A 72089-nucleotide genomic window follows, 5' to 3' on the forward strand; every position below is an offset into this window, starting at 1 on the left:
TCCAATACCCTCTGCAGTGATGACCTCCAGTACCCTCTGCAGTGATGGCCTCCAGTGCCCTCTGCAGTGATGGCCTCCAGTTCCCTCTGCAGTGATGGCCTCCAGTATCCTCTGCAGTGATGGCCTCCAGTTCCCTCTGCAGTGATAGCCTCAGTACCCTCTGCAGTGATATCCTCCAGTACCCTCTGCAGTGATGGCCTCCAGTACCCTCTGCAGTAATGGCCTCAGTACCCTCTGTAGTGATGCCCTCAGTACCCTCTGCAGTGATGGCCTCCAGTACCCTCTGCAGTGATGGCCTCCAGTACCCTCTACGGTGATGGCCTCAGTACCCTCTGCAGTGATGGCCTCCAGTACCCTCTGTGGTGATGATCTCCGGTACCCTCTGCAGTGATAGCCTCAGTACCCTCTGCAGTGATGGCCTCCAGTACCCTCTGCTGTGATGTCCCCCAGTACCCTCTGCAGTGATGGCCTCAGTACCCTCTGCAGTGATGGCCTCCGGTACCCTCTGCAGTGATGTCCTCCAGTACCCTCTGCAGTGATGGCCTCAGTACCCTCTGCAGTGATGGCCTCCGGTACCTCCAGCAGTGATGGCCTCTAGTAACCTCTGCAGTGATGTCCTCCAGTACCCTCTGCAGTGATAGCCTCAGTACCCTCTGCAGTGATGGCCTCCAGTACCCTCTGTGGTGATGATCTCCGGTACCCTCTGCAGTGATAGCCTCAGTACCCTCTGCAGTGATGGCCTACAGTACCCTCTGCTGTGATGTCCCCCAGTACCCTCTGCAGTGATGGCCTCAGTACCCTCTGCAGTGATGGCCTCCGGTACCCTCTGCAGTGATGTCCTCCAGTACCCTCTGCAGTGATGGCCTCAGTACCCTCTGCAGTGATGGCCTCCGGTACCTCCAGCAGTGATGGCCTCTAGTAACCTCTGCAGTGATGTCCTCCAGTACCCTCTGCAGTGATAGCCTCAGTCAATCAATCAATCAATCAGGAGTTTGTTAAAGCGCGACTACTCACCCGTGAGGGTCTCAAGGCGCTAGGGGTGGGGGGAGGGGGGGGGGGGTGCAAGTTCCATTCCATCAAGGAGGGGGTCTGTCGAAGAGCCAGGTTTTGAGGTTTCTTGCGAATATGGGGAGCGATGTTGTCTGTCTGAGGTGGAGCGGAAGGGCGTTCCATGCTTTGGCCGCGAGGAAGGAGAAGGAACGGCCTCCCTCAGTGCCCTCTGCAGTGATGTCCTCCAGTACCCTCTGCAGTGATGGCCTCCAGTACCCTTTGCAGTGATAGCCTCAGTACCCTCTGCAGTGATGGCCTCCAGTGCCCTCTGCAGTGATGGCCTCCAGTACCCTCTGCAGTGATGGCCTCCAGTGCCCTCTGCAGTGATGACCCCTTGTACCCTCTGCAGTGATGGTCTCTGGTACCCTCTCCTGTGATGGCCTCAGTACCCTCTTCCGTGATGGCCTCCAATACCCTCTGCAGTGATGACCTCCAGTACCCTCTGCAGTGATGGCCTCCAGTGCCCTCTGCAGTGATGGCCTCCAGTTCCCTCTGCAGTGATGGCCTCCAGTATCCTCTGCAGTGATGGCCTCCAGTTCCCTCTGCAGTGATGGCCTCCAGTACCCTCTGCAGTGATGGCCTCCAGTTCTCTCTGCAGTGATGGCCTCCAGTACCCTCTGCAGTGATGGCTTCCAGTACCCTCTACAGTGATGTCCTCCAGTATCCTCTACAGTGACGGCCTCCAGTACCCTCTGCAGTGATGGCCTCCAGTATCCTCTACAGTGACGGCCTCCAGTATCCTCTGCAGTGATGGCCTCCAGTACCCCCTGCAGTGATGGCCTCCAGTACCCTCTGCAGTGATGGCCTCAGTACCCTCTGCAGTGATGGCCTCCAGTACCCTCTCCTGTGATGGCCTCAGAACCCCCTGCAGTGATGGCCTCCAGTACCCTCTCCTGTGATGGCCTCAGTACCCCCTGCAGTGATGGCCTCCAGTACCCTCTGCAGTGATGGCCTCTGCACCCTCTGTAGTGATGGCCTCCAGTACCCTCTGCAGTGATGGCCTCAGTGCACTCTGCAGTGATGGCCTCCAGTAACCTCTGCAGTGATGGCCTCAGTAACTTCTGCAGTCATGGCCTCAGTACCCCCTGCAGTGATGGCCTCAGTACCCCCTGCAGTGATGGCCTCAGTACCCCCTGCAGTGATGGCCTCAGTACCCCCTGCAGTGATGGCCTCAGTACCCCCTGCAGTGATGGCCTCAGTACCCCCTACAGTGATGGCCTCCAGGACCTTCTGCAGTGATGGCCTCTGTACCCAATTATTATTATTACCAATAGAGTGTGTATATTAATGGTCGGTGACTTTGACGCTAAAATATGTAATAGTTCTATTTTGGCGTTTTCTAATGAGGATTTGGAGGAGGTTTGGTGTATACCAGATTCTGTATTTCCGCCCAATTTAAAAGCCGATAAACGGGGCCTCTCACTTTTGCAAAATCTCAGGGAGCTTGACCTCGTTTTATTAAATGGTAGATTCGCAGAAGATCTACCAGCAGCACTTACTTTCCATGGGGCTTTTGGCCACTCCCTACTTGATTACATGGCTGTGTCTTTTCAATTGTTTGGGGCATGCTCACAATTTAAAGTGGTTCCAACGAAGTTGAGTGACCATGACATTTTGGCGGTAAATCTAGCTATATGTATCGAGAAGCCTGAACTCTGGAATCAGAGGAATGATAATATATCCTATTCTCGAAATAATGGTCGCACTTTTTGGTCATACAAGAACCTTCCGAATTTTCAGTGGGTTTTTAGAAATATTGTACCTGGTCTTGCTCGGGAGAACTTGATTGTGGGATATGAAAAAGTTATGATTGCAATAAAAGCGCTGGATAAAAAGCAGCATAGCGGAAGAGGCACCCCCTTAGCAACTCTGCCGAGTGATATTAAAATATTAAATAGAAAGATAAATGAGCTGATTAGAGCCCAATTTAAAGACCCTATAGCACTAAGACAAAAAGAGATATATAGACTAAAACAGGTCCGGAAAAGGAAAGCAGCAGCAGTTCGTAGGGCAGCTGAAGATGAAAAATGGGTTAAACTCCGGGAAGTGGCGCTTTCAGGAGACAGCAGGAAATATTGGGCGTTAATAGCCAAATATTGCGATAGTGTAGTAAAATCCCAACCCATGTTAATTCCAGAAGTAGAATGGTCTACTTATATATCTCTATTGTATGCCACAAATACAGGGGCTGTAGATGATGATGGGTTTAGTAAAATCTCTCAACTGGTAGGTGATGTCGAAGCCCCATCAACGAAGGAAATTGAAGGATATATTAAGGGGTCAAGATATTCTGGGGCAATGGGGCCAGATGATGTCCCCGTGGCCATCATAAAGAATGATTGTGGCGATTGGGCAAAATTATTACAACCACTGTTTGCCCATTGTTACAATCTCGGGGTCATCCCTTACTCTTGGAAGGGAAGCATTATAGTTCCGCTATATAAAAAGGGCCCAAAAAACTCTCCGGCAAGTTTCAGGCAAATTTCACTTCTAGATGCAACTGGAAAACTATTTGCAAAAAGCATCTTGGTACACCTACAAGAGTGGGTTTTTGGAAATAATTTAATTCCTCTTGAACAATCAGGGTTCCGGAAGAACAGTGGTACGCTAGACAATATATCTGTCCTGCAGACCCTGATCGATAAATATCCTGTGGGTCGGAGGTCCCCATTGTATACTGCATTTATTGATTTCTCCACAGCGTTCGATAGGGTGGACCGAGGGACTCTGTGGAGGAAATTGCTTGCTATGGGAATACCCGGTAACTTGTTAAGAGTAATAATAGCACTCCACTCATCAACATGGACTCAAGTCTTGTTAGGAGGGACTCAGGGCCTTTCAAAGAAAATTCCCACTAATAATGGCCTGAAGCAAGGGTGCCTATTAGCCCCATTGCTTTTTTCAATTTATATAAATGATCTACCAAGCCGGTTAGGGGAATGTAAGGGGGATCCTCCACAAGTGGGTGATCTAAAAATAAGCTGTCTGCTATATGCGGACGACGCAATATTAATGGATCTAACCCCAATTGGACTCCAGAGGCGATTAACGGAATTGGTCAGGTATACTAAGGATTATTTTTTAAAGATAAACATTTCGAAGAGCAAAGTGATGATTTTTAGTCATAGTGGCTGTAAGGTTAGACCAAACTTGAAATGGTTTTTAGGAGATAAAAGAATGGAAATAGTAAAATGTTATCAGTACTTAGAACATTTTTTTACAAATAGGTGCTCTGCTAAGAGACATTTGGACCATTGCAAAAGTAAAGCCATCTCGCAAGCATCTGGTATTAATCGCCTTTACTTGCAATGTGGAAAAAGACATTTTTCTCACACTATTGCAGTATATAAAATAAAGATTCCTCCGACTCTAAACTTTGCAATTGAAACAATAGATGAAGGTGAGTGGGCAATGTTTGAGAAGGTGGAAGGAAATATCTGGCGCCAAATATGTAATCTAAATTATTCCGCGCCCATTGCAGCTCTTAGACTTGAATTTGGCCTTCTTTCTACATATGTGCTTTCGATGGCAGCATGTTTGCAGTGGTGTAAGGCACTGCTGAATGGGCAGGAGAATCTATTAAGGGCTGCATTGTATAAGGACATTTTTGTTAATCTGCTAAAGAAAAGTGTAATTTTTAGAAATTATTTAAAATCTTTAAGTATTTTTGATCTTGATTCTGAAGAAGTACTCCGTTTAGATAAATCAGCTCTAAAGCTTATTATTGAAAAATCTATATATATGATCTCAAGTAGAAGAGATCAGCAAACATGTAATGCGAATGGAAGGCTAGATTGCATTATGGGGAGCTTTATTGTCAAAAAACCTCAGCCATATATACTTTGGAACCTGCATAATGGAGCACGCCGAGTGCTCTTATTACTGAGATTGAACATGCTTCCTTTGAGGATTGTGACAGGTGCTTGGGAGGGTATCCCCAAAAATGAAAGACGCTGTAATCTATGCAATGGCGGTGTACAAGACCTTAATCACGTCCTGATAGTGTGTCCAGCACTCCATCTAATTCGCCGTAAATATTTAAGGCATGGTTTTTACAGCATAACATTGCAACGGCAGAACAGGCCCGCAATTTTCTTATGTTTCCCCCATCCGAACTGATGTGTTTTAAAATTTTCTGCTTTTTTAAAGAATTTTTAAATGTTTATTAAAAGAAAAATGAATTGGTTTGGGTGAATTGTAGATATTTTAAAAAATATTGTGTGTAATAATTTTTTGTATCAGTATTTTATTGAAGCACTATTGGCACTTTGATAGACCGTTAAAAATAATAATACCATTCAACACTTACTGCTTCAGATCACATTTGTAGGAATGTTAATTAACTATGTATGTTGCATTACAAAGTACTAGAAAAGCATTTGCACTTTAATTAATGCATTAGCACTTTAGTTAGTACTGTTGAAAATAATTGCTGCTATTTTCGATTTTCTTCTTGACAAGATCATCTCCTAACACAAAAAAAACAAAAAACTTTTTTAACACCCTTTGTCTCTCGAAATGTTTGTCTTTGCTGATAACCGATGATTTTTAGACTAAAAGCCGATTGAAATGATACTTTGCCCTGCAATGTGACGTATTAGATTACTTACCCTCGCAGTTGCAATTTAGTGAAAATGAGGTATTAATCTTTGTATTTTAACAACTGATGTTTTTAGTAAACCAGATTTAAGAGGCTAACTATATTGTATCGATCGGTGTAATTGTGAAATCGATTTTTATTTCTTTGATTTGTATGGAACAGCTGTTATTCTGTATTTTATGTGGAATTCCATGGAACTCCAAATCATAATAAAAATAATTGGTAGATAATTGGCCTCTGTACCCACTGCAGTGATGGCCTCAGTTCCCTCTGCAGTGATGGCCTCCAGTACCCTCTGCAGTGATGGTCTCCGGTACCCTCTCCTGTGATGGCCTCCAGTACCCTCTGCAGTGATGGCCTCAATACCATCTGCAGTGATGGCCTCCAGTACCCTCTGCAGTGAAGGCTTACAGTTCCCTTTGCAGTCATGGCGTCCAGTACCCTCTGTAGTGATGGCCTCCAGTACCCTCTGCAGTGATGCCCTCCAGGACCCTCAGCAGTGATATCCTCCAATACCCTCTCCTGTGATATTCTACAGTACACTCTGCAGTGATGGCCACAGTAACCTCTGCAGTGATGGCCTCAGTACCTCCTGCAGTGATAGCCTCAGTACCCTCTGCAGTGATGACCTCCAGTACCATTCACTATGATGACCTCCAATACCCTTTCCTGTGATGGCCTCAGTACCTCCTGCAGTGATGGCCTCCAGTTCCCTCTGCAGTGATTGTCTCCAGTACCCTCTGCATTGATGGCCTCCCGTACCCTCTGCAGTGATGGCCTCCAGTACCCTCTGCAGTTATGGCCTCCAGGACCCTTTGCAGCGATGGCCTCCAGTACCCTCTGCAGTGATGGCCGCAATACCCTCTGCAGTGATGGCCTCCAGTACCCACTCCTGTGATGGCCTCAGTACCCCCTGCAGTGATGGCCTCAGGTTCCCTCTGCAGTGATTGCCTCAGTACCCTCTGCAGTGATGGCCTCAATACCCCCTGCAGTGATTGCCTCAGTAGCCTCTGCAGTGATGGCCTCAATACCCCGTGCAGTGATTGTCTCAGTACCCTCTGCAGTGGTTGCCTCAGTACCCTCTGCAGTGATTGCCTCAGTACCCTCTGTAGTGATTGTCTCAGTACCCCTTGCAGTGATTGCATCAGTACCCTCTGCAGTGAATGCCTCAGTACCAAGAGCAGTGATGGCCTCAGTACCCTCTGCTATGATGGCCTCCAGTACCCTCTGCAGGTATGACCTCCAGTACCTTCTGCAGTGATGGACTCAGTACCCTCTGCAGTGATTACCTTAGTACCCCATGCAGTGATGGCCTCAGTACCCTCTGCAGTGATGACCTCAGTACCCTCTGCAGTGATGGCCTCAGTACCCTCTGCAGTGATGGCCTCCAGTACCCTCTCCTGTGATGGCCTCCACTTCCCTCTACAGTGATGGCCTCCAGTACCCTCTGCAGTGATGGCCTCAGTGCCCTCTGCAGTGATGGCCTCAGTACCCTCTTCAGTGATAGCCTCGGTACCCTCTGTAGTGATTGCCTTAGTACCCTCTGCAGTGATGGCCTCAATATCCCCTGTAGTGGTTGCCTCAGTACCCTCTGCAGTGATTGCCTCAGTACCCCATGCAGTGATTGCATCAGTACCCTCTGCAGTGATTGCCTCTGTACCTCCAGCAGTGATGGCCTCAGTACACTCTGCTATGATGGCCTCCAGATGGCCTGCTATGATGGCCTCCAGTACCCTCTGCAGTGATGGCCTCCAGTACCCTCTTCAGTGATGGCCTCAGTACCCTCTGCAGTGATTACCTCAGTACCCCGTGCAGTGATGGCATTAGTACCCTCTGCAGTTATGGCCTCAGTACCCTCTGCAGTGATGACCTCAGTACCCTCTACAGTGATGGCCTCTGTACCCCATGCAGTGATGGCCTCAGTACCCTCTACAGTGATGGCCTCAGTGCCCTCTGTATTGATGGCCTCAGTACCCCCTGCAGTGATGGCCTCAGTACCCTCTGCAGTGATGACCTCAGTACCCTCTACAGTGATGGCCTCTGTACCCCATGCAGTGATGGCCTCAGTACCCTCTACAGTGATGGCCTCAGTGCCCTCTGTATTGATGGCCTCAGTACCCCCTGCAGTGATGGCCTCTGTACCCTCTGCAGTGATGGCCTCAGTACCCTATGCAGTGATGGCCTCCGTACCCTCTGCAGTGATGGCCTCAGTACCCTCTGCAGTGATGGCCTCAGTACCCCCTGCAGTGATGGTCTTAGTACCTCCTGCAGTGATGGCTCAGTACCCCCTGCAGTGATGGCCTCAGTACCCCCCTGCAGTGATTGCTCAGTACCCTCTGCAGTGATGGCCTCCAGTACCCTCTGCAGTGATGGCCTCAGTACCCCATGCAGTGATGGCCTCTGTACTCTCTGCAGGGATGGCCTCAGTACCCTCTGCAGTGATGGTCTCAGTACCCCCTGCAGTGATGGTCTCTGTACCCCCTGCACTGATGGCCTCGGTACCCTCTGCAGTGATGGCCTCAGTATCCTCTGCAGTGATGGCCTCAGTACCCTCTGCAGTGATGGCCTCAGTACCCCCTGCAGTGATGGCCTCTGTACCCTCTGCAGTGATGGCCTCATTAATCTCTGCAGTGATGGCCTCAGTACCCTCTGCAGTGATGGCCTCAGTACCCCCTGCAGTGATGGCCTCTGTACCCTCTGCAGTGATGGCCTCAGTACCCTCTGCAGTGATGGCCTCAGTACCCTCTGTAGTGATGGCCTCAGTACCCCCTGCAGTGATGGTCTCAGTACCCCCTGCAGTGATGGCTCAGTACCCCCTGCAGTGATGGCCTCAGTACCCCCTGCAGTGATGGCTCAGTATCCTCTGCAGTGATGGCCTACAGTACCCTCTACAGTGATGGCCTCCAGTACCCCCTCCAGTGATGGCTCAGTACCCTCTGCAGTGATGGCCTCCAGTACCCTCTGCAGTGATGGCCTCAGTACCCCCTGCAGTGATGGCTCAGTACCCTCTGCAGTGATGGCCTCAGTACCCCCTGCAGTGATGGCCTCTGTAACCTCTGCAGTGATGGCCTCAGTACCCTCTGCAGTGATGGCCTCAGTACTCCCTGCAGTGATGGCCTCAGTACGTACTGTAATGATGGCCTCCAGTACCCTCTGCAGTGATGGCCTCAGTACCATCTGCAGTGATGGCCTCAGTACCCTCTGCAGTGATGGCCTCCAGTACCCTCTGCAGTGATGGCCTCCAGTACCCACTGCAGTGATGGCCTCCAGTACCCCTGCAGTGATGGCCTCAGTACCCCCTGCAGTTGATGGCCTCAGTACCCTCTGCAGTGATGACCTCAGTACCCTCTACAGTGATGGCGTCTGTACCCTCTGCAGTGATGGCCTCAGTACCCTCCACAGTGATGGCCTCAGTGCCCTCTGTATTGATGGCCTCAGTACCCCCTGCAGTGATGGCCTCTGTACCTTCTGCAGTGATGGCCTCAGTACCCTATGCAGTTATGGCCTCCGCACCCTCTGCAGTGATGGCCTCAGTACCCTCTGCAGTGATGGCCTCAGTACCCCCTGCAGTGATGGTCTTAGTACCCCTTGCAGTGATGGCTCAGTACCCCCTGCAGTGATGGCCTCAGTACCCCCCTGCAGTGATTGCTCAGTACCATCTGCAGTGATGGCCTCCAGTACCCTCTACAGTGATGGCCTCTGTACCCTCCACAGTGATGGCCTCAGTGCCCTCTGTATTGATGGCATCAGTACCCCCTGCAGTGATGGCCTCTGTACCCTCTGCAGGTATGGCCTCAGTACCCTATGCAGTGATGGCCTCCGTACCCTCTGCAGTGATGGCCTCAGTACCCCCTGCAGTGATGGCCTCAGTACCCCCTGCAGTGATGGTCTTAGTACCCCCTGCAGTGATGGCTCAGTACCCCCTGCAGTGATGGCCTCAGTACCCCCCTGCAGTGATTGCTCAGTACCCTCTGCAGTGATGGCCTCTGTACCCTCTGCAGGGATGGCCTCAGTACCCTCTGCAGTGATGGCCTCAGTACCCCCTGCAGTGATGGTCTCTGTACCCCCTGCAGTGATGGCCTCAGTACCCTCTGCAGTGATGGCCTCAGTATCCTCTGCAGTGATGGCCTCAGTACCCTCTGCAGTGATGGCCTCAGTACCCCCTGCAGTGATGGCCTCTGTACCCTCTGCAGTGATGGCCTCATTAATCTCTGCAGTTATGGCCTCAGTACCCTCTGCAGTGATGGCCTCAGTACCCCCTGCAGTGATGGCCTCTCTACCCTCTGCAGTGATGGCCTCAGTACCCTCTGCAGTGATGGCCTCAGTACCCTCTGTAGTGATGGCCTCAGTACCCCCTGCAGTGATGGTCTCAGTACCCCCTGCAGTGATGGCTCAGTACCCCCTGCAGTGATGGCCTCAGTACCCCCTGCAGTGATGGCTCAGTACCCTCTGCAGTGATGGCCTCCAGTACCCTCTACAGTGATAGCCTCCAGTACCCCCTGCAGTGATGGCTCAGTACCCTCTGCAGTGATGGCCTCCAGTACCCTCTGCAGTGATGGCCTCAGTACCCCCTGCAGTGATGGCTCAGTACCCTCTGAAGTGATGGCCTCAGTACCCCCTGCAGTGATGGCCTCTGTAACCTCTGCAGTGATGGCCTCAGTACCCTCTGCAGTGATGGCCTCAGTACCCCCTGCAGTGATGGCCTCAGTACCCTCTGCAGTGATGGCCTCCAGTACCCTCTGCAGTGATGGCCTCAGTACCATCTGCAGTGATGGCCTCAGTACCCTCTGCAGTGATGGCCTCCAGTACCCTCTGCAGTGATGGCCTCCAGTACCCCCTGCAGTGATGGCCTCCAGTACCCCCCTGCAGTGATTGCTCAGTACCCCCCTGCAGTGATTGCTCAGTACCCTCTGCAGTGATGGCCTCCAGTACCCTCTGCAGTGATGGCCTCAGTACCCCATGCAGTGATGGCCTCTGTACTCTCTGCAGGGATGGCCTCAGTACCCTCTGCAGTGATGGCCTCAGTACCCCCTGCAGTGATGGTCTCTGTACCCCCTGCACTGATGGCCTCAGTACCCTCTGCAGTGATGGCCTCAGTATCCTCTGCAGTGATGGCCTCAGTACCCTCTGCAGTGATGGCCTCAGTACCCCCTGCAGTGATGGCCTCTGTACCCTCTGCAGTCATGGCCTCATTAATCTCTGCAGTGATGGCCTCAGTACCCTCTGCAGTGATGGCCTCAGTACCCCCTGCAGTGATGGCCTCTGTACCCTCTGCAGTGATGGCCTCAGTACCCTCTGCAGTGATGGCCTCAGTACCCTCTGTAGTGATGGCCTCAGTACCCCCTGCAGTGATGGTCTCAGTACCCCCTGCAGTGATGGCTCAGTACCCCCTGCAGTGATTGCCTCAGTACCCCCTGCAGTGATGGCTCAGTACCCTCTGCAGTGATGGCCTCCAGTACCCTCTACAGTGATGGCCTCCAGTACCCCCTCCAGTGATGGCTCAGTACCCTCTGCAGTGATGGCCTCCAGTACCCTCTGCAGTGATGGCCTCAGTACCCCCTGCAGTGATGGCTCAGTACCCTCTGCAGTGATGGCCTCAGTACCCCCTGCAGTGATGGCCTCTGTAACCTCTGCAGTGATGGCCTCAGTACCCTCTGCAGTGATGGCCTCAGTACTCCCTGCAGTGATGGCCTCAGTACGTACTGTAATGATGGCCTCCAGTACCCTCTGCAGTGATGGCCTCAGAACCATCTGCAGTGATGGCCTCAGTACCCTCTGCAGTGATGGCCTCCAATACCCTCTGCAGTGATGGCCTCCAGTACCCACTGCAGTGATGGCCTCCAGTACCCCTGCAGTGATGGCCTCAGTACCCCCTGCAGTTGATGGCCTCAGTACCCTCTGCAGTGATGACCTCAGTACCCTCTACAGTGATGGCGTCTGTACCCTCTGCAGTGATGGCCTCAGTACCCTCCACAGTGATGGCCTCAGTGCCCTCTGTATTGATGGCCTCAGTACCCCCTGCAGTGATGGCCTCTGTACCTTCTGCAGTGATGGCCTCAGTACCCTATGCAGTGATGGCCTCCGTACCCTCTGCAGTGATGGCCTCAGTACCCTCTGCAGTGATGGCCTCAGTACCCCCTGCAGTGATGGTCTTAGTACCCCCTGCAGTGATGGCTCAGTACCCCCTGCAGTGATGGCCTCAGTACCCCCCTGCAGTGATTGCTCAGTACCCTCTGCAGTGATGGCCTCCAGTACCCTCTACAGTGATGGCCTCTGTACTCTCTGCAGTGATGGCCTCAGTACCCTCCACAGTGATGACCTCAGTGCCCTCTGTATTGATGGCCTCAGTACCCCCTGCAGTGATGGCCTCTGTACCCTCTGCAGGTATGGCCTCAGTACCCTATGCAGTGATGGCCTCCGTACCCTCTGCAGTGATGGCCTCAGTACCCTCTGCAGTGATGGCCTCAGTACCCCCTGCAGTGATGGTCTTAGTACCCCCTGCAGTGATGGCTCAGTACCCCCTGCAGTGATGGTCTTAGTACCCCCTGCAGTGATGGCTCAGTACCCCCTGCAGTGATGGCCTCCAGTACCCTCTGCAGTGATGGCCTCAGTACCCCATGCAGTGATGGCCTCTGTACCCTCTGCAGGGATGGCCTCAGTACCCTCTGCAGTGATGGCCTCAGTACCCCCTGCAGTGATGGTCTCTGTACCCCCTGCAGTGATGGCCTCAGTACCCTCTGCAGTGATGGCCTCAGTATCCTCTGCAGTGATGGCCTCAGTACCCTCTGCAGTGATGGCCTCAGTACCCCCTGCAGTGATGGCCTCTGTACCCTCTGCAGTGATGGCCTCATTAATCTCTGCAGTTATGGCCTCAGTACCCTCTGCAGTGATGGCCTCAGTACCCCCTGCAGTGATGGCCTCTGTACCCTCTGCAGTGATGGCCTCAGTACCCTCTGCAGTGATGGCCTCAGTACCCTCTGTAGTGATGGCCTCAGTACCCCCTGCAGTGATGGTCTCAGTACCCCCTGCAGTGATGGCTCAGTACCCCCTGCAGTGATGGCCTCAGTACCCCCTGCAGTGATGGCTCAGTACCCTCTGCAGTGATGGCCTCCAGTACCCTCTACAGTGATGGCCTCCAGTACCCCCTGCAGTGATGGCTCAGTACCCTCTGCAGTGATGGCCTCCAGTACCCTCTGCAGTGATGGCCTCAGTACCCCCTGCAGTGATGGCTCAGTACCCTCTGCAGTGATGGCCTCAGTACCCCCTGCAGTGATGGCCTCTGTAACCTCTGCAGTGATGGCCTCAGTACACTCTGCAGTGATGGCCTCAGTACCCCCTGCAGTGATGGCCTCAGTACCCTCTGCAGTGATGGCCTCCAGTACCCTCTGCAGTGATGGTCTCAGTACCATCTGCAGTGATGGCCTCAGTACCCTCTGCAGTGATGGCCTCCAGTACCCTCTGCAGTGATGGCCTCCAGTACCCCCTGCAGTGATGGCCTCCAGTACCCCTGCAGTGATGGCCTCAGTACCCCCTGCAGTTGATGACCTCAGTACCCCCTGCAGTGTAAAGCTCCCTGCTTGTCCCTTGGAGGGCCAGACATGTCCCCTCCCTCTCCCATCAGACGGATTATAGATACAAGGAGCTAAAGCTGACAAGAACGCACTTTGCTTCATAAACGCCATAATCCCCTGCAGGCCGGTCATCCTCTCACGAAGAAGACCCCCCTCCCCAGGAATAGCTGCCCCCCCCCCGCATCCCCCCACCGTCCTTGCTTGCTTCCGACGCGGACCTCACGGGGCAGTGAAAATATATGAGCGTCTCCGCTTCTCGTAAACCGTTTTCTGGCGAATCCTCACTTTTTACGACAAACTCTCAAACTGAGAAAATGTCCTTATTTCCATCATTTTAAAGCTGTCTGCTGCGGGGAGGGGCAGAGATGGGAAGGTGCTGGAGGGGGGTTTAGAGAGACGGTGCCATGCCAAGGAAGCAAGGGACAGATTTACAAGCCCCTTGTGCCACTTTTGCGCCACTTTTAACATGAGAAAAGTGATGTAAAAGTGGCGCAATGGGCTTCTAAATCTGCCCCCAAATGTTTACAGAAGGGAGGGAGCAGCGAAATTGCTTAGGTGAGCTCCTACGTTTATACTACTACCACTAAAAGGATGGGGAAATGGAAAAAGGTACCCCTGTCCTACATTATAAGGATATTGTAAATCACTGAGGAAGTACGTGACCGTACGGAGGAGTGATACGGAAGGCTGTGTTCCCTTATAAGGTCATGGAACTCCGAGGTGACTTGCCGTATCCGCTTAGCGTACGGCACAGGGTCTGATTGGCGTCCTGTACTACCACTGAGGTTGCATAAGACATTTGCAGTTTTCGCATCAACTTATTACAACCACTAAATTATTTTACAAACTAACCTATGTGTGCATGGGTTGGTTCACAAAATAAGGAATGAGAGTGGGTCACAATCGTAAATATTAATGAGGTAAGTCACAAGCTGCGACTCACTCCGACTTGAGGCCTTCTCCGGAATGGCCGCCTATTGAGGTCAGCAGACCACCATGTTTGTGATCTTATTTAAATAAAGCATTTTTTGTAACTGCAGCCTGTTTTCCATCATGCAAATGGGGGCTTCATTTTACAAGTAGGGGTGGGCGGATCTCGCAGAGTTTCACTCTGTTTGATTCTGCAGAGTTAAATGAAAACTCTGCAAGATTCTGTGGGGTTCAAAGAGCAGGTGGAATCGGTACGTCATTCTGCCTCTGTTGATATTTAGCACTAGAAGCTTTTTCTCTGCTACAAAATCAGCATGAACAGCACCATGAGGCGTGCCAGAGGGCGTTGTTTCTTTGCTGCAACTTGCGGGACCTTTATCATCACGCAGACATGAAGGCTTCCCACTGTGTGCCCGCTTAGCACCTGAAAATCACCTAGGGGACACCAATTCTCTGGCTCTGGGGTGGCTCCTCTGAAATGGCGGAAGAAACAGACATGCGCAGTACTATTTCTCCAACCGATCTGTGTTCACGGCCGGGTTGGAGAAAAGCCGCAGGCTCCCAGGCAGTGCCTGAGCGGCAGAACAGGCCGCTCAGAGCAATCATAGCATGAGAGCAGCGTCTGGATTGGGTGGGGAGCCTGTGCCATCCCAGAGGCTGCTGGGATTGAAGGATCGAGGCGGCCGCCGAAGGCAGCAAAAGGTACGTTTTTAAATCATACTCTTCCCCTAAATTCCCTCTTCCTCCTCCCCCTGCCCATCCCCCCACTTTACTTTTGTGGCGGCTGCCACTGCCCATTCTTGCTCACCAAATTACTGATGGCAAGCTGTGTGCGAGAAAAAAACTCCACCACGAGGCAGTTGGAGGAGTTTTGCAGGAACTCTGTTACAAGTGTATCGTGGAGTGGGCAAAACTCTGCGAACTCTGCCGGCGGAGCGGAATTTTTTTATCACTCACCTCTATTTAAAAGGAGAAGTTTACATTTTTGCTGTTTTTCAAAAGCATTGGAAATGAAGAAATAGGGTTAATAAGGGGCTAAGAGACTAAAGTGGGAAGTAATGGATAAGAGGTTTGTCAAAAAAGGAGTAAAGTGGGAGGTGGAATAAGGGGTTTCCTAAAAAATGAGAGTAAAGCAATAGGAAGTAAGAGTTTTAAAGGTGAGAGTAAAGCAGGATGGGGAGTAAGGCAATAGTAAAGAAGAAGTAATAAAGTATGAAGGTCATAAGGAATGTGTGAAAAATAAGAGTAAAGCAGTAGTAAAGGGGTTGTAAGAAATGTGATCGAAGTGAAAGTGTATGTAAGGAATATGTAAACAAAAGGGAGTGAGAAGGGGAGAATAAGGGTTTTTTGTAAAAACAGGGGTATTGAGATATTGAGAGAGAGAGTGTAAGAGGTCTGTAAAAAATGAACAAGATAAGTAAAGCCGGAGGAGAATTTCACAAGAGGCATGGAAGTAAAGGAAAGTGGTCTTTGTAAAGGGGAACACAAGGAACAGGCTATTAAGGGGATAAACCCCTCTAAATACTGGCAAAAAGCCTTAAGAAAAAACTTTTAATCAAGAAAGGCTTTCACCAGGTTGGTTTCCTCAACCCAGTGAATCGCATTCTTGATAAACATTTTGTCAACAAAACATTTCGACAGAAGACTTTTATTTAACCTTTTCGATGCTGATGACGGAACCGCTCCGTCATCAGCCGCGGTAGCGCTGTGCTGATGACGGAGCGGTTCCGTCATGGCCCGCTCGCCGCGCCTGCTCGGCGCGTATTCCGCACCTGCGCGGTGCGGATTCCGCACCTGCGCTGGGCGTTCCATTGAGCGGGCGGGGCCATGACGGAATTGCTCCGTCTTGAGCACAGCTCAACCAAGGCTAATGATGGAGCGGTTCCGTCACCAGCATGGGCGCACCGCGCAGCCGCCCGCCCCCTTAGCGCTGCGGCGGAATAGCCACCGCAGCGAATGTGTTAAGTTGGTATTTCATCCAAAGCACATACACCGGGGGCGTTACTTTCTTCCCTCTGATTTGTATGGAAGGTCTGACCTGTCCATGCAGAAGTGGTCCTAGCTGACAGGCAGTAGACCATGGAGGGGTAATTTAGAGCTGAGGGAACCCCTCCCCCCTCCCATCTCTAGCCCAGGAGCAGGGGGGTCTGCCATCCTTTCCCCTGGTCTATCACTGTAATGTTCCTTAACTGGGGGTCTTTCTTTTGGTCAGGGCGAGCGTGGCTTATGCTGCGAGTTGCATTTTACATGTTTTTATGTGAGAGACAATGCACAGAATGAACGGTACCCTATGGTGGACAAGGCAGGTCACTGCACCAATGATAGCTTTCTTCTAGATTGTCTTTGTTCAGTGGCAGACACGTGTGTATGATGAACCATGGGGCAAAACACTAGGGTGGCATAAGTTATCATCTCACACACAGAATATGCTAACATTTACAATTCTGTAGTATATAAAGGTTCCAATGTTTTACAAACTTTGCAAAACTTTGTAGACAAAAATTCTTGCATAAAAATGTTTTTATGGAATAATTTGTTTTGTAAAAATTGTGTTAGGAGAAGAGAATTCTACTTATTGTGGGGTGCTATTGAGTGTTCGCAAAAAATCTTACCCTGCAAAAAGTCAGTTTTTTTCTGCAAACTCTATATTTTGTAGGATTTTTCATGTTATGAAGTTAGTGACGGTTTTGATAATGTTCAGTAAGCACACATTTCACACACCAATATTCCTATAGGAAGTTTTATGTGACCTCACGTTTTCAGGCAATTTATTTTTTTGCTAGTTCAGCCTGGGCTAGACCCAGACTTTATTAGATCACTTCACAACAGTGTTTCCCAAACTGTGGGTCTTGAGTCCAATGCTCCCCCTAATTTCTTTCCTCTGTGTGCGCCAATGTAAGTTCTGTGTGCACTGTGGACAAGTCTATGTGCACCAATGAACTCCACAGCATGCACTCAGCCATCTGTGGCAATCACCACTCCAAACTTTTGTTTACAACAGCAGAAACAAGAGAGCTGTACTGATACAGGTGCATTACATTGGGTCTTGCAACAGTTTTGTAATGTAGATAACGCTCTGTCATGACATAGTTTGTTATGTTTTCTTTTAGGAATGGACAGGGCTCAAAGGCTGTACCATTATAGGATCTTACTGAACGTAAAGTAGAATGCTGGTGCCAATGGCCTGGAAGGGGTAGAGCTGGTTAATGCAGCCGGTATGGCTCCGGGAGATGGGGTTGGGGTGGTGGTATGAGCTTCCACCGCATGCAATAAGAAAACATCCTTCATAGTGAACCTAATGGAGAACAAGTCTTAAGGGACTAACGAGGAGAGGGGCAATCGTCTTGTCTTGAAGGCACGACCCCTTCTCCGGGGAGTGCTGGATCACCAGGGTGATTGTGGCCAGGCCGGAGTACGGGTTCTTGGTATGGGGTCTGTTGTTTTTCTTCTGCTTTACTTTCTCCTTCTGGCCTTGCTCCCCACGAAACTCGTCCCCTATTCGCTCCTGACTCCCCTCTTCCCAGGTTCTCCTCTTTCTCGGAATCCGGGGCCTTCACGGGTGCAAGACCTGTGGATTTTACACCGTGCATTATCTACTTTCCTATTAAAATGTCCGGCAACATTGTCAGTGTCCCCTTCACTCCTGGACAGACCCCTGGTACCACTCCCCGCAGAGGCTTTGCTATCTTTGGATCCACCATGAAGCTAGGACTGCAGGTGGAAGTATGTTTTTCATGACTCCAAATAAGGAACACTTTTGAGATCTGTTTACCTTGGGTTGTCAAAGATGAGTTTAAAGAGGTAATGACCTCAGATTGTGTAATTATTGCTTGGAATCCTTGAAGCTAAAAATTGGGTGATCCTAATTCAGAATCTGCGTAAGACACAGGCGTAGACGTTTGACTTGATTGTGGGGTGAAATTTTAAAGGACGACCGGTAGGGTAAAGGGGATATGGAGTGCACAGATCATCATGAGAAGTGTGTCATTTCATACCCGACATTACAGTGGATGAATGTGTTGTGTTCCAGTACTCGCCCTCTTACTGAGGTTGGTTGGTGAATGTGACTGAAAAAATGGGGATGCGTGCACCCATCAACAAAAATCCAATGTTAATTAAGTCACTTTTAACTCAGTTCGCCATATCACATAAATAGGATTTAGTGGTATACTTGTTACATACTCACCTATGCATTCCCCCCTGTGGACAGGCCTGATGGAAAGTAGCCAGTGTAAGAAAATTGCGTTAAGGCCCGTCTAGTCGCCACATATCAGTTGTGACACCTCGAGCCAGCACTTTCTATAATGGGATTTTTGAAGCCATGCAAGCTCAGGTGGTGGGTGGGTGTTTATAATGTGCCACAATGCAGAGCTCTGGAGGTGAGGCTGATGGAGCTGTGAAATCTGTAAAAGGCCTGTCAGTGGGTCTGAAAGGTGTTCAGAATACACTGCATCCAAGTGTTTGCCCCTCTGCAGAGCGCCCGAGCAATGGTGCCATTGTAACTGTGATTGTTTGCAAAAGTGTTAAGGCGATACAAAGCGCCTTAAACAGCAACAAGGGGGAAAATAGAGGGAAATACAGTTCTCATTGGTGAGCCGCTGATTGTGACACTCTGAAGACCACTGAGCCTTCAACAAACCACACGGACGGTTACACTTCTATTTACATACCCCATTTAGAGACTCATTTTTTTCATCCCACTTACACTCATGGTGACAAGTATGATTTCTCCTTTTAGGGGAGAGGATGTGATGTTATGGCCTGAGTTGCCAACTTTGGAGCTGGTGGAAATCAGGTTCGACTTGGTATCAGTTTATAACATCCTGTGATTCTGGGCAAATCACTTAATATCCCTGTGCCTACAATACAGCGCCTTGAGACCCTCACAGGTGATGTGCCGTGCTTTACAAATCCAGAATTGACTTGATTTGCTGGTAGCATGCTTGAGACATCATACAATGGACTGAGCAGGGGCCCCTCTGTGCCATGGAAGGGGATAGAGCACAAATTAACAATTGTCTGCAGCCCACAGCACAGTAGGGTAGAGGTGGGTGAACCAACAAATTAACAGGGAGAGCTGAGCCAAGGGTCGCCTCTGGCTCATGGAGGCCGTGCATGAGGCGAGCCCTAAAAAAGTTTTGACATGCAAATCATGCGACATATGTCATGTTAGAATATGATACATTGCCTTCAAGATTCAAGAAAGAATTTCAGAAGCATTTCACTTTAGCACATCAAATAAATATCAAAATACAGATATTTTCAATGATGTCATTAATATCCAGTGTAGGTTTGAGTGACATCTTCCAGCATTATCTTATTTTTCATATAGAGGTTCATACCACATTTCTGCAGTATCTGAGACCTGTAAATAATAGAGGTTGCTGTTACAAAAGTGATGTTCAATGTCGCAGCCTCAGAAGGATGAAAGACCGAGCCTGCTTGGACGGGATTTGAAGCGGTAACATTCAAATAACAGCAGATGCCAAGAGCAAAAGTTAACTCGCTGAGCCATCTTGAGGGCTGATTACAAAAAATCCGAGTCTGGAGACGAGGCACAAGGAGACGAGACGATGGAGCAGAAGCTAGTTTGAGCTGAGGGTAAGACTCACCACACCAGCTGACAGGAATCATTTACAGCACCGCCCAGTGCCACAGGTCTGCCCACGTGTGTGCCACCCTTCATGCACCAGGAGCGGCTCCTGTTTCAGTCCTAGTGGGTCTATCGATGACATTTCAGATCTGCATGCTGTGATAGTTGACAATTGCTACCAAAAGCAATTTATTGTCCATCCCGAGGTAGGTAACATATCACCAATTCAATGCTGGAAGACTGGCAGAAAACAGACTTTGAGTGCTCCAAATAAGGTCACTCTGGTGGTCTAAGGAGCTCACTTGGAATGTCTACCTCCTAAACCGGAAGAGTGCAGGAGATAATATTTCCACTTTGCTTTATCTATGCATCAGCCTTTGCGCTTGAGCAGTTTGGTTCCAGGAATCGCACATCACGCTGCATAGACGTTTATGGCCCGATTCACAGAACTAACTTAAGACAAAATCCTAAACTTACTACCATTTTGGTATTCACAGAAGGCACTTACTCATTTCGGTATTCACAGAAGGCACTTACTCATTTCGGTATTCACAGAAGGCACTTACTCATTTCGGTATTCACAGAAGTTAGGAGTCCTAACTTTAGGACTCCTAAGTGCCTTCTGTGAATACCGAAATGGTAGTAAGTTTAGGATTTTGTCCTAAGCTAGTTCTGTGAATCGGGCCCTCAGATCCATACCATGCACATCACCAGTATCAGAGCTCTAAAGCTGAGTGCAGAGGGTGAAGACAGTTCTTCCTACATATTACTTTCGATGATTGAAGTGGCATGTCCTTTGCAGGGTCCTGAGATCCTCGCTTTCACGAATGGCAGCAGCACCATCCTACACTGGGTGGCAAATTGTTGCTAGGTGTTCGGAGCCCGCTCTGGGACGCTCTGCTACCTGACATTGAGCAAGCGAGGCCTTAGGGTGTCTTCCCATGGACATTGAAGGCACTCATTTTTGATCCACGTAAATTTCACATTAGTGTGTCTGCCACGCGCCTTGATATCCGTCCATGTAGGCACAATATAAACAGATTTGTACTTGAAAGACAAATTCGTAACCCCAGGGAGTCGCGTGGCAGGTCTAGTAGGAATTTTTGGAGAACGAAGGACACCTGTTGTAGCCCAAGATAATTTAAGGCTACTACATTCTCTCTACTACCCCCACAGATTGGACGACCTCTATCACTTTGGAGAAAAACTTCCCTTCACACTATCCAACCGATAAATCTGCTTATCGTCAACACAGGAGAGCGGTTCACAAGTAGTCGCCGGGTGGGTCTAAGAAGTATCTAAGAAGTATCCTGAGGAACCCCCCAGGTTATGACGTCATCTGCTGCCACATCATCCACTGTCTGCACCATCACAGAAACATCATAAGACACTTTAGATACTCAGGACACTGGAGAGAAGTGCTTCAACATTGGAACTTGAAGTGTAGTGTCAAAGATCACAGACAATTCAGGCAAAATAAGGAGAGAAAATACATGGGAAACTTCAAAATGCAAAAAACATCCGACTCTACTGCCTGGGTAGATTAGCTTCATGACTGGTCCCAAAAGATGCATGCTGGTGCCAACCACTAACTAGGCCTGCATACATTAATTTGGTGAGCACAATCAAAGCCTGAGCTTTGCATCCTTGGTTATCTTCTCCTATGCTGATTTGTATAGTGCATGCTACCCTGAGGTTTTCCGGCACTGAGTGAGTCCAGTTTGCAACAATAATCATCTAGATCTGGGACCTAAATAAAACTAATGAGGGTAAAGCCATGTTTTGACCATTTTTCCGAACTTACTCTCATTAGCTTACGTTCGCAGTTCCCTCGGCAGAGAATTCCATAATTTGGCGGACAGATAGGAGAACGATCTACCGCCCCATCTGGATTTGTGGACGCGCGGCACCCTCAGGAGACCTACATTAGAAGGTCGTCGGCTCCTATTAGGGACACAGGCTGGTAAAGGGGCGTTTATCAGGGGAGGTCCCCTATGATTGACACTCCTGTGGACCATGCAGAGCACCTTAAATTGTATCCTTTCCTCCACTGGGAGCCAGTGTAGGGAGGCCAAGGCACATTTCAAAGGAGCTTGTTTGGTATCTTGTAGAAGGTCCTTCATGCAGCGTTTTGGGCCACCTGATGTCACTTGGTGACTGACTTTTGGGATCCCATATACAGGGAGATGCCGTAGTCCAAGCGGGAAAGAATAAGCCCTTGGACCGCAGTTCTCCTGGCTTGTGAGGTTAGAAACCTAGATGTACTTTTTAACCCCTTAACACGTATGGAAGAATTAACTACTGCCGCCACCACAGCAGCACACTACCAGCTTACGAAAGTAGGAACAGTGTGACCATGTCTCTAATTCCATAGTGTCACACTTATTTAGCAAACTAGATGATTGCAGCAGACTGCTACTGTGCCTCCCTCAGTATTCTGTTCCCTCAAGTGGAGAATAAGCGTAGTTTGGTAATCATGACCTTATTTGACCTGGCCAGGCACACGCCCAACCCTCCCTTTCATCATAACACTTGCTGGCTCGCTGCCACATACAAGACACTAGGCAAGCTCAAAATGGTTCAAAGAACTTCTCCAAACTACCCCTCTGACATCACTTCCTGCTACATTACAACCAGTGATCTGCGTTCCACAGACCAAAGCACAATGGCAACACCTCAACCCCTGTGAGGCCTCTAAACTCCCACCTCTTCATATGCTAGGCCCCACGCCTTGCCCCTGGCACCTGTACCTCAGACACACTTTACGACTGTAAAATAAGTCTAAAGAGCCCTCTCATCAAACTGCAGAGGGAGTAAACATAAAGAGTGAGACCAAGTCAACCAATTCATGTTCCGGATTTACAATGCGCACTGTCTATTAGTTGTCTCGTGTTCCTAATGTACTATGCTCCCAGTCTTTTTGTTGACTCATGATCCGGATGTACCATGCGCCCTATCTATTTGTTGTCTCATGTTCCAGACCGTCCTGACGCTTTCAGAAGCGGTCGCTCCCTTCGCCCCAGCTCCTGCCTGCCTGCCTGGTATCGTTGACTGCGCTATTGTTCTACTTTGTACTCGCATTGCTGCTGCCTCTTTCACAGCATAGCGCTGTATTGCGAGCGGATCACTGACATAATATAGAATGACAAAATATAGACTTACCAAAATATAGTCACCAAAATATAGAATGCCAAAATATCGAATTCCTATCTACAAACAGGTAAGTACAAAAATATCGAATCCAAAATATAGTCTGTAAAAAATATAGTCAGTCAAAATATCGATTTTTTTAAAATGTCTTAAAAGGAATTTAAAATTAATGAAATAATAAATATAATTAACTAAAACATACTTAAAAATACTCAAATAACCTTAAAATTAAGATGTAATTAATTAAAGTTATTAATAAAAAAATGTACAATATTTTACCGTAGGATAGCAGGAGGGTAACATTACCACTCCAGTGAGTGCAACAGTAGGGAAAGCGTTGGATAGCGTAGGGGTAAAAAATACTATTCCCACTCCAGTGAGTGCAACAGTAGGGAAAGCGTTGGATAGCGTAGGGATAAAAAGTACTATTCCCACTCAAGAGAGTGCAACAGTAGGGAAAGCGTTGGATAGCGTAGGGGTAAACAATACTATTCCCACTCCAATGAGTGCAACAGTAGGGAAAGCTTTGGATAGCGTAAGGGTAAAAATTACTATTCCCACTCCAGAGAGTGCAACAGTAGGGAAAGCGTTGGATAGCGGGAGGGTAAAAATACTATTCCCACTCCAGTGAGTGCAACAGTAGGGAAAGCGTTGGATAGCGTAGGGGTAAAAAATACTATTTCCACTCCAGAAAGTGCAACAGTAGGGAATGCGTTGGATAGCGTAGGGGTAAAAATTAATATTCCCACTCCAGAGAGTGCAACAGTAGGGAAAGCGTTGGATAGCGTAGGGGTAAAAAACACTATTCCCACTCCAGTGAGTGCAACAGTAGGGAAAGCGTTGGATAGCATAAGGGTAAAAATTACTATTCCCACTCCAGAGAGTGCAACAGTAGGGAAAGCGTTGGCTAGCGGGAGGGTAAAAATTACTATTCCAACTCCAGAGCGTGCAACAGTAGGGAAAGCGTTGGATAGCGTAGGGGTAAAAATTACTAATCCCACTCCAGAGAGTGCAACAGTAGGGAAAGCGTTGGATATTCGAAGGGTAAAAATTACTATTTCCACTCCAGAGAGTACAACAGTAGGGAAAGCATTGGATAGCGTAGGGGTAAAAATTACTATTCCCACTCCAGAGAGTGCAACAGTAGGGAAAGCGTTGGATAGCGTAAGGGTAAAAAATACTATTCCCATTCCAGAGAGTGCAGCAGTAGGGAAAGCGTTGGATAGCGGGAGTGTGAAAATTACTATTCCCACTCCAGATAGTGCAACAGTAAGGAAAGCGTTGGATAGCGTAGGGGTAAAAATTACTATTCTCACTCCAGGGAGTGCAACAGTAGGGAAAGCATTGGATAGCGTAGGGGTAAAAAATACTATTCCCACTCCAGAGAGTGCAACAGTAGGGAAAGCGTTGGATAGCGGGAGGGTGAAAATTACTATTCCCACTCCAGTGAGTTTAACAGTAGGGAAAGTAATGATTTAATATATTATTAAAAATAAATTAAATATCAATCCCAATAAAACATTAATTGAAATTAATAACCAATTTAATATTATGTAATAATTAATTAGAAATACAACTACATATTAGTTATTAAAAATTAATAACCTATTCATAATTATTTAACAACTAATTCATTTTCAATAACAAAAACTAATTAATAATACAAATTAATACCAATTAAAAATTAACAGTAAATTAATTATCAATACACAAAAAGTATTTTTAACATGTAATTAATTACAATTACATTACTTCCCACCCTATTCCCCTATAAACCCACATCCCACTACAGAAAATACATTAATACAATTATCATAATTATCAAATATTTAATTAATACAAAATAATTACCAATTAATAAAAAGTAATTGCCAATTAATAGAAATTAATTACCAATTTAAAATTAATTAACAATACATTTAAAATCAATACCAATGAATGAAAAAAATATTTACTTAATTACAATTAAATTCCTTCCCACCCTATGTAGCAGGGTTTCCGTTCTCCCACAGAACTGTGCACAGAGATCTAGAACCTGGGTGAATTAGGGTGACCCAAAACTCACCTTAGTATCAGAAATCCCCTTACCGAGCTAGCTACAGTGTCTCATTGGTCATAACAAACTCCCTATGACTTAGACAATCCAACACATGAACTTAGGGTACCTCAGGTATCGTGGAACACATGAACACTCTTTCGCTCTATAATCATTTCAAACCACAACGGGGAGTAAAAGAACACACGTGCAAGTTTGAAATATTTATTTTTCAATGCAAGGTTCTCAAACGCAGTATCTTATATAATACCAACATACATATTATAAAAATCAGAGTTATCAGCATAGTCACTAGTCCATAGTAAGCGAACGGTGATAGCATATTATAATGCAAAAGTCTATAGAAATCTGTATCACCTATATTTCGCGCACCCTATTTAGCATACTGTATTATATCTAAGAAGGTCTCATTTGGGTTTTAGCAGGGCGGGCCCATACCTCTAAATGTCAGCAGAAGAAGATCACATCATCAGCTACCAACTCTCTGCATGCGAAGCACCATCAAGTGTGTTTTTGCATTCTCGGTAACTCTATCTTAAACCCGCTTAGAGCCCAATGTTGGCAGCAACATTATTTGTGTTATGTCTAATGTGGTGCGAGGATCAGGCCTCCCAGCAACCTTGTGTTAGGTTATTCTTAGAGGGTGCAGTTCTCAGTGTGCAGACAGTGTACCAAGTGTACCAAGCACAACTGATATCAGAGAAATAACATATTATTCTCAAATAAATCACATCTTTCGTCTAGGTTGAAAGCTACAATAACAATTATGTGTCGTGTGCAAACTGAAGCCGAAGGAAAATATGTCGTTTAAAGATTTAATAAACTCATGCTAACTTAACACAATATATAGAAAAGCAGTAACTATATGACACCCCCCCAATGATCCGAGGACGGTCAAAAAGAACAAGCCAATATCATAATAAAGGCATAACATGAAAGCAGAGTTCAATAATATTGAGCCAAGCTAAATGTATGTAGATGTATATAAAAAATAACAATATAAAAATATGTATGAATACCTATAGTGGCCAAACAAAAATGTAATAAAAGTCCTGAACATGAGGCCAAACATAAAATCATAGGCCTAGAACATATAAAAGTCGAATGTCCGTAAGAGAAAAGGCACCATTCAGAATTACTAAAAAGTCACGTGCCAATATAGTGAAAAGTCTCCAAAGCCACTCATGGGTGGATAGAATATGCAAAATAGGTAGCCACAGCTTCGAACATGAAATCACTGTCATCATCCGAAAACAGTTCAGCCATCCAATTAAGCAATGGGAAAGAACATACGTGCTCCTCCAGCACCGGGCTCTCTAGCAACATCAGAGGACAACTCGGTGGGTTCTCAAGTACGCTATGTGCCAGAAACTCATGCGCCGCTGCGGGGATGTCCCACTGACCCATTAGTCCATGCATCGCTGCCAAGGCCATAATTCTTTCGCCAGAACAAACCAACTCGTGAGCAACTAAGGGGCCCATCAGGTGATTAAAATCGACTTCAGGAGATAACGGCAAGCAGAGACACAAATCAATGGCCCAGTCCAAATCGCAGCTCAGGCAATTAAACACAGGCTGGACACATGTGAAATAGGGAAATCGAAACGATAATCCAAATGCCGTGCTTAAGGTCGCAAGCGGCAGGGTGCCATAGTGATCAAGCATCCGGTTGCGAAACAGTGTCAGAAGGGGCTGAGCGGCTTCTTACGCAGGATGGGCATCCATGTTTTAGGAAGCAGAATAATATCAAAACGCCTGCAGCTAAAGCCAGCAAAACAGGAAATCCGCCAAACAAGCTCGAAAATATTGAATGGAAGAAAGCAGGGATAACACCAAAAATCTTTTCAAACGTAGTCACGAGACCACTGCTAACCGATTTAAAAAAATGAGCTAAGCCAGACGCGGAGGAGGCATTAAAGATCTGATGTACTAATTCGCAGAAATGAAACGGCAAGTCAGTATTTAAAAGTGCCTGCACCTCTGTGCGTGTGTTAGCTATGTGAAGGACATAAGTTTCACGGGCCGAGCTCAGGGCCACTTCTTTTTGAGACAAAAGAGCCCTTATTCGGCTCAAACCATTGAACTCCGCTCTCAAGGTTGGGATGCGCGGCCAGATGGAAACATCTGAATTCCCATGGGTGGGTGGATATAACACGTTCTTGCAACACACCACACGTTCTTATACAGTAACCACATAGGCGATACCGACCATTAACCCACAACACTCCTCGTTATTCAAAAGTAAATAACTACCGTTTGTCAATAAAGTAAATGTGGGAACTATTGCAGGAACTGGTGTGCCTTTTAAAACACAGGCTAAATTAGGCCGGTCCTGATTACAAGAACCATGCAACTGGATGTGTCTGCATACCAGCGAACGGTCAGGCGACTGTGTGCATTCTTCACCATTCAGATTCACCTCCTTTCCATCCTTCAGGCATCTGTACGTGTATGGTAAAGACCATGCCTCATGTAGGAAAGCACTGCCTAGTGGTTCATATCGCCCTATTGCAATATATCGCATACAATTAGTAAATTTATATAAAGCAAAAGGTAAAGTAATAACACCATGGATTAGCCATGTAGCAGCAGCTGCCTCAGCTACAGAAAAGGGCAAAGATTCTAACTTTTCAATGTGCAACATAGAAAATGATGCATCTCGCATGGAAAGCATGCGCTGCTTGTCAGTCAAATTAAACGGGGCAAATAGGGATGACACGTTCATGTAACTCCAAGGAACGCGACCAGCTTTCAGAATCTGTAGGGTCCATGCAAACTGCATCACAGAACGCAATTGATTTTGTCCATGGTACAATACAGATACTTCATCATTTACAATGTCAACCACAGAAGAGACAATATTGTTCAACGTGTAAATTCGGGAAGAAAGCATGTTAATACTGTTATCGACAACTGCAAGCACTTTCTCCAAATTCGCTTGGTCAATTGCTCTTAGGCGTTTAGCAGCCTCAATTTGCGAAAATTTCCAAATTTCATTATAAACCGCATAAATCCACCGTTTAGATCTACCCTTAGCTGGGCCTTTTATAAAATCATTCAAATCCACGTTTTCAGTTAACTGAGACAGATGTAGTTTAACTGCAGCTAAAGTGGAATGTTGTAGCCAAGTCTGACACAATTTCCCCACAGAGTAAGTAGTGACAGTATAATCAGTTTCAAAACGGGGATCTGGTCTGACTTGTGTGAACCCTTCAGCCAAACCCAAAAAACGACGTTGGCAAGAATCAGCACTTCTTTGCCACATCAGCCAACTCTTTGGATCCAAACTGTATATATTAAAAGACGAATTGTGCAACAGAGCTTGTAACTCACGAATGGACAACTCAGTATAATTACCCCATCCTGAATATTCTTCCAATTCGGGGATAAATGGTGTATTTAATTTTTTAGAAGTAGCCAATCCAAAGCATGTTGTTTGGAAAATGGATGAATTTAGAAACAACATGTGATTCGGGGTGAGACATGCACGATGCAAAGCCTCAGTGCCTGTACCTGCCAATCTTTGGTACCCCAAACCGATTTAAGGTCAATTGTTCCCTTCCAAAACTCGTAGCCATCTACAGCTAATCTGTCTAGAAAGGACTTTGAATACAGCATTTTTCGGTAAGTCTAACTTTGGACATGGACTTTTGTGTCATTTTGAAATAAAATGACTCAGGATTTGATTGATTAAAGTCTGTAAAATAAGAATATTTTTTCAGAAATGTACTGGAGCTGCCTCCCAATGGAGCAGGGCAATGTTCCCACTGTGTGTGATTTACAGCAACCCTCCTGGAATTTGTCTTTTGTAAAAAATGATTACCATAATGTTGAAAACAAAACAAATCACCATAATTAATAGAATCTAAATATAAATCCTCAGCATCAAAGGCAGCATAGTATTTCAAATCATAGAATAATGCTTCTACGGCCTGAATATCCCAATCATCAGAACGTATATTTTGTTTAATCACATCCCCCATGTTTACTCTAAGCACATTCGGAACATTAATCACTTCAGTGGGTCCATGTATTTGAAATCTAACAGCATCCCACACAATCCCATCAAGGACAGGCCAAGCAGTAATGTTGACTGTATTCAAGTTTCGTTTCAGTCTGTGTGCTGAATGTGAAGAAGAAAGAGGGGCCAATGTTCCATTAAGGTACCGAATTCCTGTTCTTTCTTTAACATAGTGACCATCGATCAGGCGGAAAAAAAATAAAACACAAAACCAATTGACATAAAAAGGTAAAATGAAAATAGAACCAACCAAATGTATGTCCAAGGGGGAATTAAAAAATGTTTTTTAAATAAGGTGGCATATTTTGCAATAGTTGAGGGTTTCTTTGAAAGTTCCGAAATAGAGTCAAAAGAGAATCTTGACTGGTCGGCCAAACGAGTCCGCAAATCTGGCATAGATAAGTCAGCAGGATAGGTGTAGTTCAGCTCATCAATGTTAGTAACAGGAATAGTATTTAATAAAGGACTGGATATGGCAGGCATCTCGAGGGACACCTCCTGTTCTGCACCAGAAGTAATAGCCAGCACAGAATGCCTCACCATGGAAGGACAGGATATAGCCGGTGTCATGCTATAAAGAATCGGCCACCCTGTGTGTCTTGACATTGTCAATAGAAATAAATCTGTTTTCCTTACGACCTGGAAGTGGTGGTAATATGACTGTTCTTGTGCCCTTCACTCCAAGAACTCGAACCGGTACACGATATGAGGGACCAAACTCTTTCTTGTTATCGATCTTCTCTCGAACCAGTTCTCCAACTTGGGGTAGCCAGCCAACTACCGGGATCTGCAACGCATCATCCGATGTGGAGGGCAAATGTTCCTTTGCTAGACTGTCTCTGGTCTTTTGTAGATCCTGTAAAACATTGCAATGTTCATCTACGTCAAAGGCCGTGGCCTGGGCCTTGCAGTCTAGACCGTCGAGGTCAGGGACGTACATCTTGATACCAAAGAGCATTTCGTATGGGGTCCGCCCACCCAGAGACCTTCTAGGGACATTATTAAGCGCACGCTGCACGCCATTGAGGTGGGCTAACCAGTTTCTGCCAGTGCCTATAACTCGAGCTGTCAAAGATTGCTTTAAGTCACGGTTCATTCGTTCAACTACACTATTTCCCTCGGGTCTGTACGGAGACGAAAACTTGACTTGGACCCCCAACGAAACCATAGCATCCTTATACGCCTTAGAGGCGAAAGCCGGACCCTGGTCCGAATGGAAGGTACCACAGGCAAAAATCCCTACAAAGACTCGCAAATCCTTAATGACAGTCCGTGAATCAGCGCTGCGATGAGGCCATACCTACACAAAGCGTGTGCATGAATCAACTGCTACTAAGATGTACTTATATGCAGTATCAGAAGAAAAAGGACTGCAGTGATCTAAATAAACGCACCCCAGTGGTTTATTAGAAACGTACAACTGTGTCTGAGGCGGACGCGCAGCAGTTGAAGGTTTAATCTGCTGGCAAATGTCACATTGAAGGACATAATCGCGCGTCTGTTTGTACAATTCCCCGCCACCAGAACCTCTGTTGTAGCTGAGTCACAGTGGCCGAGACGCCCGCATGCGCAGACGCCACACCTTCATGAGCCGCTGTAATCAAAGAAGCCCTGCGATCCGAGTTGGGAATTAAACGTTCGCCAACTTCAGGAATTTTCACATAAGGAACCTTATCGGGACTTAAGTGGTATGTGTATTTAGAAGGGAACCCCGCAGGATATTTACTTCCCTTCACAGTAGCAGCAACCGCTGCCAAGATGTCATCATCTATCTTACTTTTGGACCTCGTGACTGCTGCAACTAAGTATTTTGATACTGCTGACTTCGCTGCTTCATCAGCAAGCGAATTTCCAACAGCGTGGACCCCCACGCTAATGGCCAAGAGTATGAATTACAAACACGAGTGGCAACTTCTTTTTGAGTTCTGCCACTCGGACCCAGATCATTTTATGTTTTATAGTACTACCTTTGGAATCACGAAATTCATTCTGAATCCAAAAGAACAAGTTCTCATTGTAAGACTGGACACAGTAGTAAGAGTCACTTACGACCAAAGTTATCACACTCGGATCTGCGTACTCCAATGCAAGCATCAGAGCACGAAGCTCAGCCAATTGTGCGGTGCAGTCCCCAAGCGTCTGCGTGTGCACGACACTGGACTTGAACTCATCGTTCACCATGGCACCGACCACAATGGCGCAAGCGGAAACATAGGCATGTTTAGAGCCATGCGCAACCTGCGCCGAACCATCAGTGTAAATGATGCAATGGAAATCCTCCAACGGCCGCATTGCTAAAGGAGCAGGATGAACAAATTCATACTGTAAGAACTCCTGCGACCGCAAAGTGGCGTCAAAAATAAACGTGACATCCTGGGATGACAAGGATGCAGCCCATTGAATCCACCGAGGGTGCAAAGCTTTAGAATTAGGTACACTGGCTTTCGTAACTGCCTCCAAGGCAGGACACGGGGTAACAACCAACATGCGTTTTCCCTGTGACAAGGCACGTTCCTTGAGAATTGCCATCTGCACAGCCGTCAAAACTTTCTCCACAGTGGAAAAACGTAATTCAGCCGAAGTGTACAAGTGTGACTTGTAAGCCATAGGTACTGTATCTCCTTCATTAAAAGTTAGGTACATGAAACCTACCGTCCCCGGGACAATTCTTATTACCAGGTTGGTCTGGTTATCACGAGTCTGTAAGTATTCAGAAGCGAGCAAGTCAGCTTGCAAAGACTGCAGTATAGCTGAATGCTCAGGCAGCCAGCATGATTTGGAAAAAGATGGTTGTATCAAAGCATACAAAGGCTTGATACGCTGGGCATATTCCGGAATGTATGTCCTCCCGAAATTCAAAAAGCCCAGTAAAGATTATAATTTCTTCAGTGTTGTCGGAGAGCGCAACTGAGCGCACTTCTCCAGGAAGTGAGGAGCCAAGCCTTTTCCTTCATTAGTTAGTTCATAGCCTAGAAACAGCACTGTGTATTCTGCAATGTGCGATTTTGCAAAATTAAACTTGTAACCCATGTCTGCAAAGTTACAAATAATACTGTTCACTCGACACAGATGCTCCCAAAGTTCGTCGTCTGTGAGATAGATATCATCCACATAGGAACAAGCATCTGGGTCGATCCTCTCCAACAGAGAGACAATGCGTGCGGAAAATACGCCAGGACTATTCTTATAGCCCATTGGAAGACGCCGAAACATTTTTTGGACCCCGCCGCATGTGAAAGAAGTCCATTGAGAACTTAGACTGTCCAATGAATGGGCATAAAAACCATTGGAAATGTCAAGCGTGGTTTTGAAACGCTTACGCACAAGACTATTTACAAGGGCAGAGCCGTGAGTATTCTGTACTGCACAGTTACGGCAATGCGAGTTTAAATGTCGGTAATCCAAAACCAAACGGTAAGAGCCGTCCGGTTTGTTTACAGTAAAAAGGGGGTTATTCATCGGTGACACACACGTTTCAATTACACCTTGATATTCCAATTGTTCAAGGATCACTGCGACCGAAGCTTTGGCTTCACGTCGTATGGGATATTGAGGTTGAGGCTGCGGCTGAGACCGTAAAGGAATCTCGTGGTTCGGGGACAATTTATCCCAGCCACAGTGATTACAGTACACAGCCGGTGCAAGCGCCAGAGCCCACTCTTCTGCAAAGTGCAGCGCTTCCACTCTCGAAACTGTGTTCGCGAAACTGGGGAGGATTACCTCCTCCCCTCGTGGAGCTGCGAGCACAAAAGGTGGGGGCCAGTCAGCCTCCGAAAGCAAAATGTCATATGTAGACGAAAGATTTTCCCAAAATACCCCTTTAACCTTACGCTGTATGTCACCTTCAATTAACAGGACAATTTCAAAAAGTCTATCAGGGGGAGCAACTCTTGTATCTGCTGTTTCAATCACAACATAAGTGTCAGTCGCTGTCACCTTCAGTAGTGGACGGAGGGCCTCTCTCACTATGGTAATCTCCGCCGCGCTGTCCAGCAAGGTCAGAGCCCAAGTCAGATTCCGAAGCCTCGTTCTCACAATCTGGGGCATATCGATGCGCTGTCAAGGCTGCGACCTTCTTCTTGGCAAACTGCGGTCTCTGAGGCGTAGAGCCCTCCTGCTTGTCTGCACCGTTGCGCGGGCGGGGCTGACCACATCCTTGCTGGCCACCCCGGCCCCTGCCGCCCCCTCCACCACCGGTTGACGGAGCCGATGAGTCCTGAAAGGAACGAGGAGAGCGTTGGTCAGAAGCCTGAAAACGTTCAGGTGTCTTAATCATCGCGCGGTCGCGCAAATCATAAACCCGTTCCGACTGCGCAGGCAACGGAGACGCAGGGCGTGAAACCTGTGTTTGTTGTTGTTGTTGTTGCTTACCCTGATTCTGTTTTTTAGGCCAATTTTGTTTTTTGGACTTGGGCTGAGCGTTCGCCTCCGAAGACTGTCCCTGGGGCTGCTTTTTCTCCTTATCAGAAAAAGTCTTAAGACCCTTGGCATTGCGGCCAACCATTTTATAAGCCGTCACAATTATCCTTGCTAACTGACGGGGTTTGTCCACGTCGGGAATCAACGCCAAGGCGTTAGCCACCTGGAAGTTCACTGCATCCCCCTTGACATTTGCAAGGATCAGATCGCAAACCACCTCAAAGGAGCCACACAGGCGCATACCCAACTCAACCGCTGACTCCGGTCTGTGATCATCTTGAACACGTTTAAGGACCGCAGACAGGTTGGACATAGACGGGGAGCCAAAGCACCTCGAATAGACCGCTGCAAAAGTCTTATCCCATGTTTTACAGTCAACAAGCTCAGGGGCCAAATCTTTCGGCAAACTAAGCGTAAGAATCCGGTGTTTTTCACCAGGATTCGTATTAGGAAACACAGTCTCCAGCTGGTCAAATTTCTCGGCAAGCCAGAAAGGAAAGTCATCCTTATCCTGGGGCTTCTTGCCCATTACGGAATTCACCATGACAGGACTGATTTTCAAACCAGCCTGACCTGCTTGAAGCTGCGCACCCCTAGGTGCTGCGCCTTGAACATTACGACTTGTGTAATGAACAAGTGCCCTAATCACTTCAACCGCGACCTCGTGAAGACGTCGCAGGTCACCCACGTTACAAGTGGCGCGATTAGGGTGAGGAGTAAATCCAGCCAAAGCGGGCCAAGGTGTGCCCGGAATGGACAAAGGACCTAACCTCGGAGCGGTTAAAGCGTGTGGTAGGGCTCCACCAAACCAAACTCCATGCTGCCAAACATCAATAGGTACTTCCTGTGCTCTGTACGGAGCATATGCAGCAAGTACAGCTGACGGAGTGTACGAGTGGAACACGCCAGAATTTGCGTCCACTGCCGGAAATGTCACCCATGAATAAAACAGTTTGTACGGGTACGCATGTTCCGCACTCACCACCAGAACCACAGCCAAGCCTTCCAAAGGAACATCATAAGTCCGCAAATGATCACGCACCGCAATGCGACTATGCAGCGGGATGTCCACGGCTTGTGCCATGACCGCACAGGAACGTGAAAAAACAAAGATTACTTTGTAGCACAACTGGGTAGTAATTCAAGGAAACCGTTTTTAGATAGATTCAAGCTTGAAAAGACCTATTTCAAAAATAGGTAGGTTTTTCCGACACTGCCGTTTTCCGGAAACGGGAATAAAGGGGTCAAGGTTTGAATGATATACTACTCGAGTGTCATGATATAAGGCCAACAACGTATGGGCGCCATGTAGCAGGGGTTCCGTTCTCCCACAGAACTGTGCACAGAGATCTAGAACCTGGGTGAATTAGGGTGACCCAAAACTCACCTTAGTATCAGAAATCCCCTTACCGAGCTAGCTACAGTGTCTCATTGGTCATAACAAACTCCCAATGACTTAGACAATCCAGAACATGAACTTAGGGTACCTCAGGTATCGTGGAACACATGAACACTCTTTCGCTCTATAATCATTTCAAACCACAACGGGGAGTAAAAGAACACACGTGCAAGTTTGAAATATTTATTTTTCAATGCAAGGTTCTCAAACGCAGTATCTTATATAATACCAACATACATATTATAAAAATCAGAGTTATCAGCATAGTCACTAGTCCATAGTAAGTGAACGGTGATAGCATATTATAATGCAAAAGTCTATAGAAATCTGTATCACCTATATTTCGCGCACCCTATTTAGCATACTATATTATATCTAAGAAGGTCTCATTTGGGTTTTAGCAGGGCGGGCCCATACCTCTAAATGTCAGCAGAAGAAGATCACATCATCAGCTACCAACTCTCTGCATGCGAAGCACCATCAAGTGTGTTTTTGCATTCTCGGTAACTCTATCTTAAACCCGCTTAGAGCCCAATGTTGGCAGCAACATTATTTGTGTTATGTCTAATGTGGTGCGAGGATCAGGCCTCCCAGCAACCTTGTGTTAGGTTATTCTTAGAGGGTGCAGTTCTCAGTGTGCAGACAGTGTACCAAGTGTACCAAGCACAACTGATATCAGAGCAATAACATATTATTCTCAAATAAATCACATCTTTCGTCTAGGTTGAAAGCTACAATAACAATTATGTGTCGTGTGCAAACTGAAGCCGAAGGAAAATATGTCGTTTAAACATTTAATAAACTCATGCTAACTTAACACAATATATAGAAAAGCAGTAACTATATGACACCTATTCCCCTATAAACCCACAACCCGCTACAGAAAATAAATATAGAAAATTAACATAATTAACAATTAATAAATTAATACAAATTAATTGGCAATTAATAAAAATTAATTACCAATTAAAAATTAACAATAAATTCATAATGAATACCAATAAATAAATAAAAATATTTAATTAATTACAATTAAATTACTTCCCACCCTATTCCCCTATAAACCCACAACCCGCTACAGAACTAAAAAGCAAAATTTAATTAAAAATGAATAATTGCTAAAAATTAATATTTAATTTAATATAATTAAATTACTTCCCACCCTATTACCCTATAAACCCTGAACCCACTACAGAATTAAATTACGCAAAAATTAAATAACATAAAATTAATTACTTAAAATACATTAAACATACATTACAAAAATTAATATACACTTTTCACACATATACTAAGGCCCACATGCATCAAGCATTTTTGTAGTCGCAAACGGTGCGATTACTTAAAATCGGCCGTTTGCGAATGCAAAAGTGCTTTTTGGGATGCATGAAGCAATTTTAGAATTCGTAACATTGTTGCGAGTTCTAAAATTGCGGGTGCTTTTAAGAAGTCGCAGATGTGCGATTTCTTAAAAGCAATGCATCATTACTTTCACAAGTGCAAAGTCGCAATTAGGGTGCCAAATTTACCGAGTGGTTGAACCACTCGGTAAATTTGGAAAAAGTGTTTAAAATGCTGCAAATGTTTTTTTTTCTACATTCATGTTTCACACACACATGTCCTTAGGACATGTGTGTGTGAAACATGATGCGAAAAATACATTTCAGGGGTGCATGGGGGGGTCCTTTGGACCCCCCCCTGCACCCATGAAATTTTCAAAGTGCCACTCGCAATTTGCTGATGCCTTCCCATTGACTCCTATGGGCCTTTTGGCCCATAGGAATCAATAGGAATTGCGAAAATGCACTTAAGAATTCGGTATTCATTTGGGATTCGGTAAAAATTGCGATTTTTACCGAATCCCAAATGAATACCGAAAACAATGATGCATAGCATTTTGCACTTCTTAATTTGCGATTCCTTATTTTTCGCAAATTAGGAAGTGCAAAATGTAACAATGATGCATGTGGGCCTAACATACAAAACACTTTAAAAAAATTGATATTATAAAAAAATCGATATATTTAATGCCTATATTGTATACTTCGATATTTTGACTTCTATATTTTGAAAATCGATATTACTTACCTTAAATTCGATATTTTTAACCACTATATTGTGTCCATTCGATATTTTGTCCATTCTATATTTTTACTTCGATATTATGTCCATTCTATATTTTGGAATCGATATTATGACTGTTTACCATTGCGAGCGCCACTGTATAATTTTGTAGACATTTGTAAACGCTTCTGGGGTAATTAAAATCTAATCACTGCGCTTTATTTCGCGCACTCTTCAGCTGCAGCGCGATTTGTACACCTTGATTGATTTGCACCGCTTGAGTTACACTCGCTTACTGGCACGCTAGCTATACACATTTAACCGAGTGTCTGTGCCCCAGCCTACCTCCAGTCTCGTTTTTCTGGTGCTGTCGCCATTGTTGTTGTTGTTGGTGGTGCCTCAGAGCCCGTCCCCCACAGCCCGCCCCGCCTCCCAGCTGACCCTCCCTCGCCCCCGCCCCCTCCACCATCCATATATGACAGATGCTTTCGCGCACAGCTTTTACGCGCAGCGGTCGCGCCGAAGGTGCGCCAAAGGTAAGCCCGTCTACGCCCGTCCGCGCCTGGACCGCGCCCAGCGCCTGTCCCCCTGGTCCCCGCCGCACCCAACCCACTAGAATCACATATGATGCCACTACTCTCCTTGCCCTCAACCCCGGACGCACACCACAATGCTGCGAAGCCACCCCAGGACGTACCCACAGCCCATTCGCCTGCCTCTCCTGCAAGTTTAACTACTTCAGGACCCTCACCAAACCCACTTCCTCCACACACAGCTCCGACTCTAACCGCCTGAAGTGTATCCTGCTTAACACCCGCTCGGTCCACAGACACGCAACTGAACTCTGGGACCTACTCGACACGGCGTCACCGAACATCGCCTTCCTTACAGAAACATGGATGAACACATCATCAGCACCCGACATCGCCATAGCCATACCGGACGCTTACAAGATTATCCGAAAAGACCGCACCAATCAAACAGGAGGAGGCATCGCCATCATCCACAGGAACACCATCAAAATCACGACCAGCTCCGACGATAATCTTGCAACCGCCGAACATCTCCACTTTCAGATCCACACCGACCCTAGGACCACACTTAGAGGGACCCTCATCTACAGGCCTCCAGGTACCCGCACTCAATTCAGCGATGACATCACGGACTTCGTCAGCCCACATGCCCTCGCCTCCGAGAACTACATTCTTTTAGGAGACCTCAACTACCACCTTGAAAACATACACGACAGCAACACCACCACCCTTCTGGACAACCTGGCCAATCTCTGACTCAAACAACTTGTTGACACCCCCACCCATGCAGCCGGACACACGCTCAACCTTATCTTCACCTCCAGCAAGCATATCTCCTTCGATCGCACCACAGCTCTCCATTGGACGGACCACAGCTGTGTTCACTTCAGCTACAAAACCACCCTGAACCACAACCGCCCACAACCTATTCCTTGGAGAAACTGGAACAAAATCACCTCCGACCAACTCCTCACATCACTCAACCAAAACCCTCCCACCCTCTCATTGGACCCAAACCAAGCGGCCACCAATCTCAAGCACTGGATCACCCACAGTGCTGACGAATTAGCACCCCTGAAAAAGCACCAGATCAAATCAGCCAGCAAAAAGGCTCCCTGGTTCAATGATGACCTTAAAAAATTCAAGAAGCTATGCCGCATCCTGGAGAAAACATGGAGAAAAAACCCAACCACCGACAACATGGCCACCCTCAAGGCAGCCACCCGCAAACACCACCAACTGATTCGATCCGCCAAGAAATCAGCATTCAAGGATCGTCTCGACAACAACACTCACAACAGCAAGGAACTCTTCAACATCGTCAAAGAATTCACCAACCCCACCGCAGCATCTAACGACATCACTCCCTCCCAAGACCTCTGCGATGCTTTATCCTCCTTCTTCTACAACAAAATTGCCGACATCCACAACAGCTTCAAGAATACTCCCAGCGATTAACCCTCCCCATCCCCCTCAGATCCTACTCCGCCAACTAACAACCTTAGCGCCTGGAACCCAATCACCACTGAAGACACCATCCGCCTAATGAACTCAATCCACTCTGGCTCGCCAACTGACCCCTGCCCCCACCACATCTTCAACAAAGCTGACTCCATCATCGCACCCCATCTCCGTAATGTCATCAACTGCTCGTTCAACTCTGCCACCTTTCCAGAAAGCTGGAAACACGCCGAACTCAGCGCCCTTCTGAAGAAACCCACAGCAGACCCCTCTGAACTTAAAAACTACCGACCCATATCCCTCCTCCTATTCCCGGCCAAAGTCATTGAGAAAGCCGTCAACAGCCAGCTCGCCGCCTTCCTTGAATCCAACAACTCCCTTGATCCATCTCAATCCGGGTTTCGAGCCAAACACAGCACCGAAACCGCCCTCATTGCAGCGACTGACGACATCCAAACACTACTGGACAACGGAGAAACAGTGGCCCTCATTCTACTCGACCTCTCCGCCGCCTTCGACACAGTCTGCCACAGCACCCTTATACAACGCCTCAGCAACATCGGCATACAAGGAAAAGCCTTGGACTGGATCATCTCATTCCTCGCTGGGAGAACTCAAAGAGTCCAACTTCCCCCATTCAACTCAGAGGCCACTGAAGTCATCTGTGGCGTACCACAAGGATCTTCACTCAGTCCCACCCTCTTCAACGTTTACATGAGTCCACTCGCTTCCATCGCGCGTCAACACAACCTCAACATCATCTCTTACGCCGACGACACCCAGTTAATCCTTTCCCTCACCAAAGACCCCAACACCGCCAAAACCAATCTTCACGAAGGCATGAAAGAAGTAGCCGAATGGATGAAACATAGCCGCCTAAAACTCAACTCAGACAAAACGGAGGTGCTCATCCTAGGATCTTCCCCCTCTGCCTGGGACGACTCTTGGTGGCCTTCCGCTCTGGGCACAGCACCCACACCCACAGACCATGCACGTAACCTTGGCTTCATCCTAGACTCCTCTCTCTCGATGTCCAGACAAGTCAACGCAGTCTCATCCTCCTGCTTCAACGTACTCCGCATTCTCAAAAAGATCTTCCGCTGGATCCCCCTCGAGACAAGAAAGACTGTCACCCACGCACTGGTCACGAGTCGACTGGATTATGGTAACACACTATACGCCGGAATCACAGCAAAATCACAGAAAAAACTCCAACGCATCCAAAACGCATCAGCGAGACTCATATTAGACATCCCTCGCCAAGATCACATCACCGTACACCTAAAAGACCTCCACTGGCTTCCCGTCAACAAAAGAATTACTTTACGTCCTTCTCAACCACGCACACAAGGCCCTCTACAATCTAGGACCCGAATGCCTCAACACTCGACTGTCCTTCTGCAAACCCACCCACCAACTAAGATCGTCCAATCAAGCCCTCGCCGCAGTCCCGCGCATCCGAAAATCCACCATGGGTGGCAGATCCTTCTCCTTCCTTGCTGCCAAGACCTGGAACTCACTCCCCACTCACCTCCGCCTTACTCAAAACCACATCTCCTTCAGAAAAGAACTTAAAACCTGGCTATTTGACAAATAATGAACCCCTTCCCCAAGCGCCTTGAGACCCTCTGGGTGAGTAGTGCGCTATATAAATGCCCGAACTTGAACTTGAACTAGATATAGTATGTATCCTGTCTATTAGTTGTCTCATTTTCCAGATGTAGTATGTACCCTATTTGTTGTCTCATGTTTCAGACGTAGTATGTGAATGAATGAATGAATGAATGAATGAATGACTGAATGAATGAATGAATGAATGATTGAATGAATACGCACTTATATAGCACATGGCTACCAAAGGGCCACCCAACGCTTCATGTGACACCATTCTATCACCACCGATTACGGAAAGAAGAGAGTCTTCAACTGCTTCCTGAATCTCAAATAGTCAGATTCAAGACAAATGACATGCGGAAGCTGATTCCACAATTTGGCTGCATTATAGAAAAACAGCCCAGGCCGCTTAATCATAAGGACTACAAGCAAACGCTTATTATTAGATCTTAATAGTCTCCTGGCGCAAAAAAGTTGCACCATGGCATGAATCAAAGAGGGGCTATTACCAGAGATGGACTTATGGAGAATGCACATGACTTTGAACCTGATTCTTTCTTGAACAGGGAGCCAGTGCAGCAGACCCAGTGCCAACTTAACAGAATTCTGTTTAGGGATGTTCAGCAAGAGACGGGCCGCACAATTCTGGGCAATCTGTAATCTCTTAATGGTTCACTGTGTAGCACCCAAATAGACTGCATTAGCGTAATCTAGCCGAGACAAGACGAGGGCCTGAACCAACATCCGCCTGGCATTAAATGGGAGCAAGGAAGGACCTTACATACCCATCTAAGAAGGCCATAACAGGTCCCTGCCACTTTACACTCTTGCGCAGAGAGGTTTAGATCACAGTCCAACCAAACACCCAAACTCTTGATTTGTTTATTTGGGGCTGGCGGGGCACCAAGACAGCTGGGCCACATAGGTTCCAAGTTGTTCGGGGATGCATGGCCCAAGATCATGATTTCTGTCTTTGCACCATTCAACTTAAGAAAGGACAGGTCCATCCATTCAGATACCTTAGTAAGGCAGGCAGCTAAACCAGGCACAGATTTATCTTGCGCACTAACGGACACCACTAATTGAGTGTCATCAACATAAGTCACAGCATGGATTCCCCAGGGGAATACCACCCCTGCCAAAGGCCTCACGTAGATGTTAAACATGGTAGGGCTCAGTGATGACCCCTGGGGAACTCCATACTGCAATGGTCTGTGCTTCGAAAGGGCTCCTTCGTCAAAGACGGTGAAAAATCTGTCTGTCAGAAAGGACTGTAGCCATTTTAAGGCAATACCTGTGACTCCCCCCCTGTCTATTTGTTGTCTCATGTTCCAGATGTAGTATGTACCCTGTCTATTTGTTGTCTCGTGTTCCAGATGTAGTATGTACCCTGTCTATTTGTTGTCTCATGTTCCAGACGTAGTATGTCTATTTGTTGTCTCGTGTTCCAGATGTAGTATGTACCCTGTCTATTTGTTGTCTCATGTTCCAGACGTAGTATGTACCCTGTCTATTTGTTGTCTCATGTTCCAGACGTAGTATGTACCCTGTCTATTTGTTGTCTCATGTTCCAGACGTAGTATGTACCCTGTCTATTTGTTGTCTCATGTTCCAGATGTAGTATGTACCCTGTCTATTTGTTGTCTCGTGTTCCAGACGTAGTATGTACCCTGTCTGTTTGTTGTATCATGTTCCAGACGTATTATGTACCCTGTGTTTTTGTTGTCTCATGTTCCAGATGTAGTATGTACCCTGTCTATTAGTTGTCTCATTTTCCAGCTGTAGTATGTACCCTATTTGCTGTCTCAGGTTCCAGATGTAGCATGTACCCTGTCTGTTTGTTGTCTCATGTTCCAGATGTAGTATGTACCCTGTCTATTTGTTGTCTCATGTTCCAGATGTAGCATGTACCCTGTCTGTTTGTTGTCTCATGTTCCAGACGTAGTATGTACCCTGTCTATTTGTTGTCTCATGTTCCAGACGTAGTATGTACCCTGTCTATTTGTTGTCTCATGTTCCAGATGTAGTATGTACCCTGTCTATTTGTTGTCTCGTGTTCCAGACGTAGTATGTACCCTGTCTGTTTGTTGTATCATGTTCCAGACGTAGTATGTACCCTGTCTATTTGTTGTCTCATGTTCCAGATGTAGCATGTACCCTGTCTGTTTGTTGTCTCATGTTCCAGATGTAGTATGTACCCTGTCTTTTTGTTTTTCTATTTTTCCAGATGTAGTATGTACCCTGTCTGTTTGTTGTCTTATGTTCTAGATGTAGTATGTACCCTGTCTGTTTTTTGTCTCATGTTCCAGATGTAGTATGTAGCTTGTCTATTTGTTGTCTCATGTTCCAGACGTAGTTTGTACCCTGTCTGTTTGTTGTCTCATGTTTCAGACGTATTATGTCCCCTGTCTTTTTGTTGTCTCATGTTCCATATGTAGTATGTACCGTGTCTCTGTGCTGTCTCATGTTCCAGATGTAGTATGTACCCTGTCTCTTTGTTGTCTCATGTTCCAGACGTAGTATGTACCTTGTCTGTTTGTTGTCCCATGTTCCAGACGTAGTATGTACCCTGTCTGTTTGTTGTCTCATGTTCCAGAAGTATTATGTACCCTGTCTATTTGTTGTCTCATGTTCCAGATGTAGTATGTACCATGTCTCTTTCTTGTCTCATGTTCCAGATGTACTATGTACCTTGTCTCCTTGTTGTCTCATGTTCCGGATGTAGTATGTACCCTGTCTCTTTGTTGCCCCATGTTCCAGATGTAGCATGTACCATGTCTCTTTGTTGTCTCATGTTCCAGATGTAGCATGTACCATGTCTCTTTGTTGTCTCATGTTCCAGATTTAGTATGTACCCTGTCTTTTTGTTGTCTCATTTTCCAGATGTAGTATGTACCCTGTCTACTTGCTATCTCATGTTCCAGATGTAGTATGTACCCTGTCTGTTTGTTCTCTTATGTTCTAGATGTAGTATGTACCCTGTCTATTTGTTGTCTCATGTTCCAGATGTAATATGAACCCTGTCTGTTTGTTGTCTCATGTTCCAGATGTAGTATGTACCCTGTCTATTTGTTGTCTCATGTTCCAGATGTAATATGAACCCTGTCTGTTTGTTCTCTTATGTTCCAGATGTAGTATGTACCCTGTATCTTTGTTGTCTTATGTTCCAGATGTTGTATGTACCCTGTCTGTTTGTTATCTCATGTTCCAGATGTAGAATGTAGCCTGTGTATTTGTTGTCTCATGTTCCAGATGTAATATGAACCCTGTCTGTTTGTTGTCTCATGTTCCAGATGTAGTATGTACCCTGTATCTTTGTTGTCTTATGTTCCAGATGTTGTATGTACCCTGTCTGTTTGTTATCTCATGTTCCAGATGTAGTATGTAGCCTGTGTATTTGTTATCTCATGTTCCAGATGTAGTATGTAGCCTGTGTATTTGTTGTCTCATGTTCCAGATGTTGTATGTACCCTGTCTGTTTGTTATCTCATGTTCCAGATGTAGAATGTAGCCTGTGTATTTGTTGTCTCATGTTCCAGATGTAATATGAACCCTGTCTGTTTGTTGTCTCATGTTCCAGATGTAGTATGTACCCTGTATCTTTGTTGTCTTATGTTCCAGATGTTGTATGTACCCTGTCTGTTATCTCATGTTCCAGATGTAGTATGTAGCCTGTGTATTTGTTATCTCATGTTCCAGATGTAGTATGTAGCCTGTGTATTTGTTATCACATGTTCCAGATGTAGTATGTACCCTGTCTGTTGTCGCGTTTTGCTGCTCATCTCATACAAATAAGCATATATGCACAAAAGCTTCAATCAAGTTCTCCGGATTAGCATCCGCACCATCCCTGCTAGGCATTGCTTCTGCCCAGATGAACAGCACTTCTGTTGGAAACGTCAATATGTCCCTGTCAATCACAGTAAACATTGAAAGGATGTCCCGTTTTCATCTCTGATGTTCCGTGGACTGTAGGTTGTATCCTGCTAAATGTGTGAGTATCACACAACTTAGCCTGTAAAGGATGTATGTTACTTTTCTTCTGCAAAACAAATGCAACAGAATTTTCCACCACTGGCTTTTTAAAAAAGTTAGTCCAGTTCAAGAATTTTCCAAGAAAAAGTTGTAATTGGCCAAAGTGCTGCCTCACAGTTTTGAACACCACTGCTCGGAAGTTCCCTACCCTTTTACTGATTGGCTGGCCCATCTTTCAGTCAGAAGTTGAGGTTTGAAGGATCCTTTTTAAGAAGCCCTTGTAACATCCTCAGGGGGGTGAGTGGGAAGGATGCTCTGTCAGCTTATGCTGTGTCTGCAGCTCTGGGCCCTCTTTGAGGTGCACTTCAGTAGGTGAACTGCAGTGCCTTGGCTGCCTTGAAGCTCTGCTGTGGGTACCACTCTTCACTTCCAACAAAAGCCGCTGTGAGAAGGAAGTGCTGCACCGGCTTCCGCTTCTCCCTCCCAGGCTTGCAATGGAAGCGGGATGGCCTTCGCATAGACCTGCATTCCTTCAGCTTGTGACCCCATAAGTGGCTTTGTGGAAGCTGCAAGCTGATCTGATGGGACACAAGTGATTTATCGTCTGAGTAGTATTTTATGCAAGCTTTTAGCTTTGTGGTGGGAACCAGCTAAGACAGTCGGATTATGAGCACAGCTTGGGCTCAGCGGGGTCATGTTCACAACACTCCTCCCCCTTCTCATTAGTGGATGGGAGCAAGACACTGCGGAAGGATTTGGGAAGGGATGGAGATTAGTGTCTGCCAGCGGCTTTGTTGGGCTGAACGGTTTGCGCGAAAGCCTTGCTCATAAATGCCAGCCCTTATATCAAACACTTGGCAATTGATGCCCTTGTCAGCCTTGATCTACATCTGGCTCTAATGTTCTACCACCAACTTTACAAGCTTTTATCTCAGCATCAGATCATTGGTAACGAGGAGTTGAAATATTATCTGATGGGTAGTCTACATTTTGAGGTGACTCATGCATGGCGTTCCAGAGTACGCTGAATGTTGAACAGGTTGAATGACTGCTGGAAGATCTGAAAAAATCAGATATAGCGTGAAGGAAAGCGACAAGGCGTCTCATTTAAGATGCGTCATCATCCATGAAAAGTATCGGAAATAGCGTGCAGAAGTGAGACGAGGCGTCTCATCCATGAAGCCTCATTATTCATGAGAAGTATCCGATGTAGTGTGAAGAAGTGAGACAAGGTGTCTTATCGAGGAAGCGTAGTCATCCATGAAAAGTATCAGATATAGTGTGAAGAAGTGAGACAAGGCATCGCATCCAGGAAGCGTCATCATCTCTGAAAAGTATCTGATGTAACGTGAAGAAGCGAGACAAGGCATTTCATCCAGGAAGAGTCGCAATCCTTGAAAATGATCAGATATAGCATGAAGAAGTGAGACAAAATGTCTCATATCTGAGACGTCATCATCCATGAAAAGTATCTGGTGTAGTGTGAAGAAGTGAGACAGATTGTCTCATCTATGAAGCATCATCATCCATGACAAGCTTAGGCATAGCGTGCAGAAGTGAGACAGGATGTCTTATCCATGAAGTGTCATCATCCATGAAACGTATCAGATATAGCGTCAAGAAGTGAGACAGCATCCACATCATCCATTAAAAGTATCAGATATAGCACAAAGTGAGACAAGGAGTCTCATCCATAAAGCATCATCATCCATGAAAAGTATCCGATATAGCGTGAAGAAGTGGGATATGGCTTCTCATCGAGGAAGCATAATCATCCATGAAAAGTATCAGAAATAGTGTGAAGAAGTAAGACAAAGCATCTCATCCATGAAACCACACCATCCATGAAACCAAACCATCCATGAAACCACACCATCCATGAAACCACACCATCCATGAAACCACACCATCCATGAAAAGGTTATGTGCATGAGTTCCCCGCCTGCTCCATTCATATTGAAGGCCCAACCCAGACCTATGGTCTCAGCCTGCACAGCATGAGCCTGGCAGGTGTACTAAGGAAGTGTGAAGGTTGTCTTTGTTCTCAAAAGGCTGTAAGAGAGTCTCAGCCTACGAGCAGCTCTCAAGCAGGGAGCCTTTCCTCAACCATATTTGACATCTTTGTGTATATAGCCTTCTGAGATGTTAGTTGCAGGGTAGTAAATATTGGTGCATCGTAATTTATTGCCCCACACCTTTATATGCAACCTACATACTCAATTGTGTTTAACTGTATTAATCTGTGTGCGATGTATTAATCAATTGTAGTGAGTGGCTATGTATTCATTTAGGTTAGAGGTACCTGAATATTTTGTGGAATTCTAATAAATATATTTGTCATAGAAGGGAAGTTATATTGTTCCCAAATGTTTTTGATATATTCACTCATGCTAACTGTATTTGTTTAAAGTATTTTCTGAATCTGATGTTGTTCTAACTTGTCACCAGACCTGAGTTTCACACGTTGCATTTTCATAAAATGTCTTGCAGTTGTCTTGTTCTTCTGTACTCAGTAGGTGTCATATCAACTTGCTCGTTGAGTTAGAATGGGTTTATTGTGTATTGTAGACTAGCAGGCTACTGACCTTTAAATTCAAAGTTGGCCTTGGATATGGACCGACTTGATGTTACATCCAAGGTCACCCAGATGGTTACTCCTATGATTGAGAGCTGGTAAGCTAGGGAGCCTACCTCCTACCGGAAAACACTGTCTTTGGATTGGTGCATTTGGTGAAAACTGATGGATGAAGCCTTCTAGAATCTTCTTTCATGCATTAATTCTGTAATCTTTAGGGGAGTAGAATAGACACTGTCCTGACTTTGCTGAGAGAAGACTTCTCCACTCTGCTAAATTCCCCTGCCTGAGTGTTGAAATTATTGATTGAGCATTCTTGCTTTTACCTTGAACCTAAAGCGGGGTTCATCGGATGCTGACACTTTACCCATAGAATTTCGTCTCGCTACTTTCGATACTGTATTTAGAATAAGGAATTTCCTTTTTGGAACCTGCTTGGGTGATATTTTGTTTGCTGTATGTGATTCTATTGGTATCTTTTTGTTGATCATATACAAGCTCAGATTGCATGATCATTTAAATATGATGGGTCTTACAATATTTTTCCTTCAGATTTACTGACTGATTTGACTTGTAATTTGAACCAAATTGCTAATCAAACATTTATATTTCGGACACCATCCTCGCTGTCATTCTTGTGGAGTCACATTGGTTTCACTGTACTTGAAATGTATTGCCGATGGTAGTTCCTTTCTTACACTTGAAGTCGACAATCAAAGATCCATACGACCGGGGAGGGGGATTCTCTTTGATTATTTTTACCAAGAGATTGAGATTCAGGAAAACCCGCTCTATCAATATAAACGTTTATACTAACGGAGGATGGGTGTGGGAATTGTGTATTGATAGAATCTATATCACCACAGTGGTATAGACGGCCACACTTTAAATAACCATGACATTGCAATGTTTTTCTGAATCACTTCCAAATGTGGAAGAGGTAAAAGAAGTCCTGCCTCCCGAGAATCTGGTCTTCTCTAGATTGCACCGGATAACAATTTCTCTTGATACCAAATGTTGTAAGCGTCTGCAGGCGGCTGGAAGTTCTATGACAGGCTAGCGGTGCCGACTGCCTGCACGTAGACTAAGGACCTTTGGACTGGAATGTCCCTCTTCTACCGAGGCCCTGCCAGTCACTGGGCTTCTCTTCAGCAGACCAGTCAATGTTACAGAGAGACAAGAAGACAGGAGTTTTGGAAGGCACCTAAAACTGTTTACAAAGTGGTCACTGCTCTGTGGAGGCTGACCTGGATATCTGCATGAACTTGAGAGCCTCTTTAATTGGTACCATAAGTCAAGCTGCTGCATTCCTGTTCACCATCGCCTCACTGGAGACTGCAAGAGGAGCAATCCATTGGTCACTGCTCAGATCTGCTTCACACAAGTTCACAGTGGTCCTCTTACTGCTCAAACTATTGATGTCTTAAACACCAGCATCTGACTCAACAAGACTCAACTTCCAGTACTCTGAGTTAGAACTGCCCCTACCACCATCAGGGCCTGAAGGTTTGACATGGACAAGGCAGATTCAAAATGATCACCGTGGCCAACTTCCTGCCCGCTTTTGTGCTTTGTAATGATTTCACCCAGTTTGATGGCTACTGTTACTGTTTCGCCTCGATACCAGTGCATCAGCTCCCTTGGCCATGGGGAATTCTGGGGCATATTATCAAGGGGGTTTATCTCCGCTTTTTTGGCTTTAAAAGCCAAGAAAGCGGAGATAAAATGATCTCCCTATTACCTAGCTGTCGCTAACACCAGTTAGCGACAGCTAGTAGGAGATAGTGACCATCTTGGGCCCCACTTTGCATGTCAGTGATATTTATCACTAATGACATGCAAAGAGGGCGTGCCAAGATGTTAGCGACTGGAAATAGTCGCTAACACCGCTATCTCCTATTACCAACTTTTGGAGATATTCGCGCTAAGTGTGAATATCTCCAAAAGCTAACACCTGCCCCTGAGCAGTTCTTAGCCATGTTATCCAATGGGAGGTGGATAACATGGCTAAGAGCATTAGCTCGCTAATGCATGAATATCGCAGAATTTTCAGCGATATTCATGCATTGCGGCCGATTTTTATCGCATTTGCGATAAACCTTGGTAATACCAAGGTTTATCTGCGATAAAAATCGCCGCAGGCCGGCGATAAATTTTTGTCTCTAACCAAGCAATAGCTATAATTACCGCTATTGCTTGGTAATATGCCCCTCTATTCTGTGTTGTTTACTTTGAGCAAAGTTCACCAGGTACAACAACAAGTTCGCACCCAGGTTTGGCAGTGAGTCACAGTGAGTGTGTTGTCTTTTATAAACTAACTATTTGCTATGTTTCAAGATGAATGACTAGCCATGCCTTCTCATGTATGGAGCATTTCTTGGTTTTTAATTACTCTTTAACCAAGTTAGCTCGATTTGCATCTACATTTATAAGAACTCTTTAGCTTTTCATATACACTGGGGCATATTTAGCAATCTTTCCCGCAGCCCAACACAGCAAGCCACCTCGCTGCATGAAAGGGAACGGGCAGTAGTGCACCCTTTTCAACATTAGGCAGAGCATTCCTGTCCTTTCTTTGCGCTGGCGCCCTTTTGGCTACATACCCCCTAGGCAGGAACCCCCTAGGGTGCCTGCGTTGCTGGAAGGATTGTTTTTGTGAATGTACACCTTCCTGCACAAAAACAATCCTCAGACGCATTTTCCTTTTGCTATGTGTGCTGCTGAATGCAGCACACAGTGAAAGATGAAAGAACTAAAAGAAATAGAGAAATCTCTCCTGGTTGCACCTCCCTTGGAAAGGTGCAGCATGTTGACTCATTCCCAGGCCTACCAGTAATGGTAAATCTTTGAATGCGCCAAAATCCATGGGTGTTTGCATGGGACCACATATGGAACGCCTGCCTGCCGAAAGATTAACGCAGGGCAGTGATTTGCGCTGCCATGCGTTACCTCAGATCTATCAAGCGAGGTAGATCGAGGCAAGGTGGTGGCCTTGCGTGGCTTGGTAAATCTGAGTTCAGTCTTGCGTCACCCTTACACCCCCTTGCATGGCGCCAGAGAACACAGCACTATGATAAATATGCCCCACTGTTTGGATCTTTTTGGAGTTTGATATTTTTTTTGATCTGTGCTGTTGTAGATTGTGACACACAAGCGCCAGGCTTATATTCCCTCAGAACGCAGCTTTGCAGCTGGACTATTTTTTCAGAGTCGAGCCAAGGATATCACAGGAAAGTGCATAACCCAACACTCTCCCTCCTTACATGGTTGTTATTAAACACCTGGATGGTACTCAGTTCATCGACAGAGAAGGGATGACAGCCTGTGATGCCCCAGTCATAAGAGGGTGGCTCTCTCTCTGTCTCACCAACTGTCTATGTATTACTTTATTTCTCTGTTGGACAGCTTATTCGTTTTCTACATGTCTACCTGCATGTCTGTCTGCTTGTTTATTCGTCTATTTATAAGCATATTGTCTCTCTATATCAAACGGTCTGTCTGTCTTTCTGTCTCTGTGTCTGATGGTTGAGGGGATGAATAGATCTCTGTCTCTCTGCTCTTCGGTCTGTGTATTTATAAATGTCAGGTTCTGTCTTCCAGGGAGCTTGGTGTTTACTTTTTCTTCTCTGACTTTGAAGTGAGAGGATTTATGTGACAGTCTTTCCGGGTACTGGGAAATAAAAAAAAAATTCTAGCACACAATAAATGTTAATGTTAATGTTAAATTAGGACTTATATAGCGCAACGGCTACTCCAAAGGAGTGTCCCGGCGCTTTGAAATGTAAATGGCTGTAAATAAATAGTGAAAATATTTCAGAATATATGAGAATTAGGATAGCACAAATTAAGCACATTGGTTTGTAATTTGGAAGTGTGGTGGAAACAAATATTTTACTATGCAAAACAAATCAATACACTAGGAGATGACATTTACACACATAATTGTGTGCTGTATAGTTTTAACAGTAAAACTGTATGCGCAAATGTAATGGCCAATTCAATTGATAGCATTGTGCTAACACAAACTCCACTCTAAGCCAGTCTACCCTACACCACTCCACTCTACCCCACTTTGCAAAACTCTATGACACTCTACTTCACTCTATGGCACAATACTCCATTCCACCACACTTCACTCTGTGCAACTTCACTCTAGGCCACTTTACTCCACTCTATGACACTGCACTCTACGACACTCGACTCCACTCTATGCCGCTCAACGCTACGCTACTCCACTCTACACCACTCCACTCTATGCCACTCCATGACACTGTACTACATGACACTTTACTCCACTCTATGCCCCTCAACTGAAAGCTCCTCCACTCTATGACACTCTACTTTACTCCACTCTTCACTGTATGCCACTCAACTCTATAACACTCTATGCCCCTCTACTTTATGACACTTTACTCCACTTTATGCCCCTCAACTGAAAGCTCCTCCACTCTATGACACTCTACTTTACTCCACTCTTCTCCACTGTATGCCACTCCACTCTATAACACTCTATGCCCCTCTACTTTATGACACTTTACTCCACTTTATGCCAATATACGCCACTCCACTCCACACCATTTCACTCTAGGCCACTCTACGCCACTTCACTCCATGCCTCCAATCCACTCTACACCACTCCACTCTACGACTGTCCTCCACTTTATGCCACTCCACTCTATGATACTTTATTCCACTCTATGCTCTTCCACTCCATGCCCCTCCATGACACTCCACTCTATGACACTACTCGTCACTCTATCCTACTCCACACCACTCTATGATACTTTATTCCACTCTAGGCTCTTCCACTCCATGCCCCTCCATGACACTCCACTCTATGACACTACTCGTCACTCTATCCTACTCCACTCCACTCTATGATACTTTATTCCACTCTATGCTCTTCAACTCCATGCCCCTCCATGACACTCCACTCTATGACACTACTCGTCACTCTATCCTACTCCACTCCACTCTCCTCTTTGTCACTTTTAGTGATACTGAGAAGCAGCCACACTAGTGTTCAACATGACTAAAACATTTTGGCAAAGCCAATAGCACCTCAAGATGATAGACCTATTGGCTTTGCCAATGCTTGTTCTTACTTGCAATAGGGCCCATGCCCCCCTTGCTACGCCAGTGTCTGTGTGATCATCTATCCCACAGAAGACCACCACAGCAGTCAGATCGGACAGCATTTTAGCTTCAATGAACCACTTCCCAAAACCCAATCAAGCCTCGCCACAGTAGTAACACAGGGCAGGCACTAGCTGTGACGCCCCCCTTTTAAGAGGAGCTGACAGAGAAACATCAACTGCACGCCACAGGGAACCCTCCCACATAACCCATTCCACATGATAAAGAGAGCTGTTCCAATGCCACCGACCCGGTCACCCACTGCGGTAATGTCCTTCAGACCTGCGAGGAACATGGAACAACTGCAAAACAAGCTAACCACGAGAAGGCAATAAGGCGAGAAGCTTAGTCAGCCTGCAGGAAACCAGGGTCAGATGCCAGCAAAACACGCTGCAGCCCTTAAGTATGTGCCACAAGTCAATTAAAGCAGCTCTGAAGTGCTGCAATAAAAATCTAACGAGAACCAACCACCACCCCGAAGGAACTAACTAGTCGAATCATCCTTTCCTGGAGCCAGGCTGTCCAAAACTCACCCCAGCCGACTGCCAATCAACACGCAAGGAGCGCGTGCCTTTCTGCAGATAGAAAACAGGTAGGTGATGCCCCCCAGGCTGGCAGAGGCAGCCCCCAGTGAGCACACCAGGCTGAAACCCAAAGCTGGTCCCGCTAAAAAAATTAAAAAACATTCCAGGATTCATTTTCGCCTTTCTCTGCAGCCACTTCGGGCAGAGTAGCTGCAAGTGTTTAATGCACCACGGTGGCAGGGAAAGTTTGTCGACCCCTTCCTTAACAATCGGTAAATGTTGATGCATGGATGAAATGTGGCTCATGATTTCAACAGTGAAGACAGACATTTTCCAACCCCTCTTTTGTGCACAGTGGCTTATCTGATCCCCAGCCCTTCATCACGTGCCGTACAAGCTCCCCTCAACCCACGTGACTCATCCGGCCACATGTTTCTGTGTGCTCCTACGCAAGGGAAAGAAAATGGGGCTGCTTGGCTTGTACAAATCGCGCCACTGTTGCCTCTCCGGTTAAAATGTAAACCCCAATTTATTGAGGACAGGTATAGGGTTCTCGTGGCGCCTTGGACCTTTTACGGAGAGCAGTTGACCAAGAACCCTTTGGCCAAATCTCTTTCACAGGCATGGGGAAATAACGAAGTCCCAGGGGCCATGGCGGTGTTAATCTGTCCGGTTGTATGGGAATGACATCAAATGCGATGAGCATTCCAGGGGACCCCTGCCTTGCTTCTCCGTTCCCATTCCCCCCGCTATGTCCTTTGATTAGCGAAGGCCTTGAGTTGGATGGACGGTGGGCAGCCAGAAGTCTGCAATTTCAATATGCATGTTGAAGGGTCTTGCATCGCCTAGTGTGCTAGATTGATTGGTCTGCTGGCGTGAACGCGCCAGAGGCACTGGTCTCAGTTAAGGCTTTCGGAAGAGCTCCCGCTAAATAAATGGCAAACCAATATTCCGCACAGTTTGAAGGCTTCAGCGGACTTAATAGCTGAATCTTTGGAAAAGTCATCTGTGGAGGGAAAGCTTTTAAGTATGTGATATTTATGAAGTGTTTTCAGCCCCCCAACGGGTGGGCAGAGAAAAAGTCAGCCCTTCTCACAGAAACTGAGTAATAAAATCTAGACTTTCAAAACCATAATTTAAAGCAGGCTTCAAGGTTGGAGGGGGTTGAGGGGGGTTGAGAGGGGAGAACGTTAGAATGAGCAAATTGACAGCTGGGGTCCCCCGCGGAGGGGACGGCGGCTCTGAGACAGCTTACCTGGCAGGACTGCCGCTGGCTTCCTGGAAGCGCCAGTTTCGAAAGGCGGGAAGGGGGAGTGAGGGTGCGACGCGGGTGCGTGGCTACAGGTATGAGTCAGTGACCCTTTCCAAGAGTCATCACGCCAATGAGTCTCTCCTGGCTGGTCAGACATATTTCTTGCGCCCGCAGACACCACTGAAGTACAAAGGCACAGTGTGATGTCCGGCAGTGAGGACCACCACTTCACTCAGTCAGCCATTTTTTTACTCAAGTAACAAGGATGAATGGAGCTCTACCCGCTACACCTGCGGCGACCAGATGACGGCTTGCAACTGGCGCCAGCCGTTTGTTAATAATTGATACACAAATGCATGTCAGAAGTCGGAGTCCTGGAATATTTCAATAGTGCCAATTAGACTAATGATCCAATATACAGTGGTCTAAAATGTTTAGTCCAGGGGAGAAAAAAGGCATTCCAATGACGTGGAGCCCTAGATGGACTTCAATCCATACCCTCCATATGGCCCCATGCCATTGGAACACCATCACATAGTCTTAGTTTTTCAGCAAATTACATTTTGGATGCCGGGAATTTCGACCACATAATTTCTATAGCAAAATTCCAAGCCCTCAATTTCAATTTCCTGCTCGAGAAAAATCTGGGACTTGCTGTAAGTATCATTCATCGGTACAAAAGGGGGTGGTGCTGGACGGAGCATCTGAACCAACCAAACACTCACACCCAGTCAAAAGATCTGGGTTTAATTCATCACCGTTCTTTAGCCCACTCTGCCACCCCAGTTCAGACATGGCTATATGCAAATCAGTCTGACTCTGTGCCTCATGGGAACAGTCCATGAGTATCATTCTTTACATGGTACCGCTTGCCAGTGGCGTAATGAAACTTGAGGGGCCCCCATGCAAGGCACATGAAGTGCCCCCGCTCCAGATTTAATCAGGAGTTCTTAGGCCAGAGGACTGTGCTAAGGGTGCCCTCTGTAGCTCAGGCCCTCCGCACCACAGGGGTCTGTGTTACGCCAGTGCCTCTTGCCACTTTTGTGAATCTGACCCCCAAAACCTGAGTTAGGAGAAAACCTGACTCATCTGCGGCATTCCATGCAGCTCGATTAATGTACCTCTTTCCGATCCACAGCGCCTTCTCCAGCTCCAAAGAGTAGAGTAGCTCGTCCAGTCCTGATTCTTTGCATTCTAGTACCAGAAATGATACTTCTATTGCAAATGCAGTACTACACTACGAACATGAAAGAAAAGAAACAGACTTGGATGAACTTATTACATCTTACATAGAACCACCTGAGATCACCACACTCCCCAAAAGTCGCCTCCAATGTTTGACTGTCTGCTGTTCTTAGATTCAGATTCCAAACAGTTCTGCCAGTGCAACTCATCGAAGACGGTGAACGGATTGAGAGCAAATAACTTTCTTCAAAGAGTTACTATAATTTCTCCACAAGGTTCCATAGCCGATGCGGTATATCCTATCCCTGATTGGGTGGTGTAGAAGGAAGGGAGCTTGCGTAGGACTAGAGATGGGCCTGAACTTCTGTAAGAGTTATCGTTGTCCAACCCACCATCGTGGACTCGGCGTAATCCCTAGGCATCACACTAGACGCCAAGCTCAACATGCAGCAGCACGTCAGCAAAGCCACAAAAGCAGCTAATTTCCAAATCAACACACTGAGGAAAATTAAACCCTTCCTCCCTACTGAAGACTTCCAAACTGCTGTACAAGCGTTAGTCATCCCTCGAATAGACTACGGAATTGTGGCCCTCAGCGGACTCCCGCTATCCACAACAGCACCCTTAAGAGCCTCCCTGAACGCTGCCGCAAGACTCATTACTGGCTCAAGAAAACATTCGCATATTTCCCCAGACTTAAAGTCCCTAAAATGGCTGCCTTTTGAAGCCAGAATACAACTAAAAATTGCAGTTATGACACACGCGGCCGTGCACCACAATGCACCCAACTACCTCGCTCAAAAGTTGTCTATATCAGGAGGTTCGAGATCCAATAGAAGCTCAAAAAATCTACTCCTGAAACCCCGTAGATTCCGGAAAGAGAAAACTTATAAGCGCTCCTTCTCAGGAATGGCACCCAGGATCTGGAATGCGCTCCCTCCTGAAACCAGACGTATCTCCTCCACTGCACTCTTCAAGAAAGAGGTGAAAACCATCCTTCTGGCCAAGATCTCCTGAACCTTATAGGTGCTGGATCAGAGACTCTGCATTGCCTTGTGTCAATACTCACCTTGTCCTTTGGCACTATACCTCTACTTGATGGAGACACTACTACGCTACTTTCTTACAATATATGATACACGTTGGGTCACTGATTCACCCTCCCGGTTGCCCCCACTCAGTGCTCTCTCTATACTAAAACACTGGTATAAGCCTTCCACACACCCAAAGTGTACCTGAACACCTCTGTAGTGGGATCAATGACTTGTGCCGTCTTATACTACCTGTTTACCTGACTGTATATTGATATGTTTTATGTATGTTATTATTATCCTTTCTTGTTAGTGACTACTACATTACTCCCATTACCCCTGTTCATTCCTACTGCCCCTACCATGTCATTGTGAAGCGCTCTGATATCTGTAAGGATCTTGTTCGTGCTATATAAAACTTTGAATAAATAAATAAATAAATAAATAAAATGGATGAAGAGGGACAAGAGAAGAGAAAGACATCAATAATATGAGGCTCCCGGTGTTGAGAGAAGACAACAGTGATAGCGCATTGTTGGACCTGTTTGAGTGTAACCGGCCAAACGTATGGCAGCATCAGCAGAGGTTTGTTTTGTTTTTTTCCTTGTGGGGAGGTCTATAGGAGTGTGGAAAGCAGGGGTAGAGTGCAGGGAGTGAGGGCCAAAAGACTGTGCTAAGACCTCATGGCTCAACATGGCCAAAAGAGAAGTGACTGCAAGGAACCCTGGGAAATGGAAAATCATTTTTTCCTGTGAGACCACAATTAGCGGCACAAAGATTGTGGAGAGCTCATCTGAGTTGTCCTGAGTAAATTGAAGAAAGGAATAGAAGCTACCCCTCTCTTACAGAACAGGAGCAGAGCCCACATTATCTCATTCCAGAACAAGGAGAGAGGGACCAGTAGAGCTGGCACAATCCCCTTCAGAAGACGCCAAATTTATTGTCCCTCCTTCAGGAGCAGAGGTTGGAAAGACTCATTCGGAACTCAAGGTGGGAGAGAATATTTTACCAGTTGAGAGGGGGCAGCGGAAATAAAAAGTACATGTTCAGAGTGAAAAGTACAATTCTAAGAGCAGTCTTTGGGTATCCTCAGACCTTTGAGGTCAACAGTTTGGTATATAGAGGAGGAGGAAAACAAAGCTGACCCTCTTTCTTTGCAGGGTGAACAGGTCAAAAAATGAGGTGGTACTTCACTCAAATACTGATGAATCAATTTTTGAGGTGGGAACAGTGGGAAAGAATCTCTGACGAGAGTCTAGCAGTGTACGACGGCGGCATAAACCAATAACAAGGACAGCAAGCTATGAGGCCTAGGAAGGAGGGAGGGATCCCATGGATAGGAGTAGAGGAGGATATGAACGAGAGGTCACTGGCAGCCACCAGCCGATGAGGAGAAGCACAGAGGACATTGAAGCTGCTGCATGTGAGGACGCGTTGGGGAAGGAGCAGGGACCTTCTAAGAGCTAGCAGAAAGGAACAAAGAGCAGTGGGTCAGGTGGTGGGACAAAGGGCTGTGTAAGAAGTTAAAGGTGAGTCTTGGTTGGATGTGCAACACACACAAATGTCATAAGATTGTTAGGAAATAGGAGGCAAGGCAGTATTGGGCATTTGTATGCTTTAAGTAAGTCATGGTCTGAGACCTGGTACCTCTTGTGTAACCAGGCTCCTTTTGCACCATACTGCGTGCATGACTAGTATATGTGCATGATAATGGGTAGATGGCAGTGTGAGCCAGTGAAGCTTGTGGACGACAGGACTGCCTGTCAGCAGCATTCGTTTGGATTGCTCCTGACTATAATCTGCACATGGTGGAGGTCGCCTTCTGGACTAGCATTGTGTATTTCTAGAATTCATACGACTTTTGTGAAGCAGCAGGCTCTGACGTGTGGTAGGGTGGCTACAAGGCTTCCCATAAAAGTGCCCATTTGGCGAGGTCCTGCCTTTTTTCTTGGAGCATCCATGGAAGATGCAAGCTTGGGGCTGTAACTTAGACCATGCTTGGCTCTTATGAGATCAGGCTCCTTCCACAATTGGAAGTCTGGGAACAGGGCAGCTATTTGTCCTGCTGTTGCGTGCAACCGCCTTCAGTCTCTCAGCCCTACCAGCCGGCCAATTGTTAGGTTGCTGTGACCATGTTTAGGTTATTGGACAAATGAGCGTGGGCTCTGCTTGCTTTATCTGGGCACCCTCAGGTGGTTAAAAAAACCACATAAATAAAAGGCATTGTTGTTTACAATGCCAGTAGCTCAAACACTCATGAATGCAAGACCTATTGCATTGCAAATGCTTGTTTGGTTTGTGCAGTAATTGACTTGGTTTGAGAGGCTCTCATAGCTGCAACTCTGCTGTTGAGAAAAAAGGGTAAAATGTGTGTTAACTGACCTATCCTGCCACAGAGAGGTAATATGATAACTAGACAAGTCCAAGCTACACGATGTCACATTACTGGGCTTTCATTTTGTAATCTGTTGCATTTGGGGAGTTGTAGTCTTGGCTCACATCAATTGAACACACAATGGTTTTCTTTTAGTTTTATATGTTGTGAACTAGACCCGAAACATCGGGTATCAGAGCGCTTTATGTGAGCACCAGTTTTGTTACAGATGGACACATTCTCTTTTGTTAGGTGCGGGGAGATTGAGTGATTTGCCCAGAATCACAGGATGTTGAGCATCGTTGCTGAGACTCAAACCAGGTTCCCCGGCTTCGTAGTCCACCGCTCTAGCCCTAAGGCTACATCCTCTATCCAAAAAGGAAAGGCTGGGTGCTGGCCAAGGCCTCTGAAATGAGCCTCCTGGCAACTGCACAACGTGCATACCACATAACTTACCCCCACTATAACTGTTTCTCAATTCTGCTCAGTTGCATAAGTAGCCAAGCGTCCCGTTTTTGCACCATCCTATACCATCAATAACAGTGTATTTAGCTCTTGCCCCGGATTTCAGAGATGGTCGTCTGGGCATAGGTGTAGACTAGTTGCCATAGGTTTCAGTGCAAGATTAGTTAAAAGACATTATCCGATGACGCCAATTATAAAAGTTGCATTTAATTATGTTACTATTTCTGTTTGTGAGTGCTGCCAATTAAGTCGTTCAGTGCCCCACTGTTAATGCAAAATTGCTGCCCTGCTTCTACGTTTGTGGAATGTCTCTTTCTATATTCAAAATCTGATCATCTTATATATAACACACAGAAACATTTCTAACTGTAACATTTGGCCCGCAGGTCCCGATGCTGTGAGCGAGCAGAGTTCAGATTGATATAAGAGCGGAGCCTGGAGTTTTTGACAGGTCCTACGGTGGTGAACCTGGAAGCCATTAACGGGGTTATCTTTCGAGGGAGGCCGGGTTGCCCACGGGCATCTGGAAGCGGTTACCCGGTGAGCGCGGGGCCGGGGTCTGACAGGGCCACGCCGGAGCCAGGCCCTTGGAGAGCAGCGGTGCTGGGCTCCGGGGCTCCCCGCGAGCGCCCTCCGAAGAAGGCGCCCCGTCGGAGGGCGCGGGGAGGGCAGCTTCACACCCTGCCCCGAGCTGCGGGTAACCCGAGCCTCCATGCGGGCGCGCTCCATCGTGTGTCACTCAGCCGTGGCCGCGCGCGCGCCGGCCGGAAGTCTCGCGGATCCGGGCCCGGCGCGCGGAAGGCGGGACGTGCCGCCACGTGTTTGCACTGAAGGGCAGCGCGTGGAGAAATGCGGCCTTCCTCGCTTCCTTGCTTCCAGCCTCTTCCCTCTGTAAACATTTGACATGGAGAGCCAGGCCACCTGCTTAATGGGAGGGTGGGGAGGGAAAGTAACACAATGCCTTATATTGAGTTCTGTCAAGTTTCTTGAAAGACACACTAATACAAATATTGGGGAAAAACACCATAGCAAGTGTAACTTAACTATACAAGAAGACTTTGCAGAGTCCAGATGAATTGTGAGGTGGCATCACCAGCTTGAGTATTTTGGACTGGGATGGTTGCGGTGTAGGCTGTGCTTTAAATGGGCCGGTACTGTCCGGTACGGAGCACCGTCACTTTTTCATTTTGAGGAGGAGAGTACCGGCACTTCTCATGAGAAATGCAATACCTTATCTTGGAGAGTACCGGCACTTCTCAGAAACAAGCAGGCATTCTGCCACAGAGTACCTGCACTTCTATTTTTCAATTTCAAGCACTGGGTGTAGGCCATTTAGTGTCATAAAGCAGCACAGAGCTGGTACCTTAAAGAACCTATGGGTGTGGATGACACTCTCCACTCTCCACACTGATACTGGCATAGCTGAGGCTCAAAAAGAAGCTGAATTATGTACACAACCCACTGGAATGCATATTATCAACATCGGAATAATTAATTTCTAAGTTGGCCCTGCCTGCTTTTGCACTCTCTGGATTATATAGAGATGCCTGCAACAGGTGCTGCACACATAGAACGACCTTATTGGCCTACTGCTTTGCAGCGGCTGGAAAACATCAGAAGTTTATAAAGCCGATATATCTCACAAGCTGATATACATTGCTTATTTGGCTGAGCACAGGACGAACAAGCGAGTGATATTAAGAAGACACTAGTCTGAAAAACATTTTCAGTTCTTTACAATGTCTCCAGCTTTACCCCCACTTGGGAAAGCAATTGTTTGTGACACTGCACATAATGAAAACAGAGCCATCTCTGGAAATCTAAAAATGGATTTGATCTGGTGCCACCATGAGAACTATTAAGATGCTTAAAAGTTGGAATCAGTAATTCTGTGGAAGGTTGATATCTGTACTGAAGGAGAAGAAGAAGTGAGATGAGATGTAAAAAAGACATTAAATATGTGTGGGGGGGGACAAAACACTGCAGGGAGAGGAGAAATATGAAGGGCATTTAAATGTCTAATGGGTAAAAATACAATAGTAAAGGTTGAGAGAAGAGAGAGAGTTAAACTCCTCTTGAGTGCAAATGCAGAAGGGAAGAGAAATGCTGGAAGTACCACTGCAGGGGTGCTGTAGCAATCCAAAGATCCTCGATATTTATTTGGAGAATTAACACTGAAGAGGTTAAGTTCAAGTACAAAATGACTTAGTCTGACAAAGTGCTGCTATTTCTTTAGAAACCTAGTGCTCTGTTTAGTAGTGCTTTCTCTTACTGCATGTTCATGGTATTTTGTAACTTAACTACTGCAGGTAAAAGGAGAAGCCCAGAGCATTCCAGGGGTTTTTTAACACCTACAAGAACACAGATGTAGTTGCTTTACAAAGTAAATTACACAGATCTCATTATAAATGTATATCAAGTAGCGGCGGGCGGAAAACTCAGCTCTGCCCACGGAGTGTGCGGAGATTTGCCTCCTCCGTGTTCCACGGAGAAGGCAAATCTCCACACACTCAGCAGCGGAGTGGAGTTGGCCAGCCCCCGCCTCCACCCCCCCTTTTAACAATTAGTTCTACATTAATTAAAAGTAAATTAAAAACCAATTATCTGTTCTTCGGCGTCCCGGGCTGCCCTCCTCCTCTTCCTCGCCGTCTGGGTAATCCTTGCAAAAACTGTGCATGCGCACGCACTGCACATGCGCATTTCTCGCTGACGAACGCGCATGCCCAGTTTTCTCAAGGATCACCAGAGACGGCGAGGAAGAGGAGGAGTGCAGCCTGGGGACGCACCAGTACAGGTAAGTGGTTTTTAATTTACTTTTAATTAATGTAGAATTAATTGTTAATAAGGGGCGTGGAGGCGGGTGGCAGAGTTTCACGGAGTTTGTTCGCAACTCCATGGACGTCCGCGTAGCCCGCTACGCCAACTGCGCCCAGGTTTAATATCAAAGCGGTACAAAAGGGGGTGGTGATGGACGGAGCATCTGAACCAATCAAACACTCACACCCAGTCAACAGATCTGGGTTTAATCCATCACCATTCTTTAGCCCACTCTGCCACCCCAGTTCAGACATGGCCATATGCAAATCAGTCTGACCCTGTGCCTCATGGGAACAGTCCATCCCGAACTGCCAAGCCATGCCTTCCCTGGACCGGAAACAAGCTTCCTAGGACCGGTTTCTGGCATTACAGCCGTCTTCAGCCAGGCTTGCTTGAATCCAGTGGCAAAGTGAGCAAGGGACTCACGTCTGAGCATTCCCTGCCAACTTATGGTGAACAAAGCGGTACAAAAGGGGGTGTTGATGGACGGAGCATCTGAACCAATCAAACACTCACACCCAGTCAACAGATCTGGGTTTAATCCATCACCGTTCTTTAGCCCACTCTGCCACCCCAGTTCAGACATGGCCATATGCAAATCAGTCTGACCCTGTGCCTCATGGGAACAGTCCAGCCCGAACTGCCAAGCCATGCCTTCCCTGGACCGGAAACAAGCTTCCGAGGACCGCTTTCTGGCATTTCAGCCGTCTTCAGCCCGGCTTGCTTGAATCCAGTGGCAAAGTGAGCAAGGGACTCACGTCTGAGCATACCCTGACAACTTATGGCAAACAAAGCAGTACAAAAGGCGGTACAAGCAGTAGCATAGAGAGAACATTCAAGGCACTGAAGTCAAGTGATGGGATTGGCCAGCACGTCCACTCTAAACATTGTTACAGCACTACTCAGGGAGAGAGGAGTCACAAAAGACATATTTAAATACTCAGAGCACAAAGAAACTGGAGGGAGAGCTGTGGTATGAGGAAGACATTGGGCCCATATTTATAATTTTTTCATGCACCACAACACAGCGATCCTCCTTGCTACACTGCACTGTGTGAAGGGGATAGGGCAGGAATGTTATCATCATACTGCACATTCCTGTCCTTTCCTAGGCTGGTGCACCTTTGGGTGACTAGCGCCAACATAAGGCACCCTTGCTTCATGGTGCAAGGGTGCCTCCATTGTAGACACCATCCCGCACAAAAACAATCATTTGGGGCCTTTTCCTCTTTCTATGTGTTCTGCAGAATGCAGCACATGTAGAAAGATGAAAGAACAAGAAGAAATACAGATATTTCGCCTTGTTTCGCCTCACCTGGGGAGGCTTAGAGTTTTGATGCATTCCCAGTTCTGCCACTAATGGTAAATCTGTGAATGTGCCAGAGACGACCCACACTCCCTCCATGGAATGCCTTACAGGGGCAGAATATTGCAAGGCAGCGATTTGCGCTGCCTTGAGTTACCGCAGATTCCTCAAGCCGCACAGGGCCACACAAGGCGGCCTTGCTTGGCTTGATAAATCTCACTTAGGTATTGCATTGCCCTTGCGTGGCGCTAGGGCGACACAAAATCTTGATAAATCCGGCCCATTTAGTTTTAGAAGTAGTTGTCACTTCTGTCATTGATGACTTGAGAATAGAGCTGGGTCGACGCAGTGTCAGAACACTGATTTATTAGTCAGTCATCAGCCTTCAACACCATCAGTCATTCCATTTTGCTCCATAATTTAGAGCAATATTTGAAAGAGGGCTAAACTCCCAAGACGGCTTGGATCATATCTGTAATATTGAGATAATGGTGGTGGATGGAGCTGCTAACCTGTTATGGTGTAAAGAGCTAAACCCAATAATCTTGAGTGCACACCCTGAAACTGGGGCTTTGATAAAAGACGTAGGGGCATTAGTGGACCAGGAGCAGTCTCTTAAGCCTCAAGTGGCAGAAGTGTTGCAAGTCAGATTTTACTGCTTGGCAGTGATCATTCAAATCTTCCCATTTATAAAGGTCCAGGCATAGGGGCATTAGTGGACCAGGAGCAGTCTCTTAAGCCTCAACTGGCAGAAGTGTTGCAAGTCAGATTTTACCGCTTGGCAGTGATCATTCAAATCTTCCCATTTATAAAGGTCCAGGCATAGGGGCATTAGTGGACCAGGAGCAGTCTTTTAAGCCTCAAGTGGCAGAAGTGTTGCAAGTCAGATTTTACCGCTTGGCAGTGATCATTCAAATCTTCCCATTTATAAAGTTCCATCCTAGGGTCCAGGCAGTGTTGCCCCATGCTGCTGTCCGGGGTGGATGGCTCTCTGGTGCTGCCAGATTATCTGCTGGTAAAGTTTGAAAGATTGCAGCATGGAGCCCGGAGTGCGACCATCCAGAAAAGTGGCAGCCAGGTGTCACCAGGAATAGTGTCACTTCATTGATCACAGTAAACAAACACATCGTCTTCACGTCCCTTTGGATTTCATTTAAAGACCGGAGGCTACCATTATGCATTACATCTTTTAATGACACCCCTGCAGCAGCTTTAAAGAACCATATTAATTTTGATGAGCAGAAGTTTCAGTGGCATTGCCCCAGACAGCTTTGAGACCAAGGAGTGCAGCATTAGCACCCCCTCCAAGAGCTGTAAGTGCAAGGTGTGCAGCTGAGGCTCTCACTATTGGCCACCTTGGCCCAGAAAGACATTCCCCTGATTCTAAGGATGGAGAGGAATCACATCATATTCACAAGCTGTTGAATCCCCCTTTTTTTTAGCTCGTAATGTCATTTAGTGCAGATGTTTTTTCCGTGTGTCTAGTTTGCTTACTGCAGCAACAAGCCCCAAAGGAGTATGAATGGTATGTTGTGACATAGAATAAAATTCTATAGCCCAGGGGTGTACGACAATAGATGGAAGGGAGTGGAGGTATTAGAAAGACTTTAAATATTTCAGGGGTTCAGATTTGTTGCCAAACTTTCTTGTGGAAGGTAAAGTTTTGAGATTTTCTTCACCTGAGTAAGAGAAAGTGAATCCCCGGGTGAGGCTGTTTTTTCAGGTCAATCACTTCAGTTTGCCATCGAGTGAAAAAAGCTGACAGCAGGCAGTATCCTGCAGCAGTCCGTGGACCACTCAAGATTGATTATACACGCGAGTCATGGGCAGTCATTCTACAGCTATTCTAATATGATGCATGGGATGGGTGACCAACCAGGTTGCTGAAACATCAACAATCTAATTAATCGCCTTTTCATCTACTACTTATAATATACATATATATATATATACTAGCAGCCCGTCCCGACGTTGTCCGGGAAGGCTTTGCGAGGTGAAAGGTACTCACCAGCTTTGCGCACCCCGGACACGGGCACTCCAGCAGCATTTTTTGCACCCCAGGGCATGTGGATGTCGACGCTCCTCCCCGCGCTCATGTGTGCTACTGTTTGTTATTAATATACCTTTTTTTAAACAATAATGTTCCCTGTGTACCAGCACTTGCCAAAAGCAGTTGTGGCCGAAGTAATGTGTTTTTCACAAGTGTTAGGGTCTGGCACCCCCACCCGCCATGCATTTGCAAACATATCAATCCGTGACTGATAGCTGTAACTTGGGCAGGTCCTGTCTGATCTTACCTCTGGGCAGGTCCCATGTAGCCTCTACGCCCTGACGCCATCGGCCACACGCCTCCGTCGGATGTCGGTTCCGCGCTCCTGGCCGCATTGTATACAGATGCCCATGAAGTCAAATGCCGCGTTTACCTAGCGCCACACCCACACGCCATTGCACCTCTCGCAAGCCACGTTCATATCACTGTATGCATACGCCCATGCCCCAACGGACTACTTTTCCCCTAACGTTCGTTCCCCCCCTAATGTATATGGTGTGGTGCTCTATAGCCTATGTCCATCTCCTGGACCTCCCCTTTCCAACGCTGTATTGGGTGTTGTGATTGGTGGTGTACTTCTGGAGTTTACCCGCCTCAAAGGTTCACAGTTCTCGCTTTATATTATTAGTATATGTATATATATATATATATATATATATATATATATATATATATATATATTTATATATATTCCTCGAACAGCAGGCACTCCTTTAGCTTGCAGAAAATAAAAGGCACACACGGAGTTTTGAATTAAAGCTTCAAAATGCTTTATTCGGTGCTCAGCTTTCTACCCCCTATCGACAGACGCGTTTCGCCTCGCGGCTTTTTCAATGTCGATTACAATCGTGAAAAACAACCATTTTGAACCCCCCACATGTCGTCATAATCATGAAAACAGAAGATGGACTTTCCACCAACCTCAATGATGTAGTTTACAAGGCGGCCATCTTGTGATGGGTAAATATAATACAAAAAACATATTTAAATTCATTTTAACGTGCAAGTGCAAAGCATAAAATTCATCCGAACCATAATTGAAAGATGAGGAATAGTTTCATTTACAAGCATATATATTATACAAAAAGTTCATCATTTTCAGTATATAACGCCTGTTCTAATCTTAACCACTGAAGGAAAAAAGAAACACGGAAAATATTCACAATCAATTCGTGAATAAAGACCAATTTCATTATCATAAACCCTACTGTGGTTTCAGAATTAAGCCCTGTATGGGCTTTTAATTTTATGTTTAGGAAATACTAACGGCTCTTAGATGATTCTTTTTTTCATTTTGAGCGGTAGATTTGTTAGAAAGTGCCTGAGGGAAATAAAATAACTTGACCAATGCTGTTAAAAAAAAAAAACATATATATATGTATGTATATATATATATATCTATATATATATATATGTATATATCTATATCTATATCTATATCTATATCTATATCTATATCTATATCTATCTATCTATCTATCTATCTATCTATCTATCTATCTATCTATCTATCTATCTATCTATCTATCTATCTATCTATCTATCTATCTATATATATATATATATATATATATATATATATATATATATATATATATATATATATATATTCACTGAAAAAACCATAGGTTATAGACCATATATAGTTAGGAATTCGCATTTACAAAACCTTATTTTACTCACACAAAACCATTGAAATTCCATATATAGTTAGTTGCACTAACTATATATCGCGCACCCGCAATCCACTGCTGATGATGTCACATATTACATCATTCATGACATGGTCAGTGACATCACTGATGACATCACTGATGACATCTCAAATGACATCACTGATGACATCACTGATGACAACATCCAGTGACTGTATGTTTCTGTAAAGTTAAAATATGTCTTACATATTGAAGAATGAGTGGATGTATAAGTGTCTGGATGAAGGATTTAGTAGGTGCATGACTGACTGTATGAGTGAGTGATTAAATGTGTCTCACTGAGTGCATGGGTTAGTGACTAAACTGTCTTAATTTGTGCATTATTATGTCTGTTGTTCTGTAAACTGTTGCATGTGTTGATAAGTAGATATATGAGTAACTATATGGGTTATTGATTGGTTGCCCAAGTATTTGTATGGGAGACTGAGTGTGTGTGTGGGTGGCTGGGAGGTGTATGACTCTGTGCATAGATGTGTGAGCAGTTGATTCACTAGATGTATGGTTTCAAAAGTGCATGTGGAAACAGCTGTATGGGCGGTTGACTGTGTGCATGAGTGTATTGGTGAGTGAATGGATATCTCAGTGCTACATGTCAAAGTAAGTACATATGTAAAACACAGTACATGTGAGAGTTGACATATATAAATAACTGTGCATAAGAGCCAGTGAATGTGTGAGTGGCTGTATGGATCATTGTGAACTTGTATCAGGTATTGTATAAGAGAGTAAATATGTGTTAGTATATGTTTGAATAAGTAAAGTTTGTATAACTGTATAGTTGAGGAAATGGAGGTGTGATTGATTCTTTGCATGACTGACTAGGTGTGTGAGTAACTCCATGGATGAGTGACAGTCTGTGAGTGTCTGTTTACACTGATTGTATCTAAGGTTATATTAGAGTCTGAAGAGGTTCATCGTATTATCACATGAATGATATCATCAGTGATGTGATCAGTAATGTCAAATGAGATGCCATCAGTGATGTCATCAGTGATGTCATTTGAGATGTCATCAGTGATGTCATTTGAGATGTCATCAGTGATGTCATCAGTGATGTCACTGACCATGTCATGAATGATGTAATATGTGACATCATCAGCAGTGGTTTGCGGGTGCGCGATATATAGTTAGTGCAACTAACTATATATGGAATTTCAATGGTTTTGTGTGAGTAAAATAAGGTTTTATAAATGCGAATTCCTAACTATATATGGTCTATAACCTATGGTTTTTTCAGTGAATTTTCAAGGTTTTGTAAATGCTAATTCCTAACTATATATGGTCTATAACCTATGGTTTTTTCAGTGAATTTTCAAGGTTTTGTAAATGCTAATTCCTAACTATATATGGTCTATAGCCTATGGTTTTTTCAGTGAATATATATATATATATACATACATATATAAACATATATCATCTGTATATCTATATAAATACAAACATAAATGCATGCATACATATACTTATATGCATACAGATGCATGTTATTTACATGAAAGTTGAAAAAACACTAATAAAAGCAAAGCTAAAAAGCCACCTCATTACAAACAGAATGGCTTTAACTTAAACGAGGGCGAGATCTGTTGCATTTTCAATGCTTGTTTACTTTGGTTCCATCAAGAAGGCATTCAGATGTGTCACACATTTGCCATAAATTCTGAATGTTAGCACTCTAGTTGCACATTAGATCCCTGTAGTAAAGCTACTGCTCACCAGGGACGTCTGCTGCTGGTATTCAAAGTGCATGTTTCAGTCTGCATGTCAGAATTTTTTTAATGAAATAGAAGAGGATTTGAGAAGTCACTCAAAATGATCCCTAATTTTTCTTTCTGAAGCACTAATCATACTTTCTATGGCAAAATTAACCCCCTCATGTTGTTCCTTTTTAAATTGAGTGTTTTCAGATTTACCACTTCATTCCAATCAAGATGGCTTCTGGTGTGCCATACTTTTGTCATAAGTAAGACTGTTAGCGCTCTAGTTGTTCTTTAGAACACTCTGGGACATTCTGTCATTGGGCTATACTTGGGGTACATCTGGGTGATATTTGGGCTACATTTAGGCTCTTTTGTCTCTGGTGGCCATCTTGGGAGACTGTATGTCAGATTTTTTTAATGAAATTGAAGAGGGTTTGAGAAGTCACTCAAAATGTGCCCTAATTTTTCTTTCTGCAGCACTAATCATAATTCATATGGCAAAATATACCCCCTCATTTTGTTCCTTTTTAAATTAAATGTTTTAAGAGTTACCACTTTATTCCAATCAAGATGGCTTCAGGTGTGCCATACCTTTGTAATAAGTAGGACTGTTAGCGCTCTAGTTGTTCTTTAGAACACTCTGGGACATTCTGTCATTGGGCTATACTTGGGCTACAGTGGGTGATATTTCGGCTACATTTGGGCTCTTTTGTCTCTGGTGGCCATTTTGGGAGACTGCATGTCAGAATTTTTTAATGAAATAGAAGAGGATTTGAAAAGTCACTCAAAATGTGCCCTAATTTTTCTTTCTGCAGCACTAATAATACCTTCTATTGCATAATATACCCCCTCATTTTGTTCCTTTTTAAATTAAATGTTTTAAGAGTTACCACTTTATTCCCATCACGATGGCTCCAGGTGTGCTATACCTTTGTAATAAGTAGGACTGTTAGCGCTCTAGTTGTTCTTTAGAACACTCTGGGACATTCTGTCATTGGGATATACTTGGGCTACATCTGGGTGATATTTGGGCTACATTTGGGCTCTTTTGTCTCTGGTGGCCATTTTGGGAGACTGCATGTCAGAATGTTTTAATGAAATAGAAAAGGATTTGAGAAGTCACTCAAAATGTGCCCTAATTTTTCATTCTGCAGCACTAATCATACTTTCTATGGCAAAATATACCCCCTCATGTTGTTTCTTTTTAAATTAAATGTTTTAAGAGTTACCACTTTATTCCAATCAAGATGGCTTCAGGTGTGCCATACCTTTGTAATAAGTAGGACTGTTAGCGCTCTAGTTGTTCTTTAGAACACTCTGGGACATTCTGTCATTGGGCTATACTTGGGCTACATCTGGGTGATATTTGGGCTACATTTGGGCTCTTTTGTCTCTGGTGGCCATTTTGGGAGACTGCATGTCAGAATGTTTTAATGAAATAGAAAAGGATTTGAGAAGTCACTCAAAATGTGCCCTAATTTTTCATTCTGCAGCACTAATCATACTTTCTATGGCAAAATATACCCCCTCATGTTGTTTCTTTTTAAATTAAATGTTTTAAGAGTTACCACTTTATTCCAATCAAGATGGCTTCAGGTGTGCCATACCTTTGTAATAAGTAGGACTGTTAGCGCTCTAGTTGTTCTTTAGAACACTCTAGGAGGCTGCAGTAGAACACAAAGGAATCAACTGACAGTCTCTGTCCTTGTTGGATGTACATGTTTTACTGAGAATGTCAGACTTCATTTTCACATGACTGAGAAAGATAATGTGAATTTACAGAAAATATGCTTTCAGTTTAGCTTATAGATCCCCTTCCAAACCACTGTGGGAAAATCATGAGATATTAGTTTTCTTTCAAACAATATTCATGATATCACAGCAGAAGGTTTTTTCACATGGTAAAATCACCTTAGAACCCACCACAATTCCTAAAACGAGTATGGTACCATCAACAAATGATTTATAATGTAACTAAAGTCCTAAAACCCTCTATTAACTACAATGCTTTTTAATGAGGTGCTATCATGTATATTGGTCCCAAGATGGCTGCCAACACTTCTTGGATGAAGTGCTGACAGCCAATCAGATCAGATGTGTGGTTAGGCTCCGCCCAGATATATATCTTTTTTTGAACCTAAATTACTCAAAATCCACTGGAGCACATATATTGAGACCTAGCAAAGGCACATCGGGCTAACAGTCCCTACAATTTTGCCAAGTTTCGTGCAAATCCATTCAGCCGTTCGAGCTAAAAGTGAGGCCAACCGCCCTATGGAAATTAACATGGGAAAAACGCGTTTTGGGACCCCCCTTTTTTCTCGGCCCCCCCTTGATGAAACCCCCCCAAATTGTCAGGGGCTGCTCAGAAACAAAATGTTCCATTTTCCTGAAAATTTCAGCCAATTCCGTCCACAAACGCCAAAGTTATTAGACATAGAATTTTCAAAAATCCCATAGAGAAAAAATCCTAACTATATATACCTACTGGCGACCGCCAGTAGGTAATATATATATATATATATATATATATATATATATATATATATATATATATATATATATATATATATATATATATATTTATATTGAAGTCCACAGTCCTGCAGCACAGGGATTCCAACGAACACCAGCACAAAACAGGTACAGACCACAACGAAGAATGAGGAGGTGCTTTTATTCCAAAATGGGCAGCAGCATGACGCGTTTCGTCCGGGGAACCCGGACTTGATCACATGACATACCCAGAGACACAGGTGATTTAAATACTGTTCACATCATAGATGACTCCACCTACCAACTATCATAGACATTAAAAACATACTTATGATGTGTTCTAACCACAGTCTGTTTTCTTGAATATCTGTCTTAAAAAATACTTTGTAAAAGACATTATAAATTCAGCAATAAATCTTGCTAGTAATAAGAAAGCATTACAACATTTATCTTAGTTGAAGTTATAGAGGGCAAGTGCCCTTAAACAGCGTGGTAAAAATATGTACAGATAGGATAAAATCGAGGTGGTAGACAGATGTTATATACAGTATTATAAAACAACCCACAAAAAGTGCAAGAGTGCTAATAAATAACATTTTTGTGCATACTCATAAGAGTGTTAACGAGCAATATTACAAAGAATTTAATCAGTAATAGCAGCAGGATTGTGAAACATATAAAGTGATAAGTGCTTTAAAGTGCAGAAGTGATATAGAACCGGCTGGTTCTTATCAAATACAAGTAGCAGCTAAGAATATCAGATATTACGAAAACAGAGATGATCAAAAACAGACCCTAGCAGGCAAAACTTACTCCAGAAAACCAAAAAATTATCATTTCATCTAAATCTATCCATAATTTAATCATAAAAGTTAGAATAATCCTCAGCGCATTCCAAATTTCGGTAAAACCATAAAAACAGTAAAACCAGAATTTCATAAAATTTATACGCTAAAAATGACAAGATGTTAAAAAGCCAAGATCTAAAAGCTAATTAATATCAGTTGCATATAAGAGGAAGTTTATCATA

The sequence above is a fragment of the Lissotriton vulgaris genome, chromosome 4_1 (assembly GCF_964263255.1).
Source record: "Lissotriton vulgaris chromosome 4_1, aLisVul1.2, whole genome shotgun sequence".
Taxonomy (NCBI): Eukaryota; Metazoa; Chordata; class Amphibia; order Caudata; family Salamandridae; genus Lissotriton; species Lissotriton vulgaris.